A 70,143-nucleotide genomic window follows, 5' to 3' on the forward strand; every position below is an offset into this window, starting at 1 on the left:
GTAAGTGCAAAATACAGTTCTGTAGAGTCATTTGCACAAGTAGAAGATGCTGACTGTCCTGAGAGGTAGTTATTCCTTGCTAGTTGATTATCCCTTTGAAAACCTGAATATGAATCGATGTCATGATGCTGCAAACTGGTGTGTCTTTCTGTCACGGAACTATCTAGATTGATCTATATCCGTGACGGGGGGGGGGGGGGAGGCAGTAGGCTGGGGGAGGATCTTGAGAGCAGCCCTTCAGAGAAGGACTTGGGGGTCATGGAAGAAGAGAAGATGGACATGAGCCAGCAGTGTGCGCTTACAGCCCAGCTGTCTATCATCATGTCATGGAGAACAGAAGAGATGCCTGAAGACTGGAGGATAGCCAATGTCATTCCAGTTTACAAAAAGCTCAGGAAGAAGGACTAACATCCATCCCCGAGAAAGTGTTGAAACTACTTATTCTGGACATCGTCTCCAAGGAGTTGCAAGGCCTTGAACATCTCCACAAAGGGAGGTTTCTTAAATGTGAGGGGTTCTCCCATCAGTGTTGGCCTCACTTTCATGGAGATGATGGAAACTGGGTTAGGCTGGATGAGCAGGAATGTTCCAGTGTAATACCAGGACTGCAGCCCTTGTCAAGGGACAGCTCCTCTCCTGTGTGTGGCATGGTGACCATTGCTAATAGGTCAAAGAAAGCAAACCTCAGAAGTTTTCCTGACGCATTTTAGATGTGGACTTGAACAGAATCATGCCCTGGCGATGCCACTTTGCCTCGGAGAATTGTATAATGGTTGAAGCTTTGATGTGTGAACACTTGGATAAGAAAGGATCATGACATAACTGCCAATTGACCCAACTTATGCCGGGACCTCTACCATCAGGTGGAGAGAGACACAGCCACGGATGCCATGAGGTCTTCTCTCCATTTACTGCTGTGTCACACTCCTTATATACCATCCTAATTCCCACGCAGATGCGTACACCTGCTATGCAAAACCCGATGCATGCGAGAGGACCTATACACACACCTACCTAAACCCCCTGCTCACTAACTCTTAACCTACCGGCCATAACTCAGCTATTCTAGAACACTCTGTCTACTCAGAACTACTGTATGCACTCATAAATCCTTACGAAGACAACTTCGTACCCCAACAGGATCATAAAACCCAACCATCCCCAAGTGCCTGCCACAGGAGTGCTGCCACCCAGCAGGTCAGGTTAAACAGGGCTCTGCCCAGCCTGGTCTGGAGAGCTTCCAGGTATGGTCACCACGCTCTGAGTGAGGAATTCCTTTAGGCAGTTTCCCTGACCTCCTCTTTTCTCCAGACAAAACTGTTCTCACCCTTGTCCTGTCATGTTCAGGCCATAGAGGGTTGGTCAGCACAGGCACTAGAAATGCCAGCTGGGCTGCTGACATGCAGACTCTCTCTGCTGGGACATCCCAGTATGGGTGTGATGCAAAAGGCCTGAGGGAGGCCATCCTTCCTGCTCCTGGCAGCATTGGGCCCCGCACTCTGAACTACCCACATGAGCCACCGTCCCTCCCACATGAGTGCTGCACCCTCAGTCCTCTGAGGTGGTGACCATGTGTCATGGTTTTATGATTTTGGGTTATCAGTATTCCACACCGTAACATCGTGTGGTGCACTGAGAGTTAAAGAGTTCATTCTCCAGTTCTGGGTACCTGTCCCAGAAGAGATGAACTGCACACCCCAAAGGACTTTGTGTTCAGAGAGGAGATAAAGCCCCTGGCAAGGTCACGCAACCAGGCTCTCCTCCCTGCTGCTCAACCCAAATGCACGTCTCAGCGCTAGAGGAAGGACTTCAATTTTGGACACTCTTATTATATCTGAGAGCATTTATTAGCTGCAGTTCGGCTTGTACTGTATTATACTGCATGGTAGAGTTGTTTCTCCTCAGATCGTTTCCACTGTTATTTTTGAGGGGTTCCATCTCTCTACCCTTTTTCCCTGATCCCCCTACCCGGAGGTACAGATCTACCCCGCTAGTCATGGAACTGGGCCAAATCAGCCCATAAACCACGGTAACCGTGATGTCACAGTGGTGGCAGGGAGCGGCCATTGTGACACGCGGGGCTGGGAGCAGAGCTAAGGCTACTGGGCTGGGGCTGTGCTCAGTGCGGCTTGGTGAGGTGTGGAGAGAGCGCTGATTCTCTTGTTTCTCACTGTCAATGCCAATCATGTCCAAAGGGAATAAGAAGGCCCCCAACTCTGGGGATCCAGGTGAGCTCACCATATCCCTGTGCATGGCTCGCCACTGCTGGGGGTCTGCCTGAGACTGGGAGGGGGGAAAAGGGCAGGCAGGGGCTTCCCAGTGCCTCAGCAGGACCCTTCTGCTCCTTGGCCAGGTGGCCCAGCTTGGGTTGCACTGCTGGCCCTGCAAAGCGCCCTTCCCCTCCACCCCCTCCAGCCCTGCCCCTCAGCTGGCACAGCAGGCACGGAGCAGGCCCTGGGGACGTCTTCCAGGGATACCAAGCCCTGCCTGGTGCTCACCACTGCTCACGGTTGCTCTCTCCTTCCTCTGCAGTGTGCATGCTGTGCCGCCAGGCACAGGTCAACCCGGATATCTGCGGGCAGACATTTGTCAATGGTGGGCTCTGTGCCCACCGCTTCTGCTTGGTGAGTTTCCTCAAGAGCAAGGGCTCCTGCCACGGATGCTCCTTTCCTTTCTGGCCTCATGAGATCCCTCTCTTGTCTCTCCCATAGTTCTTTGCCAACAACCTTTTGAAAAGGAGACGCCCAGTGGGGGGAATTTCTGGCTTCCCCCTTGATGCCATCCAGCACACAATCCAGCAGGCTGACAAGAAGGTGAGGACCTGAACACAGTGGGGAGCTTGGTGCTGGCAGAGGCCCACACTGGCTTCCCCTGGACACAAAGAAAGCGACTGCAGCCCTTCTAGCTGGCTCCAGGAGAAATGCCCACTGGAGCAGACAAGACTTGTCTGCCAGGTGGCTGTGCAGAGTGTGAGGCAGTGGTGCCCACGCCCTGCACCCTGGCTGGAGAAGTGGGGCTGGCCGCAGAGGCCCTGGGCCCATCGCTGATGGGGGCTGCTCTTCTCTTTTCAGCGCTGCTTTGTGTGTCGGGGAAGGGGAGCTTCCATCAGCTGTGCGGAGGCAGGCTGTAAGCGCAGCTTCCATCTGCCCTGCGCCGAGGACGGAGAATGCATCACACAGTACTTTGGGGATCACAGGTAAGAGGCTGTCAGCAGCAGCCAAGCTGCTTTCCCTCCCAGGAAGGAACCCGCCGCAACAGCTCTCAGCATCCTGTCAGAGACAGAGCCCAGGCCTGGCTCTCCTTCCTAGTTCTCTGTCCTCCTCACAGCACTTCTCACCGTGCCCATCCCTTCTCTCCTCCTGCCCAGGTCCTTCTGCTGGGAGCACTGCCCTCAGCAGGCAGACGAGGCAGCTCCATCACAGAACACAGTCTGTGTCATCTGCCTGGAGCCTGTGGAAGAAAGAACATCTTACCACACCATGGTGTGCCCAGTGTGCAAACAGGCCTGGTTCCACCGGGGCTGCATCAGGGTAAGAGCCCTACCCTTGCCCAGTGGCTATGGCCAGTGCTCAGCAGCACCCAGCCCTGCTCGCACTCACGCTGCTTGTGCTTCTCCTGCAGAAACAGGCCATGCACGCTGGCACCATGCTCTTCTTCTGCCCCGTCTGCAGAGCCAAAGCGCGATTCCGTTCCCAAATGGCCATGCTGGGGATCCAAATCCCAGTCAGGTTGGTGTACTTCTGCCCAGCTCCACAGACTCTCAGTTGCTGTGCCTGCCCAGGAACTGCCCTGGTAGGCCCAATCTGCTTCCATCCTGCGAGCATTGCTGTCAGCTTCAGGGAGAAGCTGGGAATGAGCTCAAGGTGGATGAGCAGGGATGCCCTGCATCTGCCTCACACCTGAGCCACTTGAGACTCACCAGATTCCCTCTCTTCTCTGGCAGACGGCCATCTTGGTGGGATGACGAGGCATACCAGTCGCTGCGAGAAAGGTACAGGCACTGCGATGCCAGCGACTGCTATCACCCAGGAGGCAGGCATGAGGCAGCATACGACGGGTGAGTGACCTCTGCAGTCCTCTGGGGCTCGGCATGGGATCTCAGCCTCATCACAGGCCGGTGGAGCAAGGACTGAACAGTAGAGCTGCGCCGGCTGCTCCCTGCCTCAGTTCGCTTTATCCTCACAGCCGCAACCTGTTTGCTTCCCCAGGCCTTGGGAGCTGTTTCTCTGCAGGTCCTGTGCCTCAAAAGGCATACACTGGTGGTGCGCCTTCTGGTCCAGCAGTGCTGACAACTGGGAGTGTGACTCCTGCGCTGGCGTGGATTCTGGTAAGAGGCAGACCCTGTGCCGCTGGGCTGGGTCGAGGCAAGGCCTGGCGGTGCGTGCTCAGGGTGGCCCTGCCACAGTCTCTGTCCCATGGTGGATGGCAGCCTGTCCTGCCCTGGGGCTGCAGGTTCCTCCTGCTGACTGACCTTCCCGTCTCTCCTTACAGATTCCAGCTCCGAGACTGAGCTTGCCTTCCCCGGCGCTCCCATCTTCATCGTACCAGTGCTACCCAACGACTTTTCAGAACCTGGAAACACCAGGTCTGGACCCAGCAGCCAGGCAGCAACAGAGCCGTCCTGCAGCTCCAAGCTGCCTGAGCTCAATGAGCAGCCCAGAGAGCCTGCACCAGAGCAGAGGGCCACCCAGCCACTTTTCTCTGAGGAGCAGGACACATCTCAGCAGCGCCAAGGACGTGGTGGGAGGAGATGGGCACCAGCCGCAGGTGCCCAGACCTGTTCCCAGAGCCCCACCAGACGGAGGACAGCACGGTCCTCCAGAACCACCCCGGCAGCTGCACCCAGGAGGCATCCCAGGCAGCGTGGGACCGGCCGCACAAGAAGCCGCTCCCCGTTGCAAGGCCGGGCCTCAGGCCCCCAAAGTCAGCCCCGAAGATGTCGTGGCAGCAGCCGTACGACAGCCCGAGCTGCTCAGAGCAGCACCCGCACCTCGGCCACACCGGCACCATCAAGGTCCTCAAGGGCTTCCCCGCTGCCAGCACGCAGGCGACAATCCAGGCAGCGAGGGCGGGCCCACACTCGAAGCCGATCCCCAGTGGGGCGTCGCGCTTCAGATTCCCGCAGCCGGCCCCGAGGAGGCCGAGGGAGCCGGTCCAGGCAGCGGGGACCAGCCCGGGCACGGAGCCGCTCCCGCGTCCCACAGCACAGAAGGCGCCGCCACAGCCAGTCCCAGAGACGGCGCAGAAGCAGCCGCGTCCCATCCTCCCGTGATGGTTGTGCTTCCAAGCGGCGAAGAAAATAAACCTGGAAGATACCCCACATACGTTGGCTCCGTTCTTCGGTGGGCCAGACCGGGCACAAGCTGCTCCCGGGTCCAGCATCAGAGACAACACCCCCACAGCCACCATCGTCAAAGAAGATGTCCCTACAACCACTCCCAAAGACTGTGAAAGCAGTCGTGTCCCATCCCCATGTCACAATTGTTATCCCAATTAGACCAAAAAATAAACCTTTAAAATATTCCCCAAATATTGGCTTCATTCCTCTCTTCTTGTCCTATGATGGGCAGTGTTAGGAGCTGAGCACCATCCCAGATGGAGTTATCTTTAGATCTGTGTGCATGAAGGGGGGCTGCAAGCCCACAGGCCCACCGGCCTTAAAAAAAAGGGGTGACATCAGAGGGGTGTCAACAGCTTACAGGCCAGTTCAGCCCATTCCCATGACCAACACGGATGGGAGATCCACAAACCCACAGCCCAGGAAAGGGAAAAATCAGGGAAGAGTAGGGAGATGGGAGACAGGCCTAAAACAAAGCAGTGGCAACTATCTGAGGAGGAAAGAGAGTTTACACACCACGTGTTGGTTTCATTCTTCAGTGCACCACCGCGTTCTGTTGGAAACTTCCCAAAACTGTTTTTCCTCTATTTGTATATTTCTGTGTATCCTGATTCTTGAGGCCCTTTCCATTCTGACAGAGCTCTGAAGGGCATTCCATCACCCATGGGGACCTTCCCATTGCTGGCCTGCTGCGGCTGGCTATTTGTCTAAATCCCATGCAAAGACTGTTTTTGCTAAGATGGACAGAAAGGAATAAACTACAAAATTCAGACTCTAATCCTCAACCCAGTTTCATTGCTAGTGTCAGTGAGGTTCTGAGAAGCTCCCCGCAGCCCTCAGTTCAGCATGAGCTGTGCAGCTGTCACCAGATGGAGACAGGACAGAAGCAGGCGTTGGGTTTTACACTGCATAAATGGAGTGTTTTGCTCAAGCAGATAAAGAAATACAGACGAAAATTAACTCAGAGCCTCAGAGCAGCCCAGGAATGTGTGTCCGTCAGTCTGGCCTGTTGGTGCCAGGAGGCTCCATCACTTGCTGTGAGCAGAGAGAAGTTTGTCTGACTCCGCCAGAGGTACATCCCTAAACCCTCTAGGTAGGGACCAGGGCAGTAAATCATATTTGAAAAGTCGTGGCTGTCAGGTGAAGTCCCGGATGACTGGAGGAAGAAACAAGAAAGGGAGCAAGGAGGAGCTGGGGAACTACAGGCTGCTGAGTCTCACATCTGTGCCTGGGAAGATCACTGAACAGATCCTCCTGGATGACGTGCTTGATCATATGAGGAATGAGTGTGTGATCCAAGACAGCTAGCACGGCTTCACCAGAGGAAGGTCGTGCGTAACCAATCTGGTGGCCTTCTATGATGGAGTGACAACTCTGATGGAGAAGGGGATGGTGACTGATGTTATATACCTGGACTTGAGCAAGGCCTTTGACGTGGTTCCCCACCACATCCTTATCTCTAAATTTGAGAGGTGTGAATTTTACAGGTGGGCCACTAGATGGATAAGAAATTGGTAGAAAAGCTGTAGACATACAGAGGGTAGTGATTAATGGTTCTGTGTCCAGGTGGAGGCTGGTAACAAGATAAGAAACTCAAGGCTTACTGTGATTTCCACAATACAACACAACTTAGGTAGATACAATTGTGAGAGGGCTGTTCTACATCAATTTCCCATTAAAGTACGTGTTTATGTCTGGGCCAGGAGTGTTATTTCACATTAAGCCACGTGAAAGGAATTCATGAATCTTAGCTGCACCAACTCCCCATAGGCAATGTCCAGGGGATGCAGCACTCAAAAACATGTTCCCAAACTAACAACAGAAGATACTCCTGGAAAGCACAAGGAGAGAGCTGGCAGAAAAGCAAAGAGGGAATGTTTGAAAAGGCATTTCCTGAAGCAAGAAGAGGGGAATGCCAAACCCAATTTCTACAAAACAGATTAGAGAAAAATCTACAGTTTACTATTGAAGAAACAGAGGAAATACATGAACAGTTAGAGTTGGTTTAATCATAGAAAAAAAAAAAAAAAAGAAAAAAAAAAAAGCCTGTGCATTAATGTAACTGCAGAGCATCAAAGGTGGACAGGAATGAAGAAGAATTTACAAGAAAATCAGGAAGAGGAAAAGGAGGTGATATCTGGATCAAGGGTGGCACGATGCAATCAGTCACCACCCACTGACTGATACCCATAGGATATGGAATATCCCGTTGGCTTTTTTGGGTCAGCTGTCCTGGTTCTGTCTCTTCCCAGGACCCCCAGCTCCTACTTACTGGGCAGCCTGAGAAGCTGAAACATGCTTGACTCTGTAAAGCACTGCTCTGCAACAACTGAAACATTGGTGTGTTATGAACTTTGTTTTCCTAGTATGTCCAAAACACAGCACCACACCAGCTACAGTGATGTGGTTTAACTCTGTCCCGGTCAAAACCAGTGTCCACCTCTTATTCCCTATCATTTATGTCATACACATGGCTCACTCTTCTACAACTGGGTGACCAGACTGGAAGATGAGGGGAAGGCTGTTGGTGTAGTCTACCTAGATTTCAGCAAAGCCTTTGACACAGTGTCTCATGGTGTTCTCCTGGGGAAACTGGCTGCCCGCGGCCTGGACAGGTCTACCCTTCTTTGGACAAGGAACTGGCTACAGAGCTGTGCCCAGTGGGTAGTGGTTAATGGAGTAAAGACCAGCTGGTGACCCATTACAAGTGGTGTCCCCCATGGATCAGTACTGGGGCCCATCTTGTTTAATATCTTCACTGATGACCTAGATGAGGGGATTGAGTGTACCCTCAGTAAGTTTGCAGATGACACCAAGCTGGGAGGTAGTTCTGATCTGCCTGAGGGTAGGGAGGAGGGACCCTTCAGAGGGACCTTGATAAGCTGGATCACTGGGTTGATCTTGTAGGTCCTTTCCAACCTTGTGATTGTATGGTTCTATGATTCTATGCTAAACACACTGCCAGGGGTCAGGACAAGGTCACTGTCCTTCTTAATTAACTTTTTAAAAATGAGTGCAGTGTTCCATTTTCTTGTCCATAGGGACACCTTGGCGGCTTTATAAGTCTGGTAGAGGGTGGTTTATGAACTCCATCTTTTGATTCCTTATAGATTCTGGGATGGATCTTCTCAGGTCTTGGGGATATGTCCAAAGCTCTGAAAGTGGCCTTATGTTTGGTCTTCATAGGATGGGAGAACTGGTGAATTCTCTCCTCCACCCTTCACCCAACTGTTTTTCTTTCTTTCCTTCTGAAGTTGCTAAGGCAAGTTTTCCCAAAAGCTTTTAAGTAACTCAAGGTTTACTTTGATTTCCCATTAAGCTGCACAGCTTAGATAGATACGCTTCTGAGAGGCCCAACACATACTGGATCGTGGTTCTATAAGGATTTCTCTTTAAGGTTGATGTTTGGACATGGTTCGTGTTATTCCATCTCAACCCAGTCTGAGGGGATTCATGAATCCCGACACCCATCCGAGAGGTGGGGTGTGACACTCAGGATGAAACATATATCCAGACTGAGAATGGAAGATATTTCGGAAAAGCATCAGGGTCATGCTTACAGAAGAGGAATGGGAAAGACGGACCAGACATTCCTGAAGCAAGGACAATGTCAAACCCAATTTCTGTGTAACACATTAGTGAAAACTCTACAGTTTATTGGTGAAGAGACAGAGGAAATATATAAGTGGAGTTGATTTAATCAAAGAAAATAAAAGTTCTATGTATTAGTGTCAATTGTAATGCATAAAATGTGGACTGGAATGAAAGTAAGGTACAGCCAATTAGGAACAGGAAAAGAAAATAACGTCTTGAAACTGGGATGCTGTGTGGGTGGACAGCCCATGGTGATGACCCCGAGCAACAGGCTGTGACATCACCGGGTGACGGATTGTGACTGCTCAGCCCTCACTGATCATAGTGGGGTGCCGGCAGAGCCTGGCTCAGTATGGCTCGTTCCTGGACCCTGCTGAGCAGCTCTGCAAGGCTTGGAGGTTCTTCCAGCAAGGTTTTGGCTGTGCTGTGCTGGGTCGTGCCTGGGGCTGCTCGCAGCATCTCAGTGCCTGACCCACAGCATCGTTTCTGTTTCCCTGGCCCTGCCCAGTGCAGGCAGCTGGGACACTAGTGAGTGCACACGCAGCAGCGGAGGTGAGTGGTGCAGGGACATGTGGGTCCCTCAGGGCAGTCCTGGGCTTGGCAGGGCTTCCTGCTGAGGACTTTCACACCCTGGGACAACAGTGACTGTGGCCTCTCTTCCTCTTGCAGTGAGACACCACCGCTGCAGCTCTGGTGAAGGAGAAGAGCTCGTCATCCTCAGTTCTCCAGGACAGCTGCAGCGAGAGGAACATGTCTGCAGAAGAGGAGTGGACATGTTCCATCTTTCGCGACGTGCGACAGGACATGACCCGTGTGATTCCATGTAATCACACATTCTGCCTGGGCTGCATCCAGCTGTGGGCGACTGTGAGGGACAGCTGCCCGCTGTGCAGGACGGCCATGCGGACCATCCGGATCTGTGTGCGGGGAGACAATCAGTTCGTGGACTGCATCGTCTCCCCGCCCGAAGTGCCGGTGCCCGACAGCTTCATCACCACCACCGGCCCCAAAGTGCAAAACTCTGCACTTAGAAAAAACGGAGAAGCAAAGCACCAGGACGGAGGAAAAATGCGGCACTGAGATCTCAACATTCAGTGATTACTGCAAATACCTTTGCAGCCTTGAAGACTACCCAGTGAGCAGTGATGGAGAATCTGAGAAAAAGAGGGAAAGGAGAAGTCCAAGTGTGGAGAGCCCATGAAGGAAGAGCAGCAGACACCATGGCACTTCCTAAAAGGCACAACATCACCAAAGTTAGAATGTCAGAATATCACATCTAGTAATGTTACGTTGAAATGTTAATAATTTAGAATTTGTTCAAAATAAATAAATAAATAAATAAATAAATAAAAATTTAAAAAATTGTTGAACTGTTAATAAAGCATTTAGACTTTGCTCAAAAAAAAAAAAAATAAAAAAAATAAATTGTTGAAATGTTAATAAAGCATTTAGATTTTGTTCAAAATCAAAACTGTTAGTCCATGGTCTATTCTTTATAGATTTCCAATCTCCTGGCTCGCTTGGGCAATACTGAGTGAAGATGAATTCTCTTGAGACAATGTTTGGGTGGGTGTTGAGTGATGGGTGAGTGCCCAGATCTAGGCCAGGCTGCCTGAGAGGGAAGAACCACCACAACGGCATGGCAACAAGGTGCACTGCTAGCTGGCTGAAGCCAGTTATTCTAACAAATCATTTACAAGAGACAGGAACACTACCTGGCAATTCTTTCTTCAGATAGGTCACCAGTCCTGCCCCTGCAAAGATATTAAGGCCTCTTTTAATCCCTCTTCAGATATCAAGAGCAAGTTTAAGTTAAGAGCACAAGCTATTACTACAAGTCTCAGCAAAGCAGAAGGCATCAAGCACATTATGTACAGTTTGTGCTTCCCAGAAGGCTCAAAGATCATGCCATCTCTTCACCAGCTAAGACAAGGGACAGCTCTCCTAGCAAAGATGGAAGCTGTGATGACAGTAGGTGTTACAGAAAATTACCCCCTCCCTTCTTACCTCCAGAACCCATTTGAGCAGTGCATTCACATCTTCCTCCCGGCGGTTACTCCAGCTGCTCACGATAAACCCTTTCATGCTAAGTTCCTTGAAGTTCATTGGAAACCGAATATAAGGCCCTGGCAAAGAAAGGAAACAAATAGTTGCTTTTGTTTTGTTTTGCTTTTTAAATAAGGCCCAATAGAGAGAGGTATTAGCCAGTTGTCACGGAGTTCTCTCTAGAGCTCACTCCGGGACAGTGGGAACAAATCCAGGGGAGCACGAACAAAAGTGCCCCCCTTTCTCTAGCGGCACTGTCGGGCACGGCGCGGCACGGCCACGTGTGTTTCAGGAGAGTGGAAGGGAAGGGAGATTGCGATTGTGTCTAAAAAAAAATGAAGGAGGAAAAAGGTGATCTGAGAACGAACGGCAGTTTAATAACTTAATAACGCTAAACAACAACAAGTGAGTTTCAACAAAGAGAATTCCAAGTCCCCAATCTCACCGATGGAGCTGTGGAAGGCGGGAAGCTCCGACCGCATTGTCTCCTCGCATGGAGCCGGGCCAGCAACCCCGTCCCCTTCCCGACTTCCCCTCCGGTGCCACTCCCCACATGCCCATTTAAGGCAGTCCACAGAAAAAAAACTTACTGAATGCATGTCTTCATCAATGTTTGCCCTGTTGATCATTCATGGCCTTGTTCTTCTGTTTCACAAAACAGTCCTCTAATATGCTAGTCTGAGCATTTCAAGCCACTCACCCCTATTTTAGCAAGCTGCCCCACCACAGCGCCCACAGCACCAGCTGCAGCATTAACCAGCAGTCTTTCCTGGCTTCATCTTGCAGACCTCAAACAGACCAAATAAGCAGTGAGGCTGTGAAGAAAAAGAAAAAAACATTCAATGTGGAATAAAATAATTCAGACATAGAAGTGTGATTTGAGCTCATAAAATATCACCACAACTAGAACAAGGTTGAGATTTATTTATCCTTGAGGAAATACTATTAAAAAAGTTCACCTACACAACTTCTTAATTTTGGTTACAAGCCAAACTTTTTAACTTGTCTCATTTTCCTGGACTGGCTGTAAGTTTTTAAATACATGCTATTGGGAAGCAGGATGATGTTGTACAACTCCATCTTATGTGAAAACAGGTTAAACTTCAGGCCCTCTATGGAGTGAGGGTATCCTGAATTACAGCTTTATTTATTTATAACCAGACCGATCAGGCAGCACAGTGGCAGGGAAAGATGCAAAAAAGATTTTTCCAATCTTTCTGATCCTGCACAGCAATATCCAGAGGATAGCTTCCTTTGGATCTTGATACTCACCCTGGTGTACCAATTGTCCCAAGTGCTAGAGATTTGGGGAGTGATTCCGGCCAGCTTGAAGGAAGGAGATTCAGGCCTCTTCCATCACAGATGAAATGAGTTCTCCATCCACTATTAGCCACAACGAAGGCCCCTACTGCAAAAGCTGGATTCTTGCTCTCTACAATCCTGCTCAAATGAAGAAAAAAAAGAAAAAAAAGAATATCTTATGAGACAAATCTTTATTGGCTCTTTCCTCTTTTATACCTGTTGTCCTTTCATGCAGGAGGAAAAAAAAATACTTCATGTCAGGACATTTAGCCCATACCCTGCTGATGTTTTCCTTAAAATGGTTACTATCTCTAATCACCATGGGAAGGCTGGGTGCGATGATGCTAGACTTAGCCTGACCCACAAAAAAACGACGTTCCTATATAGATGCCATTGCTTTTTTTGTCTGTTGGAATTTTTTTGTTTGCTTGCATTACCAGCATCAGTCTGCTATTAATTCAGACTATGCTTCTATGAGCTCCAAGGCATAAAAGAGGACAGTAGGACTGAAGGATGGAAAAGTATGAAATTGAGGCACAAATAGGTTATTAAAGGCATTTCCATCCTCCGAAAACCTCCACCTAATTTAAAAGTTGAGGATCTTGAATATGAAGCATCTTAGGATAATACACTCGTTAAGGATAGCAGTATCTAATAAAAGAGAGAAGTTTATACTTAGGGCATCTCTATGCCAAATGAAAGCAGAATCTACTCAGCCCAGTGTGAAAATGTCACGGGTTACTTAGATTTACCTATGCCCGTGACAGGGGAAGCCACCCTGTGGGCCCCCCCCGGGGCCTGGAAAGGAGGGGAAAAGGGGAATGGGATAAAAACAGCGACAATCTAAGGAGGAAAAACTTATTTTACTAAATATGATATCGAAATACAAGATAACACAATATAATATAATTGAGGCTAACAAATCGAACGAAACAGAGAGAGAGAGTCCCCAAAAACCAAGAGGCCTACTGTGAACTCTAGGCGACACGGCTGGAATGCTTCCCACTCCCTGAGAAGTTCGAGAGAAGAAGGAGGGCACTCCAGCCTGGGAACGAGATTATATAGCGTCCTGGTCCCGTGACTTATCATTAACCCTGTTGTTCTCTGGGATATGTAGTGTTCTTCTGTGAACATTCAATAGAAGTATCCATACTTTACATGATGTTATGATGTGGAATACTGATAGCAAAATTACAAAATTACAAAACCATGACAGAAAATTACCCTGAGAAGGAATAAGTAAGCATCCGCAAAATATTGAAAATGATTTTTTAATTTTTGTTCAGCTTACTTTTATTCTATCCCCCAATGTTCTTCCAGAGAAACACAAGAGTCCAAGGACAAAGATGTTCTTGGGCAGCAACTTAAGAGGTAGGAGCAAGCTGACAAAGGGAAACATCTATGTAGCTAAATCATTACCACAAGGTTGGACTATGGTCATATAGCACCTGGCATTTAGGTTACAATGAAACAGTCACAGCTGGAATAAACATCATGCATGGTTTTAGGTACACAAGTACTGCATATGAGATTTTAAAACAAAGCTGACACTTGAAGTCATATTTAATGGTTGGCCCCATATGCCTCTCCTTGTATCCATCTCCAGAAATAAGTTTGTTGGCCTAGATGCTCTCAAAGAAGGCAGAAAAGATTACTATAGCAAACAGGGAAAAAAATAACAACAAACAACCCAAAAAAAACAGAGCAGTATTCCAATCAATTGCATACATGGAAAAAAAAGGAATGCAGCTTCTGCAGTATGTAGACTCATGTCAAGAGAACACAACACAGGCTGTAAATGTCAGGACATTCCTTTGACATCTGCCACATGGATGGATAAGATGAACACAAGGTCTTACCTGGCAACCTGCGTGCCTATCATTACATCCCCTTCCTTCATGTCCCTTTTACTGTATGGTCTGTAAACACAGGCAGAGAGACAGCTTATTGTAAGTAATTTTCAGTGATCTTCCAGACACTATAAAGTAGTCTGACCCAGAAACAGTATAACTAATGACTTTGAATACACTGCAAATAGCTTCCCCTTGTAATGACATGACTGGATATTTTCCATAGACAGTTACTGAAGCACTCCATCAGCACCAAGCTGAAGTGTCAGGAATTAGTCTTCACTGCAAGGTCCACCACCACAAGAAAGCTGAGACTCCAAAGAATTATCCCCAAGATAGGATCTAACAGATTTCTTCATAGCTCTGGGCAAATACCCAGTCTCCCTACAATTGAACTATTGCCTGTTAACAAAAACACATATTCTAAATAGGAAATTACTGATATGTCCTCAAGCACAGGCTTGAGTAGATAAGCAAAGAAGGTTCTGCAGCACAACTGCAGCCTCCTTTGGTCTCGCTGTATTCTAGCACATAAGTCACCACAAGGGATAACAGCAGGGTTCAGGGAAACTTCATGTCCACAGTGTAACCATCCTAATGTCCTGCTGAATCTGATATGGGACTCTAATGTACACATGTTTTATACATGTGTATAAAACAGACTATATATGCAGACAAGCATACCTGGGACCCTGGCAATGAGGGATGTTCCCAGAACACGTTTGTTAAGGTTTGAGAACACAAGTGAGTTAACATACCTCATGTAAGGATCAACACTAAGAAACACTGATTCAAGCAGCACCTCTGCAACAAAAGACAAAGTGAACTTTTGGGTAATGGCAGTAAAGCACAAGTCCCATAAGTCAATCTTTTAAATCTTTTTCGAAAAGAAAAAGAAAAAGAAAAAGAAAAAGAAAAAGAAAAAGAAAAAGAAAAAGAAAAAGAAAAAGAAAAAGAAAAAGAAAAAGAAAAAGAAAAAGAAAAAGAAAAAGAAAAAGAAAAAGAAAAAGAAAAAGAAAAAGAAAAAGAAAAAGAAAAAGAAAGAGACTCACAAATTCTCCCTAAGTAACCTCAGATAATGCTTGTATCTTGTGTGTGCACAGAGGTGAGTTGGGCATTTGTGGAGTAGGAGTGAGAAATTCCTTGCACATCACTTCTTTTATCTGTACACGTATATCTTGTTATCCTTTTCCTTTTCTCTATCTTAGTAAATCATCCTGTCCCAACCCATGAGTTCTACTTGGTGGGCTTCTTTTTTTTTTTTTTTTTTTTTTCTGATTCCCTCCTCCACCCCACTGGGAAGCTGGGGAGGAAGTGAATGACATTGTAGTGCTGAGCCACGTGCTGGGTTAAATCACAGCAGCTACACTGCAAAACAAGGATACGCTAAAAAGCTGAGTATCTCCCTTGGAAACACTGCTTAGATTGATGCTAAAAAGAAAATGCGAAATCACCACCACAGCAAAGTTGTTCAGGAAAGCAGGATCTAATCCAGTCCCCTTTCCCAGCTCCAATTTAGGCAGTTTTCTGCAGCATTTCAAAGGCACCAACATAAAAAGCTTCCTAAATATTTGAATATATATTTCTCCTCAGAAGGACTTACAGGCAGTAAATTCTTGCAAGCAGAAACTATCAAGTCAGATACGTATCAGAAGTTACCTCAGAATACCCTACATGTTACAGGACTTCCAATTATCTGAAACTGAATTTAGCCTGATTTTCTAAGTACCAACAAGTCATAGCATATCTTGCCTGTTCTTTTTCTCTGGCTTAGCTATTACAGTGCTTTCTCAGAAAATACATTTGTTTGTTTATGTGGTTTAAAAAAAAGAAAAAGAAAAGAAAAGGTAAAGGCAAACCACTCCCATGCTACATTACATACACTGCAAATATCTGAGCAAGCATGACGCTACATTATAAAACAGTAAAGCTTTAGCTTCAGTTCTTTGTACAAAGCTGCCGAACCCCAGAAGAAGGTAAAAGGTTGGATGTGAAAAATCATTGCACAGCAGAAAGACAATGTCACATGCACTTTGTTGTCATTCTGAGAGGTTCAGCTGCTCTGCTGAAGAAGCTTGCACAGGAATGGGTAAAGGGTAACTAAAACCTGGAGAGAAACACCTCGGCTGCCCTTCACTTTTCAGAAACATAAAATCTTAAGAACAGTTTCTGCTGAGAAAGAATAACTTAAAACCTACAGATTAGAATAAAGTTTGGACAATGAAAAACTGTGCTAGAGTTTCTTGAAGGACATGTTGCAATTTCTTGGTACTCACAAGACATTCTAGAGCTTCTTTCCATCACGTTTTAAACTCTCCTTGCTTAAAAACTGAAACAATCCAAACACATGCTGCAGCATCACGAATTGCAAAATTCCATCAGAGCTGTTGAGACATACTGCAGATCAAGCACAGCAATGGTTTCACTTCCTTCACTTTCAGGAACGTGTCTGTTACTGCATCACAAAGAAATATTTCCTTTGCTTTATTTTCCAGTTGTCAAAACAAACTTTTTTTTTCCTTTTTAAAATTTTTTTGGAAGTCACGTTAAGCTTAGTTTTCAGCATGACTCCATTTAATTTAAAATCTAAACCTGACTACGTGAAGCAAGTTACTCTGTTTCAGAGGAAAGTGAGGCTGGCATCTGATCTTGTAAAACTACTGCAAGAATTTCAGGGCTTACTAAGCCTGTCAGCTGGATGTTCCTTCCCGCATTTCTATTGCTCACTATCCACTTCTACAAAGAATAAGCACCCCAGACCACTGTAGAGCTGTAATGACACAAGTTTGTCCCTTTCTGCTAGAGAGCTTTAAGTACATGTAAGGGAATTTACATGCTTATGTGCCTGCAACTCCTCTGAGGCCACCTCCTGAATTTATGTAGTATTATAACTGCACATTCATTTTTGAGTAGGTTCCTGTTCAGCAATAAGTTCTTGCTCAAGAAACAATCTGCTCTAGGCTACATATGGTACCTGACACACATTTGCTATCTGCAGGTCTGCATATCAGAACTGCCAAACGTGTAATAATTAGAGAGGAAACAATAAAGAGAGAGTTATGAATGAGATTCTAAGGAATTACGATGGGACCTGTAAAAGTACAGAACAGTGACCAGTATCTGTTGTATCATTATTTACCATACACAACTTTAGACTGCAGAAAGTACATGACAAAAAAGGTTCACCCACTCCCTTGGTACACAGAGAGCAGTGCAGTGAAGTATTTACTATTGTATTCAAAACAGTGAAAACAAGTGCATCCATGGTGTCATGGTTCAGCCCTGGCAGGCAGCTCAGCATCGCTCAGCTAATCACTTACTATTCCAGGTAGGATAAAGAGAGTGAGGAAGGTCAAGGGGTAAGATCTCATGGGTTGAGATCCATAGAGTTGGCTAGGTAAAGCAAGAACTGCATACACAAGCAAAGCAAACCACGAAACCCTGAGTAACCTGTGGTACAAAGTCCCAGGAAACTGAACCACTGCTTTCATGTGTGGATCTTAAATGCTCGTAATTGGTGCAAGACAATCTATACCTGCTTCAGACTGAGAATCTTCCTTTTTTTTTTTTTTTTTTTTTCATTAACAATATTAAATCATATCAACCTACATAAATACAGCAAAGAGTAAGAGAGAAACAGGTCATTAATGCAATCTCCTGCAATATCCTAATAGCCAAATGATGAGATAAACTGGTACAAAAATGAGGTAAGATAGAGAACAATCTGGACTGCCACATCTGAAGCACTAAGGTCAGTGGTACAAGGTCAAAAGATTCCTTACAGATCCTATTTCTGGGTGTGCTGATCAACAGCTGGCTATACGTAAGCCACCAGTGAGCTCAGATGGCCAAGAAGACCAATGGCATCCTGGCTTGTACCAGAAATAGCAAAGCCAGCAGGAGCAGTGTCAGGATGTGCAATGCAGGTCTCCTCTTACCTCAGCTTTGGGGGTGGAGACCCAGAAGACCCGCATGAAAAGCAGACAAAAGAGGAGTCTTGAGGTGGCAGGATGTTCCTGTTTTGGTTGAAGAACAAACCAGATAATGGTTTCAGCATAGAATCTTGAAGGCTGTGGTGTCCAGAATGAGAATGTTTCATTATCTGTGAAAATAATATTTAAGTTAATTCTTTGTAAATATGAATATGAGCTCTAAGAAGAATCAGACTATAATACTCGACTTTCAATCCAAGTATTACTAAGGTTAGGAAAATAGTTTTGGGAGGCATGGGGGACTGAAAAGGGGGAGGGAAAAGAGAAAAGAGGCTAAATGACAGAAGCAAGAAGACAGACAGAACACAAGGGAAACTGTCCCTCTTCCACCACAACAGAATTGCCTTCCTGGTAAGCACTGTGCCCATACCTCTTGGTGAAGAAGTATTACCTCCTTATACCAGGCAGGTATGGAAGTTTTGCTTGGATCAGCTGATTTTGTGAAAGCAGTTTGTGTGGTCAAGGCAAGGAGCTAGCTGAGCATTCGTGAAGACTGGATTCAGCCAGTGAACACAAGTGAGGAAGGCTACTAGCCTCATCCAGAGCGTCTCAGGACCACTACCACAGAAAGACTGAGCATTGTGCATGGAGGTGGGACCCTATGGTAATGATTTCGGGAGAACCATTAAATAGACACCTACTGCCAGGGAAAATCTTTGCATATATAATATATGTATATAGGCCAGAGATGCTTTGTAGCAGCTATGCACGATCAGGTGGAAGGATCCCCTCGTGCATCCAAACGCCGAGTATAAAGAATATTTTCTAACACTGTAGCTTGAGTCTTAGAGGGCTTACTGATCGAACGATTAACAGTATCTGCTGGACTAAATGATATTTTCCTGTTCATCTTGTGTCTCTTTTGCTCCCACAGCACCTCCCACCAGCACAACGGCGCCGATCAACCTGCGCGGCTCCAATAAAGGCGCGGCCACAGCGTCACCTCCACCCCCCACCACCGCGCACAAGATGGCGGCGGCGCGCAGCGTGCCCTCGCCCCGCTCCGCCCCGCGCTGCCCGCTCCCAACATGCCTCACGTCCGTGCCCCGCTGCCGCTGCCGTAGGGGGGTCGCTGTGCTGCGCCGAGATGGCGCTGGAGGTGCGGCGCATGGACGGCGATGTGGAGGACGGCGAGCTCTCCGACTCGGACTCCGACATGCCCGGCGCCGGCTCCCCTAGGGAGCGGCAGAAGGTGAGGAACGGGAGGCGATGGCGAGGGGGGGCTCCAGGCGAGGCCCGGCCTCCTCCCTCCGCGCTCCCGGAGCTGCTCCAGAGGCCCAGCCACGGGAACGGGCGGGTGCGGGCCTGTAGGCGCTTGAAGACGGCACCGGGTCCGGCGCTGCGCGGGTCGGGCCTGGCCGTGCTGCCAGCCCGGGTGAGGCCTTCCCGGTGTCTGGCCCCGCTGGCCGTGGGCCCCGGCGGGAGCGGGCTGGTTCCCGTGGCTCTGAGGGGTGAGATGTGGTGAGGAAGCAGGACGCTGGGTGTCCCGGTTCAGCCTTACACAGATAATGGGGACGAAGCGTTTGGTCGCATGTGGGAGCGATGGGTAACAACTAACCGCTGTTTTGTGAATGTACAGCTCTCACCCGCAAACTGCTATTTGTGATTCTGTTTCTTCCCGCGAGTCTAGTAGCTTCCACGTTAAGTTGTGTTATAATATTTGGACTTCCTCTGCTTTCATTTCCCTAATCGGAAGGGAAGAAAAGGTGCCACACGTGTGGTGAGATGGCTAAAAACGATTTTTAACCTCTGATTGAAGGAAGTCTGATCTTAAACATCACAGGGTAGTGTATAACAGTAATAAGAAATCAGCCAGGGAAAAATGAAATTCACCGTTTAAAAAAACAAAAAATGTTACTGTGAAATGGTGTAGACGGCATGGCCAGAAGTTCCTTGCAATGGTGATATCAGAATTCTGGCTTTTGTTACCTATGATATCTCTGCAGGTGATGCAGATTTGAGCAGGCTTGGTTTTATTTAGTTTGCCTGTCAGAATGATGAGGAAGTGTGATTTTTTTTATTTTTTTTTAGCAGTAAGACTTGTTTGTAAAGCATTTAAAAACCTTTAGGGTTTTGTTTTAGTCCTGATTAGTTATGGCCACAGTGAGTCAATAGCACTTTGTTTCAAAGCAGAGAGAAAATCTGATTACAGTAACGTGGTGATGTCCTTAGTAAATCAGAATCACCAGGCACTATTAGCTTTTTCAAAGTCTTGAGTAGCATCTGTCTTTTGTATTCTGTTCTTTTTTTCTTTTCACATAAGTTTCAAGGAAGACTGCTGTGGTTGCACACCACTGGACACCCATTCTCTTTCCGACAGATTAGACTCCAGAAGAAACTTGATTTCTCTACTGTTACGAGAACTTCTACTGAAGCGTTGTGATGGTTTTCTTTCTTAAACTACTGTGCACATTTGTCATTGTCTGGGTTGGTAACTGTAGTAGCCTTTCTGGTCTCCATGAGATGCTTACGCAGAACTGCCAAAAATGCCACAAGTGAAGATCAACAAATTCAAGCTAATGACATTTTTTGGCATGACTTGATGGCTCTCTTTCTTTGCATGAGTTAATGTACTTTTACTACTTCATTTCAGAAATCATTTGATGGCGGTAATGCAGGCAGACCTTTCCAGAGCAGCATTTCATCAGGTGCACAAGACGTTCCGTATCGAACAACCAAAAGTGTAGATTCAAGTGATGAAAGCTTTTCTGAGTCTGATGATGACAGCTGTCTGTGGAAACGAAAACGACAGAAATGTTTCAACCTTCCTCCTGCTAAATCTGAGCCTTTCACATTTAATCAGAGCCACGCAAAACAAACTGCTCAGGGTGGTAAGAAAGTTAACAACATTTGGGGCATGGTGCTCCAGGAGCAAAACCAAGATGCAGTGGCTACTGAACTTGGGATTTTAGGAATGGATGGAAGTATTGACAGAAGCAGGCAGTCAGAGACTTACAATTATTTATTGGCTAAAAAGTTGATGAAGGAAGCTCAGCAAAAGGAGGCAGAAACTTTAGATAAAGAGCTGGATGAATACATGCATGATGACAAGAAAACATTGCCAGCAGAAGAAGAAAACGGACAAGGCTTTCTCAAACGAAAGCGATCTGTAAAGGACAGACTGGGTGAAAGACAAGAAATGAAATACAAAGGAAGATATGAAATAACAGAAGAAGATTCAGAGGAAAAAGTAGCAGATGAGATTGCTTACCGGTAAGCTAGATAATGGCATATCTACTTGAAATATTGGTGAACTGTGGATGGAAAAGAGCACACAAAAAATACTTTGATTTGCTGCCTCTGTATTGTGTTGTACCAGGCTAAGAAAGGCATAAACAAATGCCATGTGGGTATTTCCAAACTCCTGAAATTAAAATGCAGCATCTTATGTGGTGTCTTTTAGAAGCTTCCAGTAGTGGTCTAACTTTTTTTTTTTTTTTTTTTTTTTCCATTTTTTGAGCCAGTCAGGTAGAGATTGATTTTAATGGCTTGTTTTTTGTTTGTTGTTTGTTTAACAGTGGCTACCAAAATTACTATTTCTTGTTACTTAGATTTATTAGCAGCTATTTTAGGAAGTACCACATGTGAATTTGAAGTTGGTAACCAGTGTACATAAGCTGTTGTTGCTGTGAAAATCTGGCTAAGTTATAAATTTTTGAAACTGATAATGTTACTGAGAGCACCAAATCTGAAATACCTCTGTTTTTTACATATTTACATATACATCTTATATTCAGAGACATTTCACTGCTGTTCAAACTAAGATGAGTAGTAGCTAGCACTAAAAGCAAGACTGTATTACAAAGCTCTGCCACAGTTCTGTGCCACTTTATGCCAGTCCGTGTTAGATCTACCAAGCTTGAGTTGTGCACAGAATCATTGGAATTGGAAGGGACCTCTGCAGATCACTGAGTCCAGCCCCTTGTTAAAAGCAGGTTCCCTACATAGGAAAGTGCCCATGCAGGTCTTGAGAATCTCCAGAGAAAGGAGGCTCCAGAACATTTCTTGGCAGCCTTTTCTAGTGCTGTTCCCCTCAGAGTAAATTAGTTTTTTCTCAGGTTTCAGTCTGTGTTTTTCTATGGCCTTCATTTTGTGGCTAGGTGCACTTAAAAAGAGCCTGGTCCCATTCTCTTGACACCTGCCTTTTAGGTATTTATAAGCATTGGTAAGATCATCTCCCACCGACCATGGGAGTGTCCAAGAAACTTCTGGATGTTGTGTTGAGGGATATGATTTAACTGGGAAGTATTGGTGATGATTGGACTGGATGATCTTCTAGGTCTTTTCCAACCTTGATAATTCTGTGATTCTCAGCCATCTCCAGGTTGGGCAGTCTTGAGGCCCTCAGCCCTTTCTCACATAGATGCTCCAGGCCCTTAACCAGCTCTGTGGCCCTCTGCTGAGCTCTCTGTAGAAGTTCCCTGTCTTTCTTGAGTACAGTGTCCAGTTCTGAGCTCTCCAGTTCAAGATGTTCCTTCACCAGTGCTGAGTAGAGGGGGAGGATCTTACCTTCTGGCCATACTCTTTTTACTGTGTTCCAAGATATCTTGGCTACAAGGACACACTGCTGGCTCATGGCCAATTGGAGAGCCAGGTCACTCTGCAGAGCTCCTTTTCAGCAGGTTAGCCCCCAGCCTATATTGATGCATACCATCTTCTCATCCTTTTCACAGTCCTGTGGACTGAGCTAAGAACTTTCTGTTTTCAGTTTTGTTTCCAGACTGGTTTGCTGCACAATTTCCTTTGACCTCGCACCGGACTGATACTGTGAGGGGAGAAGAAGGAGCACATAGTAGTTGTAATGCGTACTTAGATTAATTAAAGCTGCCACAGCCTTTTTTCAGAAAGTGGAAAAAAAAATTGTTTACTAGAGAACAAGAGCTAGAAGTCCTACTGATATGTAGGGTGACACCAGCTGTTTTTTTAATCATACTTTATTTCTGTGATACCTGTGTGGTATTGCCAGCTGCTGAGATATTGCACTTAGACTAATGCTGTTATCAGATCGCAGCTTTTCACTTAAGAATTTGAAAACCCACAGCATGTCTCTTGTAATTCTTGTTCTCTCGGATTTCATCAATTCAAGGGCAGAAGCCACTATTTTTTTTTTTTTCAATTGCTGGTAGGCTTAGCTGCACCAAACAGCATTAGTAGGACTGTGATTATACATGATAGCAGTATTGTTTAAGCTGTGTTAGGCCTCCTGTGGCTGGATTTGTAACCTATTACTGTGCTGGTCTACACAGTGAATGGAATCCAAGGAGCCTTTTTGTCTGTCATGCCATTTTTGCCCTTTACTTTGTTTGCTTCCCATCGCCTTGCACAACTTTAAGGGCTGTTCAGGGTTAGAATAAGCACTAGATGGAGATGGGACTGAGCTGCCATTGCTATGAACAGGAAGTCTATTTAACCATCTCCTTAAGGAATTCTAATTATAGAGTTGGTCTGCAACTTTAAGAAGTGCTTATTCCTTTTCCAGTAACTCAGAATTTAGAGTTAATTCCTGTTGATACTTTAAAAAGCATTTTATTCTGAAGCATTGCCATCACTGAACTCAGCAAGATTAAACACGAAACAGAAGTTGGGCTGGTTGGGTGAACATTTGATTGCTTAAACAATTGCCGCTAAATTGAGAGCTTTAACATTTGATTTCACATAATGTTCTACACATGAAGCAGTTGAAACTAGTTACAACTGCTAGTTGTAAATAGTTGTCAACCCTAACGGTTAAGCCACTTCTATTATTACAGTTGTAATATATGTAATTCTATGGCATGTTCATGTCATTTAAAGCACTTGGATATGTGGTGGTCTTCAGTAAATGTTTGCAGTTAAAGTAGTATGTTGGCTCCCCCAGATTTAAAACCACTCTGCTATAGTGATTGGAGTATTGCAGCTGCGTATCATCAGCTTTGTCATTCAAGGAGGACCAAAAAAAAACCCAAAAAAAACAGAATATGACTCTTGCTCTGTACAGATAGTGTTGTTTTTTTTTTTTTTGTCTGTGGGCTTATGCATTTTTCCAGTGGAGTACAGATGTTGGCCAAGCAGGTAGATGCTGTGTAAGCTGGCTTTGCATTCAAACTGTTAGTGACAGTTAAGTGTAACACTCCTTTAATATGCAGCTGGTTTATCATGCAGCGGACTTTCATCCTGTTGCTTCAGAGGTTTATGTAGGGCTTTGCAGTTTTTGATGTAATTTAACTTTTCACTAATCAGTGGACGGAAAACAACTACTCAAGCATTTTTGTCCAGGCAAGCTTTTAACACACATGCTTTAGAGACTGCTGTCCTTCAGAAGCTCTATACAGTAAAATTTAGATTTAAGAAGCCAATTAAACACATTCAGATGTAGAACCTCATTATTCATAGCACAGTCTTATATCTTATAGAATAAATTGCTCGTTATGGAAGTGTTGTGGTTGATTTTACTTGAAATTTTGCTGATTGTGAATGTGTTTGTTTTCTTCCCCTTCTGCCCCCCGCTCCTCCTTCAGGCTTTGTGAACCAAAGAAAGATTTAATTGCTCGAGTAGTGAAAATAATTGGAAAGAGAAAAGCTATTGAGCTGCTCATGGAAACTGCTGAAGTGGAACAAAATGGTGGACTGTTCATAGTGGTAAGAAAAATGTGATATTGTAGCAGGGGGTGGAGGAGATGCTTTTTACTTCCAGAATGTTTGTGTAATTCTATTACATAGCTTTCACATTTGACAGGTCCTTCTAGATTCTGTTTATTATTATTTTTATTATTATTATCTTTCCTTGGGAAGTACATCCTTTGTCTGAGCAATGAAAGTCAGTTAGCAATAAATACTAACATAACCCTCCAGCAGAGTTTGAGTAATCAGTGAAATGAGTGGGCCTGGAAATTACCCCATTTCTTGTCCTCAAATCAGTATCTGATTTGCAATGATAACAATTATCTGCCTTACCTTGGGGTGTTTCCCTCACAACCTTAAGGCATTCTAAATCTTGAACAGGATGAAGCTTCTAGTAGATTACTCTGTTAAGTCCAGTGGTAGTTCAGCGGCACTGAGCTATCTAGGTTAATCAGCATGTGGTCAGATGTCAACATGATATGTTGCAGGCATTCCTAATGTCACTTCCAAAACATGACCTTCAATAGGGAATCTGTCAATTTTGTTACAGGTACCAGCAGTGCAGAACTGAGGACAGATTTATTTTACAAGTCACAGTAACAATCCTATACAGGAAGATTGGGTTATCAGTTTCTTGGCATGTTTTTGTTAGATAATAAGCCATGGGATGAAAGTTGACTGATTGTTATTTCAACTTTCGTGGTTGCAAGGGAGGAAGTAAGTTTTCCAGACAGCGACTTCTCTTAAAAATGGTGCGTTTTTACAGAGGACCCAAATTCTAATCAACCAGTATATACTGAGGAGATGAAAGTGTACAATGCCTAGTGGCACCTTTGGCTGCAGATCGGAGTATACCATTTGTAGGGTAGATGAGAGTGTATTGTTTGTGGTTTTTTTTTAATTGAGATTTTGTGCTACTAGTATGATTAAAAATTTGTGGTGTCTGCTGTTTCAAGGAAAGGTATAAAAATTGAGCTTCCCTGTTCTAAAACTTCTGGATTGTGTGTTGTTTGTTTATCTTGTAGGAAAGCATCCCCTTTAATAAAATACCAGGGCACTGGAGTAACAGTTCAACTTTATATACTCTGAATATAATACTGTGCAAAATATTCTGGTTGTTAGTGTTTATAATTTACAGGGGTTTCAAAGCTTTGCCCATGCACCAGTATGATACTTCAATGATGTTCATTTGAAAACTACTGAAGTGTGTTACAGTGAGAAACGTGTGCCTTGGGAGAAAAAAAGCAAGATCCTGCAGATAATCAAATGAGATTGCACATGATTTCATGAAATTAATTTTTGGAATTTTGCTAGGCTTCCTTGTTAATAATGTTCTGAATATCTAACCTAAATAGATGTGCTCTTGCAGGTGGCTATGGAAGTATCTGAAATACATCGGTACTCTGTTTCTTTACTGTCAAAATCATATTTAGTTTATAGTATGAGCAGTTGATAGGATATTTCTGTCCAAATGTAGCCAGCTAGTTGTTGACTATATCAGCCACAAACAAAAATTTAAAAACATTAGCCAGGGTTATGGTTGTGCAACAACTAGAACAGCGGAACTTTCCTTTCTGGATTCCGTCTCAGTAAAAAGCACTGTGTTTTATGCTATTCTTGTATCAACAGTTACATTTTAATTTTGCTGACACTGCTGATTTTTCTTTCTCTGTTAAGAACGGTACTAGGAGGAGAACACCAGGGGGTGTTTACTTAAACCTGCTGAAGAACACACCCAGTGTCAAAGAAGAACAAATCAAGGTAAAATTGTTAAGAGTGCATGTGATTGTCCACAGTTAACTCTGTGGAGTTATGTTGTTTTTGTTTTTTTTTCCTGCTAGAAAGCTTATGTCTGAATTCTTCTCAAAACTTCTAGCAAGTTTTTTATTCCAAAGAAACCATCTCTTCATATGAAAAATATGAGCAAATAACAGTTTACAAAATGCACTGACATGTGGTTTTAAAAAAACACCATTTATGTATTTCCAGTGACAAAAACTCTTCATGGATGAGGAAACTGTAGTGTCTGGTATACTGGATTTTTCATAATTCTTGTATAGCTTAAAGTAGTGTTATTTACATTTGTATTTCTCTTTGCATGTCTGCTTAATTATACATTGATTTAATAATGTGCTTTTAATAGGATATTCCTGTCTTATATAGCTTCAACTGTAGCACCAGACAGTACTTTCCTTTTAGCCAGTCTAAACCTAGTCTTAATTTCTCACTGGCCTAATGTGCTTACCACCCTACTGCCTTTCCTTTCACAATGTTGAGTAGTCTGAAATGGGCTTTTTTATTCTTTTAAAGCTGTTCTGCTTTTTCAGCTCACTTGATGTGTTAGTCCACCATTTTGTACTGGGAATTAAAGTGTGTCAGTTTAATCTGGGATTGACTGTCACATATTTTTAAAAAACAACAAAAAGAAACAAAAACACAACTTTCCATAGCTTATAATAGTTACAAAAAGTAGTGGGTCTGCTAATTTTATCTCACTTCCAAGAAAACGCACTCTACAACTCCTTCTCCGTGCCTTTATGATTGTGTGCCTTGTTCTTTTGCTGATTTTTGGCAAGTGTTTAATGAGGCAGCAATTTTTATTCAGTGAATTTGATACATCATTGGGTAGAAAAATGTAGAAAAGATGTGTAGTCTTGTCATTGTTGTCACAGTGTTATCCATAGATATTGGTCCATGACCAGGGCACATGGGGAAAAAAAGAAAAAAAACAAAGGAGAGAAGGCCCTGGGCCATGCGCTCCAGGAAAGGGGATGGGCAGAGAATGAGCAGGTAGCTTTAGCAAAGAGAAAACACAATGGCAACGAACTGAGGAGGAACGGGAATTTACTAAATGTAACCAAATCAAACAAAACCAGAGTACCCAAAGTACCAGTCAAACCACAACAGTGCGAGGGAAGCACGTGCTTTGCTCCGCAGTGAGCTGAGATGGCCAGAGACGCAGAGAGTGACTAGGGGCCAGGCCAGGGTCCCACCCTGCTTCCTCCTTGCGCCAAGTGCTCTGGGGATGCTGCCCCTCCACTCCAGGAGCCTAAAATATCCAAAAAGGTGGTTATACAGAACCAGAACACGAACTCTTCAACTACCACTGTTCTGTGTGATGTTCTGATGTGGAATACCGACAACAGAAATCACAAAGCCCCAGCAGTTGTAGAGGTTGTTGTGTACAACACACTCACAGATCTGTGTAACTTAGCATTTGATTTGCATCTCTTGGAGTGAAAAATGCATTAATTTGTTCTGTTTGAGACTTTGATTTTCATTAAAAAAACAAAAAAAAAAGGAGAGGAAAAAAGTCATGTAGCTGCATTCAGTTAACCTACATGATTTTTTCCACCTTTTAAATAAGGAGGAAGCTTCTAAGAGTTGTGCTCTATAGGAAAGAAAACATTATTGGGGCTCACGAAAGTTTCACTGTAGAGATATGGCCTCAAATTTCACTTCTGAGGAAGAGTTTTGTCAAAATGCAATAGAAACTTTTGCTTAAGTTTTCACTATGGGTTACCTTTAGCTGTTTTCATCTCAACATAAAAGATTTTCTTTGAAAATCAGGGTGGTGTAGGTTGAAAGAGACCTCTGCAGGTTCTCTGGTCTAGCCTACCTGCTCAAGCGGGGCTACACTGGAAGAGATTTCCAAGAGCCATGTCAAGATGGCTTCTGATGGTGGAATTTTCATTCTTTGAAACAGCTCTGGGAGATATCTCTGCCAATGCTCAGTCACTGTCACAGTCAAAAAGTGTCAGCCAGTGTTCAGAGGGAACGTTCCGACTTTGTGCTCATAGCCTCTTATCTGTTCACCTACTACCACTGAAAAGAGCCTGACTCTATTTGCACTCTCCCTTCAGATCTCTCCTTGAGCCTTCTATTCTCCAAGCTTCTATCTTATTGGCCCCTCACGGTTGTCTCTCCAGTCTGTATGTCTTTGGTACTGGGGAGCCCAGAACTGAACATTCTACCTGAGGTGTGGCCTTTCCAGCCCTGAGGGGAGGGGGCAAGGTTCATTTCCCTGCACCTGCTGGCAGTATTCACCTAAGGCAGCTCAGAACATTATTATCCTTTGTTGTGGCAGGGGCACACAGTATCAGTTTCTTGTTCACTTTTATGTCCACCAGGACCTCATGGTCCTTCTCTGCCATTATATTTGCTAGGCAGTTGGCCACCAATATGTATTGGTGCCTTGTGTAGTTCATCTGCATGTGTAGAATCACTGAGTCATTGAGGCTGGAAAAGACCTCCTAGATCATCCAATCTAGCTGTCCACTTACCACCAATATTCCCTCACTTAACTATGGCTTTTAGTACAACATCTAAGCTTTGCGTTTCTTATTGAACTTCATAAAATTGCTGCCAGTCAGTTTCTCCAGACTGCTGAGTCTTCCCATCTGGAAGGCAGCATGACACTGCTGTATCAACCACTCCCAGTTTTGTGTCATGCATGCTTGAAATGAAAAATACAGTGTTACTGAGTAATTCCAAATAAAAATTAGTGCAGTCTGTTTTCCTACCCCTGAATAATGTGAATGTTCATTATTGCTGAGCAGTATTTGAAGTTAAAAGGATTTGGGCTTGATGTTGAAATTAATGTGTCTTTTTTTTTTTTTTTTTTTAAATTTATTTCCATTCAAGGAAATATTCTATCTGGAAAACCAAAAGGAGTATGAAAACAAAAAAGCTGCTAAGAAGAGAAGAATACAAGTTCTAGGAAAGAAGATGAAAAAAGCCATTAAAGGGCTTAACCTGCAAGAATATGATGATGCGTCTCGTGAGACTTTTGCTAGTGACACAAACGAAGCTCTGGCTTCTCTGGATGATTTACAGGATGGGCATCATGAAACCAAGATGGAACCTGAAGATATTATAGAAATCGATAATGCTCATGATTTGGAGATCTTTTAGATACTAATGATAACATAGTCTCTATGTATTGAACAAGCTTTAAAAATTATACCATAACTTCTTGTTTTCATAAATTGCAGAAACGTGGGAAATATTTGATAAAGAAGAAAACAACATAGTTCTTGGCTAAGTTCAACACCACGAAAGGTGTAAACTGTCCTATTATTTGTTTGCTGAGTCCTCAAAACTGACAAGATTTTTCTCGACAACAGTTCTGCGTCAGTGTTCCATAGAAGAGTTGTTTTAGCTACATGTTACTTTTAGTAATTAACACTTTTAACTAAATAAATCCAACTTAGTCTGCTGAAGTTGACAAAGTTGCCATCAAAAAGGGGATGTTCCTGATTACACTTGAACAGAAATACCAGTATAAGGTTACTCTTGATGTAAAAGATTGTGTGATGTTAATATGACAGTGTAGAGACAAGAATAGCAATGTTATATGATTAAGACCTGTAAAATCAGATTAATATGTGAAATTAACTTCATCTTAATGTCAGCAATCTTTGCGTAACAATCTTGTAAATAGGTACTGCTGAGCAATGTATGTTTTAAATTTCTGCAGTTTGTTCCATTTAATAATAGTGTTTTGAGCTTCCTCATTACTCCACCTAGACTTTTTCTATGAATAAACGTGCACAATTTACATATCTCTGTGTTCTAAAATACAGCTCTCTCTGAATAGATTGTATTAATGTGTTAGCTTTGACTGTCTTTATACCCTGCCTGCAGGTATAAACATTGCAGTTCTTGTTTCCATGCTTTTTCTTGTGCTAGAATGAAGTAATGTGCAGCTTGCAGGAGTTATAAAGTTTATATCTGCTGAATCTTAAGAAAGCAAAGTATAAAAAAGATAACTTCTACTTGACACAAAAGACCTTTCCAAGTTCAAAGGCAATGTTTTGGTTGTAACTGAAGAAAGTTTGTGACACTGTTATGTATCTGTTTACAATACTTTGTCACTATTGAGGTGTGCTTTTTTTGTGAATAGACACATTATTTTGCAATATAAAATACTGTTGTGATTTAACCTGGCAGGCAGTGAAGTTACCACACAGATAGTTTCTGACTACCAGCTATCAGGGGAACTGGGGAGATAATCTGAAAGAAAAGAAAAAAAAAGAAGGTAAAACTCATGGGTTGAGATAAATGCAACATACTAAGACAGAAAACTAAGAGAAAATAATTGTAATTATACTATATATTTTTTCAATACAAATGATGCACAACACAATTGGCAGCCACTGACTAGAGCCCAGCCCTTCCCCAAGCAGCAGCTGCCCCCATCTCGATCCCTACCCCTCATCCCAGCCAGCTTCCCCATCTTTCTAGTTCTGCATGGTATTATATGCTATGGAATGTCACTTTGGCCAGCCTCAGCCAGACATCCTGGCTCCCCTGTGCACTCCAACCCCCTTGCTGACAGAGCAACATGGGAAGCAGAAGTGTCCCCGTCTCCAATCATCAGTGCTCAGCAACAACCCAACCTGGTGTTTATTCTCCATTTTTGTTCAAAGTACAACACCACGCTGGCCATCATGAAGAAAATCAACTAACCTAATTGAAACAGCAACAAATATTTCTGCATTCTTAATGGATTAATTGACTTCTAAAGTCAACAACATATCCATAAATTTTCCTCATCTGGGTGTTTTGGGATTTCAGAGGCAATGTGTGCGACTGAAACACGTAATGAAAATATAAAACTGCCAAGAACTGGTACTTAGAGGACAAAGTATCTCAAGAAAGGCTTTTTAAACATACAGCACATTCCATTTTACGCTTTTAAATTTATCTAGGAGTTCTACATTTTTTCATGTGTCCAAGCTTCCTCTCATCACAAGCATCAGGTGTGAAGCATGCTTTTGCAGGAAATGGGCTGTCAACAAAGTAGTAGGATTTGTTTATTCATTAACTTTCCTAGCACAGCTGTAATGAGCAAGTGTACTAGTATGGTAAGTCATGCACAGTACTCGATCACTTTGAGACAGTACTTGTTGGTCGTAGCTTTGTTAATTGCTTGTAAATGTCTTAAGTGGTATGTAGAACACTTAATTTTAACAGGTTAGGGTTTCTGTTTTTTTTTTTCTCCCATTGTTAGATAATTTTATGTTAATAAGGACTGTGTATTTTTTTTTAACTTAATATTTTTAGTGCTCATTTCCTAGGTTAGGATTATTGAAACGGAGTATGAAGTCATCTCTTCAAGGAAAGAATAGAGCATCAGTTCCTTCTTTGCCTGCCTCATGTTTTCTCTCCCATCTTCTTTGTCTTTCACGGTGTTCCTTTCAAAAGGACATAGATTCAAAAAATTTGAGCATCCAGTCTTCATTCTATTTTCACCAACAGGTACCAAAACGATTGCATTAGGTAGGAACAGTTGTGTGTCAGTGTAATGTCTGCAGTCAGGTGTTGGCTGCACTGGGCAGTCCTGGGGCTGTGTTCCTCTGCAGCCTTTCCTACCGGAATTTGGTAACAGCAACCTTTGGGCTGAGCATGGGCAGTCCTGAAGTTGAGGAGCCCAGAGGATTGAGTCGGATTAGAGATCTGAAGTCAACGTTCCTCCCTGCTGTACTTTCTTCTGCCTAAACAACTGCAGGAACTAGAAATACAAAGTAAGGTTTGAGTGCTTTTCTCTCTTGATTCCACAAAATTTTGTTTATTCTGCCCTGGCTGCTGCTTGCAGAGGTAATGGCTCTTTCTCTGGTTTGGTTTTGACCAAACTGTATTGTATGTTGTGTTTTGTGTAAAAGCTGATGTTCCTGGCTGTTGAGGATTTTGGGAGCAGACACTTCACAGACTAAAATGCAGATGTAAGGATTGATGGGTTTTGTATTTGGGAAATTTCAATGGTGGTGTGATTCACCCACCAGCTTTTTTACCAGGACTGATGTTGTCCTCCATCTAGTGGGAGTGTACAAAGACATCTGTGCCATGTCTGAAGCTGACAGTGACAAACGGGGAAAAGTATTGGCATGAATGGAAACATTCCTTTTTTAGTTTTGCTTTGTGTTTGTTTGTTTGTTTGTTTGTTTATCATTAAATAAATGCAGAAAAATGTTTCTCATCTTGAAAAGGTTTCCCTTGAAAGATATTTCTTGTCTTGAAAGCTTGTTTGTGATTTGGCATTGTCACCTCCCGATCTGGCGACAAATCAAGGCTGCTGTGTGACTGCACAGTGCCTCCGCGCACGGGGAACAGACAGGACTCACACACAGTGCGTAACGCCAAAAGTACAAGTTTAATGCCTCGCAACAAACCCTATATAGTGGTACAGGTGACCGCCCCTGTCAGATACTCGTGACCTCCTTGACTCCACCCCTGGTGCACGCTGGCACCACCTACCCAATACCCAACAGGCCAATCAGCATTCTTTGACACATCATACTTTTGAAAGGTATAATTATTTTTCCAGAAACAGCACTTTGTAATCTGCTTCCTACATTTTTCATTTCCTCTACAAGTTTAGTATTTGTTCATTTGTTTGCCAGGTTTTCCAAACACCTTTTCCAGAAAGGTATTTTAAGTTACTACTTTGCAGGTCTTTTGTTACCACTGTTTGAGTTTTCCACTGGCAACCTTTCAGTGCTGGTATTCCTTTACTCCCATGCAGAACTTACTGGAGTACATACCAGGGCTCTGGGAGGCAGTTTGTTTTTGGAGGTGTAGGGAAGACTTTGGCATAAAGAAAGAAAAAGCACCCAAGAAAAACAAAAAAGAATCCCTCTGAATCATAGAGCTGGAAGGGACCTTTAAAAGTCATCTAGTCCAACTCCCCTGCAATGGACAGAGAAGTGCAGTAGATCAGGTTGCCCAGGCCCTGATCCAGCCTCACCTTGAATGCCTCCAGGGATGGGGCATTCATCACATCTGCAAGTAATCTGTTCCAGTGCCTCTTCACCCTCGCTCTAAAAGACTTTTTCCTTATATCCAATCTAAATCTACCCTCTTTAAGTTTGAAGCCATTTCCCTTTTTATCACCACAGTCCCCACTAAGGAGTCTGTCCCCTTTATTCCTATAGCTCCACTTTAGATACTGAAAGATCTCCTCAGACCCTTATCTTCTATGGGCTGAACAGTGCCAGCTGTCTCTGCCTGTTCTCATAGGAGAGGTGTTCCATCCCTTGGATCATTTCTGTGGCTCTCCTCTGGATGTACTCTCCTGTTCTGAGAACTCTACTTTAGGATGCAGTACTCCAGGTGAGACCTCACCAGGGCAGCGCAGAGGGGCAGGGTCCTCCTTCCCCCTGCTGGCTGCTCTTCATTTGATGCAGCCCAGGATACAGTTGGCTTTCTGGGCTGTGAGTGCACGTTGCTGGCTCATGTCCAGCTTTCATTCAGCAAGATCTGAGAAGATTGGAGAATTAGCCAGCAATAAACCAGATGAGGTTTAACAAAAGCAAGTGTAGAGTCTTGCACCTGAGATGGAATAACTACAAGTACCAATACAGGCCGGAACATGACCTGCTGGGGGGGGCTCTGTGAAGAAGGACCTGCGTGTTGTCATGGATAACAGGTTGGCCATGAGCCAGCAGTGGCCAAGAAGGCCAATGGGATCCTGGAGCACATAAAAAGGAGCATGGTCAGCAGGCAACAGAGGTGATCCTCCTCCTCTATTCTGCCCTGGTGAGGCCTCACCAGGAGTGCGCTATCCAGTTCTGGACTCCCTGGTACAAAACAGACAGGAATCTCCTGGAGAGAGTCCAGTGGAGGGCTGCAAAGATGATTAAGGGTCTGGAGCATCTCCCCTATGAGGAAAGGCTGAGCTAACTGGGCCTGTTCAGCCTTGAGAAAAGAAGACTCAGCAGTGATCTTATTAATGTTAATAAATATCTTAAGTGTGGGAGTCCAAGAGGCATGACCGAACTCTACTGTAGAAGGCAACACCTCCTTCCCTCCTTTCTCACCTGTCCCTATGAACAGCTGCAGCTGCCAACAGGCACACTTCAGTCATGGAAATCATGCCACCACCAGGTTTTGGTGAAGACAACAATATCATGGTTTTCCAGTAGCACAGTAGCTTCCAGCCTCCTGTTTGTTTCCCAGGCTGTGTGCATTGCTGTAGAGGCACTTCGGCTGGGAAGGTGGCCTTGTCACCTCCTTAAAGGATAACACTTTAATTCTTCTAAATTTTTCCCTCGATTCTCCCCACTGCCTTTTCCTATTGCTCCAGCAGTCACTGCCTCATCATCATACAATTTCATATGTGTCGCAGTATCTCAAGGCAGCAGGTCCTTCAAGGCCCCTGCTAGCACCCTGTCCCTCTAATCTACATTAGATGTCATCCCACACCTTGCCATGGGAAGGGTCAATATTCCCCCCATCCCTTTCAGACCAGTTTAAAGCCCTCCAATGAGTCTTGAACCTCAACTAGTGCCCACAAAGCTGTTGCCACATAGATCATTTGGCTGTCAAAAAACACCAGCCACAAAGCTGGGTATTTAAAGATACGATTTATTTCCATGTCCTTACCCAATACAGGAGGCAGAGAAGACAAGATAATCTGCAATGTTGGTTGCTGATATCAGCCATACAATTTAATTTCCACACATACTGAACAACTGTGATTGCTCTTGCCTACAGGAGAAAACTGACTTTCTTTCCTGCCCATGTAACCAAGCTGGAATGGTTTGTAAGGCTTAAATTGCATAAGAAATTAACCAAACAGTTTCATGGGCTATTTTTTGTAAGGACAAAAGCAAATAAATAAATAAATAAATAAATAAATAAATAAATAAAATAACTTAAAATTAACCTACTGTCCTTCATAAAGGAAACCAAAGTATTTTGAATTTGACGTTATGGTGGAAAATCAAATGTAGGTGTCTGGAGATGAGAGTGGCATCAGCCCAGTGCCATGTGGTCTCCTGGTGGCTTTACCCCAGTCTTCCTGAGTCTTCTGAAAGCGATACCATTCATCGTTTCTTCTTAGCCTTTGTAAAGTGTTTGTCAGATCCACTTTGAATATTCTTGTTTGAGCACTATTCCTACTTCCCTGTCTAAATCAAACCTAATTAAAACACCTTTTTGAAAGATATACATCAAACGTACAGTTATGCAGCATCAGCTACTGAAAACTGCAGATCATTTTGCTTTAAGTTTGACTCTCACTCCTTTGTAGTGGGGATAGAGTGCTCCCAAACAATTAAATAAATCTTTTTCTGAAGGAAGAATTTAGGATCTACAGCCATTGACAGACCAGAAAATAAAATTAGGTGAGTGCAAGAGGATTCTGGATGGTTATGAGGGAAAACATGTGCTGCAGATCTAAGTGAAGAGTAATCTTCAGCAAATGAAAGCATAAAAAAATAAGTCCCACAGATGACAGCATTTGGCTGCATCCACCTGAAAACCTGCCCTATCATGCTATCAGTCCAAACCAGGTATACACAAAAACAAATTCCATTTAATTTTGTACTGTGGTTCTCTTGCCAGTTCCTCCACATGGAAATGCACAGTTTAAAGCTGGAGCACAGCAAGTAGGAAATTGTAAGGAAAATGTTATTTTCTGAGGTGTTGAATATTTCACATTTTCCAGAAAGTTTTTAATATCCCAGATATCTGTTTGACAGGTGATACAATAAAGTTTTTTTACCGGGATGTTCATTTAGATACCATATAACTGACTTTTAAGATGGGATATACTGAAGCTTTATTTCTGTTTACTCTCTAGAGAAGGCATTTTATTCCAATTAACTTTATCTTCACATTCCATTTTATGAAACCCAATGGATGGAAGCTGGCTTCAAGGCTATTGGTAATAAAAATTCAGAGTTGCCATGGAAACAGATCAGCAGAAGGGCTTTGAAGATTTTCCACAGTTACTATTAATTTAGTTTTGTGTACATAATAATTGTTAAACAGTGTGCTGTTTGTTTGTTTTTTCCTTATGTGCCTCAAATCTAACAGAAAAAGGCTGTTCTTATAATTTTTCAGGAAATTATGTTGTGTGTATTTTGTACTTTGTTGTTTCTCCCTGTGGGACTTGTCATGGTGGATACAAATCTATGGCTGATACAAGCTTCTCTTATAGAGAAGCTAATAAAAATAAGGGTTAATTGCTGTTAACTGTGAGTCTTTTTCCCTGCTCTCAAAAAACATCAAGTGTCCTCTTGCTCTGTATTTATTTGATTCTGATTTTTGATGCTTTTCCTCTGAGCTGTTTTCTACTTCATTTCAAATGCTATCCAACATTTACCCAGTGAAAGACATTCAGGGTTAGTTTCTGTGTTTGAACACCTACAGTGCTGTAGCGGAAATTGGTAATCACAGCCTGAACCTCTGATTAATCAGCTGATGCAAGTTTCAGGTCAGCTGTGGGAGCACGGGTGAGGGTAATTTAGCTGCGCTCCCGGAAGGGATGGAGCCTGACTTCACCTCCTCTAGACCTTATTTAAGGGCTGACCACCACTGAAACATGATCTCTTTGGGATTGCTCCTTAGTGGAGATTGCTTCAGTGTTTCCAGCAGACTGAAGGCCTCTATTGGGTGAATCTTTCTTTTAAATAACCTTTTGGATACTTATCAACACCTCTCTTGTACTATCTTCGCGATATTATCACTGTATAAGTGCCTTTCACAAGATCAGTGCTTCAGAGAAGTTATTTTTTTATTGTTGGCAGAAAATCTGTGCAGGTAAATCAAATCTTGTTGGTGATTGCTTTGTGTTTTATGCAGTGAGCTATTGGTTGCACAGTGCTGTGTTGGTACTTTCAGTCTGGAAGATCACTTCTGAAGAAATCAGGATGTGTGCTCATGGAAGGGGAACAGCAGTGCCATGTTCCCTATTTATTATTATTATTATTTTTTAATTTAAAATGGGTCAATTATAATTGTTTGTTGCCAAAATGTTTTAAATGGGAATTAGAGCACAGAGTCTGTGAAGTTTTCTGCAGAAACTGTCTGACAGCACCCAGTCCACCAATTTAACGTCTCACTTTCTTTCCTTTGTGGGTCACAAACTGAAGATCTTCTTGGCACCTTTCAACTTTTGAAAGCTTGAATTTTCCCAAACTGGCCAAAAAGAAGGGAGCAGATGAATACCTGAGCACCACAGCTGCAATCCTCAAATCCTCTTAGCATTTTTCAGCATGACTGAGTGGAAAGAAGCAGTGGCCGGAAAGCTAAAAAAGAAGGAACCTTAGTGCTCCCTACCTCTCGCCCTCAGCTTAACAGAGGAGTTTTTCCTGCGCTGTACTCCCTGCCCTGGCAGTCTGCCCTGGCTCTCAAGAATTTTCTGTGCTCAGCAGCTGTTCCTGGAAGTGGGCTTCCTGCAGATAGGCATAAAGGCACATAGTGGATAGGCAGTAAGCCAGTTAGCCTGACCTCTGTGAAGTATGTTGCTTCCTGCTTTGCTTCCTTCCTCCCTGTTCCACTGTTTACTGTTTTCGACCAGCCTGCAGGAAAATGAAGTCTCAGCAGAGGATTGCACACATAGGAGGGAGGCATAGGCACACAGAACTTCAGTCTGTAGAACAACTCCATAAAGAATAGAGGAATGCGTGCATGAGACAAGTTGTAGAGTGATGCTAGAGTTCATCTTAGCAATTACATGAGGAGTTACATAGCTAAGATAACAGCAGATATGAAAAAGGACATTATTGTAATGAATATTTTACCCTCCGAGTATCTACAAAATCATTGTTTCTCTCCAACAACTTTCTGAGACTGAAACCAACACACTCCTCAAATTTGCCTTAAAAAGAGGATGAAAAGAAGCCCTTTGCCCTTCCTGGAGTTGCCAGGCCTCTGGGAACAAAGGAATAGATGATTTCAAAATTTTATAAGGAAGTTAGCTTAAAAGGGCAATTGCAGAAATTCTTCTCTGTAGGTATAATTACATGCTGTTTCAAAATTGCCAAATATCCAGAAATGATAAAAGCTTCTTCAGGAACACTTTAAATAAGTAAGAGTAGATCTCTTTGTCTTGACCTTATTGACCAAGAGAATGTGGCTGGAAATTAGCAGTTCAACTGCTTTAATTTAGAACATGCAGTATGATTTTTTGAACCTCTTTCAAAAGCCTCTAACCCATCCACAGTCTGTAAACCACACTTTGCAAGGAAGCGCTGTGGGCCCGAGGAATGATGTTTTTTGCTGTATATGTACTGGAGGGTAAGCTGAAGAGCAACACATGAAGAAAATTTCACCTCTACTTCCATTCTCCAGCAGCTTGGATGTTTCTGCATTACTTTGTGACTGTATTTCTCCACTGCCTTGCTATTCATGAAGCTTTGCAATGGTGTATCATCTCCCTTTCCAATGTAGGCCCAGCTACACTTTGACTCTGGTCATCATATCAACCAAACCAGTTATTTCCAATGTGTTTATTGTGGAGCATCTCAAAAGGAGAGTTGGACCCTAGAGGAGACAGCACACAGCCTCATCCAAGAGAGATTTTAGTCCTTCTTGATGGACAAAAAGAAAGTGTTATGGGTCATGGGGCTGGGAGCTAAGCAGTAGCACTTGAGGGCTGTTAGATGTTATCCCAGAAACCTGGGTCTCGGTGTGATTTGATTGTTAGTGGTTGGTTTGGTTTTTGTTTGATTATGTTTTGTGAAATAAAAAGAAACATAGGAAAGAAGGGTGTTGCTTTTTTTTTTTTTTTTTTTTTTTTTTTTTTTTCAGTGATTCTGGATCTTCCAGGCTGAAGAGGTAGATAGAAACCTAAGAGAGCAGTTGCATCCTGGAAGGAAATTCTCCCTGAATGAGGCAGTGAGAAGGAAGCATGTATCTGATCTGTGCTAGGATGCTAAGCTTCCGCAGAGAATCAGTAATTAAGAAAACAACAGTCTTTTGTCTAAAACCTGCTGAGGATCCACATTTTAAAATCAAACTGGGTTCTTAATGAAATCTGGACGGGGCACCCACCATGCCCTTGGATCAGCACCAAGAGGAAAATGACAAACATAACTGAACATATTAAAAAATGGAATGATAACAGAAAGCATGTCATCTCTTCCTTCCTGTAAGAGTCGCTCTTGCCCCAAGTATTTTTCAGCAAATAGAAAGCATAGAAACTGCTTTACATTTTATTTTCTTTCCTCCTTTCCCAAGAAGTAGCTGGCGGTGGGGTTGTTTGTGTGGGCTGTGTGTGCTTATTGGAGTCTGACAAGTGCTACTATCTGTAGTAACTATATTTAAATATGTTACTTATTTTCTGTTGAACTGAAAGATGCTGTGGTAGAAAGAGGATCAAATGAAGAGAAGTAAGGCATATCATGTACTGGAATAGCATGCTTTAGCATTTTCTTGTTTTATTTTTCCCCCAGTGTGCAATTGTGTGTAACAATGCTTTGTGGCTTGGAAAGCTGCGTAGTAAACTATGGTGGCTGAAAATTCAGAGGAATCATACGAAACATCATGAAGATGGCTGGAATTCTTCTGGCTAACACTTAAAATGGCAGTTCATGCTCATTGTTCCTACAGTCAGGTTCAGCTGTCACTTCCCTACCTGAAAGAAGCCCAGTGTTTTCCTTTTTCACTTTGTAAAGGACATCATTTAGGTTTGTCACCTTCTCATCAGCACTGCCTTAACATCAATGGCACTCGTTGTTTTTTTTAATAAAAAATTTGTAATAATCCATGGACTTTTCAGTCTTTCTGCTTAGCCAGGTAGCTATGCAAAAAATTACCAGGGGAGGTGAAAGGATAACAAGTGTTCTGTCATAGAGTTTAAAGACAGTAAATAAAGTAAAATCACTAGTTCTATAAGTCATTTTACTAGTTATTTTACTGAGTGTTGACAACAGATTCCAAGTGAAGCATAAATCTTATCCTGCACCCTAAACAAAATAAAAAAGACTTAATTATTTCCTCTGGGTTGTTTCTATGCATCATATTTCTCTGCCATAAAGTTGTTAGACATTTACATACAAAGGAAGAGTTGGTGTTTTGCAACAACATCTTTAGTGGAAATCCCAGTCAAGAATAATAAGCTTGATATGAAAAGAAAGGCAGGGAAAGAAACAACTGTTTTTTCTATCGTTGGTCTCTAGCCCAAAAGAACTTTTGGGAGAATATTTTCTGGGTTAACCATTGTCTGGCTGTATGCATATTTTCAGAAGTAAGTCATCTTGGCCAGATGTTGAAGCAAGTTTTGGCACAAAGCCTGAAAGAATTGTTCAGATGCCTTTAAACTTTTTGAACCAGTTGAGCAGATATCTGAATCTTCCAGAATGTCAGAAGGTAAACAGATTCTTATGTCTGCAAATGCAGTTACAGAAACAGACCAGAGCTTTCATTTGCAGCCAGCATAGTGATAACTTAGCAGCTACCATATTTGTATGTAGGTCACTCTAAAAGTAATGCCTCCTATTTACTTCCATGGAAACTACTATGGAGAGCCCAATAACACTGGTGGAGCAAATTCTCAGCTATAAAACTCTATGTTTCAACATATTCAACACTGATTTGACTGGGTAAGTTAAGATAATCTTCATTCCATCATGTGAGAGCTGTGCATGGCCATCCAGAATGTGGCTTGTCTTTGGTGTCACTGTCACCGCAGATGAAACATACCGCCCACTGCCTTGCTGTGCTCACACACATTATTTGTTCCTTACCAATGTTCACCAAGCATCAGTGAATGCCAATGGGTGCCATTATTTCCACATGGAGGAATTCAATGGTATGTTTGCTCACTTTAACACAATGACACATCCTCACTTTCATATTAGAAGCCAGTCTGTCAGACTGTGCCTCTGCTGCCATCTGTCACACAACAACAACATCTAATGGGATATTGGTTAGAAGATTTATCCTCTGCTGCCATACCACCAACATCCACCTCTGATGTAATGGGAAAACATCATAAAATAGGAGGGAGCAGCCCCCACATAATAGTACTTTCTTTAAAAGAGCAAATATGAATTAAGAGTTTTTAATGTCAGTGTTATAAAAAAGAGGTTACTTTCCCACTCATAGGCTGTTGCAACAAATACCTTTTATGCATGAGAAAATAATTGTCTACTGATTCTAGGATGTTTTTTATCAGTTAGAGTGGTAAATCAAGTACTTACTCAGTACTCTTGTCCACTTTGCAGCATTTGATGCTCTGATGTTTCAATAATGATTTGAGAGAACTAGTCTTTACTTCTACAAATGAGAGAGAATCAGGTAATAGTCTTTTATCAAAACCTGCCCTCTGCTGAGCAGATTCCATTAAAGTTGGCATGGATGAGCAGCTCTTTATCTCTGGATGGAATCTATCCCTTTAGCTGTTTGGAATTAACGCCCAAATCCTAAGGAGCTAAGATTTGGGATTCCAAAAATTCTTCATATGCTAGGCAGACAAAAATTAAAGTAAAACAAGTTTAAAATCATCCAAATAAAACTATAACCTGACAGAAAATTAAAGAGTGCTCAAAGTTTAGGAAGACATGACTTAAAAACTGATTATTTATCTAGCTTGCCTAGATAATTTCCTAAGTATAATATTATTCAAAATTCAGTTTCTAGCAAGTAGGCAGGGAGGTTTGCAGTGCTAAGCGATGAGCTTTTGAAAATCGCTAAGAACAACATGTACATTGCAAACATGAAACTGATTTGGGGAAATTAGTTCAAATGATGTCTATAATCTTGGGACTGTTAAGGTCTAAACTCTGAATTAGACACATACAGATCATGGTATTCATGCATTCTTAAATGACAAGAAATCAAATACAGGAATTTGAATGTACAACTATACATGTTTTGTTATATGGTTATGTGAAACAGTTGCTGTTTTGTTTTTTAAAAATAGCATTTCTATAATGAACATAAATCCTACCCTTAGTGTCAAGTCCCCTTATTCAGCCTTCTGTTAATTTAGGAACTGAGGAAAGTGGCAGCTGTCTTCTGGGAATAAAAAGGAGGTTCCAGAGAGCAGTCACATTGGAAATCCCATGCAGAGTACAAGTACCAAGAGAAAACAGCTCTTTCCAGAGAAAACAACTTTTCATGGCACACTGGCTACTGGGAAACTGTGGTAGCACATCTGGAAAAGCACTTTGCAGTGGTGCATTCCCATCTCATCCCAAGTATTACCACCCTGATCTGGCAATAGAGAATGTCCAGATGCGAATGATTGACAGTTATGCTCATCTACTCTTCTTTATTGCTCAGAGCTGCTGTACAGTTCCTATGCACAGCTAGACAAACCTTACCACCGGAGACCTGCAGCATTGCATTGAAGAGAATCTGCTTAATGTTTACAAATATCTAAAGGGAGGTGAAAGGTAAATGGATGAGTCCAGGTTCCTCTCAGTAGTGTGTAGTGATAGGAAAAGGAGCAGTGGCCTAAAACTTGGACATAAATTTCCAGTACAAATGTGTGGAAACTCTTTGTTACAGTAAGGATGACGTAGCAGTGGAACAGGCTGCCCAGAGTGCATATGGAATCTCCTTCTATGGAGACATTCAAGACCTATCTGGATGTCTACTTGTGCAACCTATTGTAGGGAACCTCCTATAGCAGGGGATTGGACTCAATGATCTCTTCAGGTTCCTTCCAACCCTACAATTCTATGACTCTATGATTCAGCCCTCAGCTCCTGCCAGTAGGCTGTCAGTCTGTAGGCTGCCCATGCTCAGTCCAGGAGTTCAGCATGTAGTGGGATGTATCCCAGCATGTGTGGGATGTATTTTGCTCAAGATATCTTGGTTATCTAGGTTAAACAACCTTCCCAAGACATTTCTCTTTGAAGATCCAAGACTGTCATAAGTAAGAACTAAAGAGTTGATTGGATGATCACAACGGGAGGTTGTGATCCATGGCTCTGTGTCCAGGTGGAGGGTGGTCATGAGTGGTGTGCCCCAGGAGTCTGTTTTGGCATCAGTGCTCTTCGACAACTTTGTCATGACACAGACAGTAGGACTGACTACATCCTCAGGAAGTTTGCAAAAAACACCAAACTGAGTGGCACAATTGACAACATAGAAGGAAGGGATGCCATCCAGGGGGACTTGGACAAGATTGAAAACTGCATCAACATGAACAAAACAAGTCCAAGTGCAAGGTCTTACACCTGGGCTGGGACAATCCTAGATATATGTACAAACTGAGAAAAGCTCCTTAAGAACAGACCAAAGGAGAAAGACCTAGGGCTTCTGGTGGATGAAAGGCTGGACATCAGCCATCAGTGTGCACCTGTAGTCTGGAAGTCCAACAGAGAAGTGGCAGCAGGGAGAGGGAGGGAATTGTCCCCACCTGCTTTGCCCCTCTAAGGGTCCATCTGCAGAACTGTGTCCAAGGATGAGGACTTTGGCATAGGAAGGATGTGGAGCTGTTGGAAAGGGTCCAGAGGAGAGCCATGAAGAATATCAAGGGGCTGGAACAGCTCTCCTGTGAAGACAGGAGAGAGATCTGGATTTGTTCAGCCTGGAGAAGGCTCCAGGGTGACCTCATTGCAGCCTTACAGTACCTAAGGGGAGCGTATAAACAGCAGAAGGGAAAATGACTTCTTAGTAAGTCTAACAGTTACAGGATAAAGTGGAATGTCATTAAACTAAAAGAGGGGAAAATTAATGTAGAAGTAAGAAGGATTTTTTTTATTTTATTTTTTTATTTTTTTATTCAGAGGGCAGTGAGGCACTGGCAGAGATGCCCAGAGAAGCTGTGGTGCCTCAACCCTGGAGGCCCTCAAGGCTAAAATTGGATGGGGCCTTCGGCAGCTGAGCTGGGGGGGAGCAGCCCTGTCCATGGCAGGGGGCTGAAGCTCGATGGGCTTTAAGGTCCCTTCAAAGCCAAGCTATTCTATAATTCTATGAAGGATTGACATCCTTGGAGATGAAGGCACAAGTCCATAAATTAACCAACTATGAGAGCCTGTATCCTAGAGCCCAAATATGGATTAACTGAGGAGTAGGATACCTTCCCAGACAACCACTGAAGACCACCAAAGATCTCCAAACAAGCAAAGAAGTTTCATATACATTACATACCCTTGTACTTACATAATCCTGTGAATGTGTAATAGGGATGTGGGACATATATTAAGTAGGCATATAGTGAAAAGGTTTTGGACTTGTAAATAGAAGCTAGTGGAAAAACAGCATGCTTGATTTGTGGGCATTTTCTACCTCATGCCCTGTGCAGAATAAATTGATGTTTCCTCTCCAAACTCTTATATTTTGGACTGTGTTTTGAGAGTGTGAGGTGTTCTGGGAAGTCTCACTAGGAAGACAGGGCTGCTAAGAGACTCCCTGAACCTTCTTACTTTCTGCTAGCACACAAAAGAAGAATGTCTGTAAGGATGCTACTGATCATTTGAAAGTTAAGTATCTGCTAGTAATTCTGGCACCTAATCCAAAATTTATCTTATATTCTTTCAGTATGTGGGATAATAGTTAATCCATAGAGAATTCTTTACCAGAAAGAGATATTGTCCATGTATACCTCGTTATTAACTTGTTTGGGATAAACACTGATACATCCCTATATGTAACTGTGGTTATTTATTGCAATACATATTTGTATGTATGAGTCTGTGTATATTTGTATATATATATTTGTATGTAGTATTAGTCTGTGTGTACATAGTGCTAAAAGTACACAGGTGGGCACTGACTGCTGAAATTTCTACCAGTAAGTTCTGTTGTTTCTCAGTAATGATTTCAGAGTGGCAGGGTCTAAGAAGGCTCTACTTTATGCTTCTAAGAAGATTGACTCTTATCTCTGTTTTAATTCTGATGAGACAATCCATTGTTAATGGCCTGGTATACCAGTAAGGTACATCACTAATGCACCCTGTTAGAAACATGGCTTTGTGTGAATTAAATATCTGAATGCTGACCATTTCTATTTTGGTATTTTGGTAACAGAAGTTCTGCATTTCATGTCCTCTGTTCTTTCTATCTGCCAAAAAACAGTCTTCTGCATCCCTTTTTACCAGCCTTTACGCACAAGGTTAGAATCTGCATGTACTTCAAGTACTGGAAGAGCCTGCTTAGTAAATTCAACACATGATTTTTAAAGAATAATGAATAATAAAATAGTAAAATGATATTGGCATATGCATGTCATTCAGGAAGGAGGAAAAAGCATGCCAAAATGAAATACAGCAATAACAAAAGAAAATGTAGGGGTCATACACCAACATGCCTTAAAGCATCTTTTCTATTTCATTTGCAGAGCTGAAAATATTCTGTAGTCATTTGTAGTGATGGTATGGTATTCATAGAGTTCCAGAACTGATTTTTTTTTATTTTTTATTTTTTTTTTTTAGAAAAACACATGTAGCAGCTTCCTATGGCAGTTTTGGTGAATCTTTTCACCAAAAAACAAGGAAAGGCAAGGGAAGAAGTATTAAAAAAAATAAAATAAAATGATTTCACAGAATCACAGAAAGTCCCGGGTTGGAAGGGACCTCAAGGATCACGAATCTCCAAACCCCCTGCCAGGCAGGGCCACCAACCTCCCCAATTTACAATGCAATTGCTCATCACTGGCTGAACGATGCCTAGCTGGTGTCCAAGCAAGAGCAGCCCACCCTCCATCTCCACACATTCTTATTGCTCAGTGTGATAACATATGGTACGGGATACCATTCTTGTCGCATTTTGGGTCAGATGTCCTGGCTGTGTCACCTCCCAGCTTTTTCTGTACCCTCAGACTCATTATAGGCAGGCCAGTATGAGGAGCCAAAAGTCCAGAATCGTAATCACATTTGAGTTGGAAGATATCCTTAAAGATAATCTTTTTCAATCCCCCTGCAGTGAACTAGATCAGGTTGCTCAGTGTCTTGCCCAGCCTTATGTTGTATGTTTTGAGGTATGAGACATCCACCACCTCTACTGAGTCTCCTTGGAGCCTTCTCTTCTCCAGGCTGAACAGCCCCAGGTCTCTCATCCCATCCTCATAGGAGAGGTGTTCCATTCAGGTCCATGTCTCTCCTGTACTGAGGACTGCACATTAGGATGCAGTACTCCAGGTGAGGCCTTGCCAGCACAGAACAGAGGGGCAAGATCACCTCCCTCACCCTGCTGGCTATGCTGCTTTTGCTGCAGCCCAGGACACGGTTTGCTTTCTGAGCTGTGAGGGCACACTGCTGGCTCATGTCCATCTGCCATCCACCAGTACCCTCAAGTCCATTTCACAAAATCACAGAATCACAGAATTGTAGGGGTTGGAAGGGACCTCTAGAGATCATCGAGTCCAACCCCCCCTGACAAAGAAGGCTCCGTACACCATGTCACACAGGTAGGCATCCAGTTGGGTCTTGAATATCTCCAGAGAAGGAGACTCCACCACCTCCCTGGGCAGCCTGTTCCAGTGCTCCGTCACCCTCACTGTAAAGAAGTTCTTGCGCACATTCGTGCGGAACTTCCTATGCTGTACTTTCATCCCATTACCCCTAGTCCTGTCCCCACACACTACTGAAAAGAGACCAGCCTCACCACTATGGCCCCCACACCTCAGGTATTTATAAACCTGGATCAAGTCCCCTCTCAGCCTTCTTTTCTCAAGGCTAAACAGACCCAGTTCCCTAAGTCTCTCCTCGTAGGGGAGATGCTCCAGGCCCTTCACCATCTTAGTGGCCCTCCGCTGGACTCTTTCCAAGAGATCCCTGTCTTTTTTGTACTGGGGAGCTCAGAACTGGACACAGTATTCCAGATGAGGCCTCACCAGGGCAGAGCAGAGAGGGAGGATCACCTCCCCCTCTGTCTTGATAGGGTTGTTCTCAACCCTTTCATCCCACTACTGATAGCAGGGGGTTGCCACAACTCAGGTGCAAAACTTTACACTTCGTTGAAGCTCATGAGGTACTCCTGGATCCACTGCTTAAGGCTGTGTCTCTCTGGATGACATCCCATCCTTCAGGTGTGTCAAACACACTGCACAGTTTGGTGTCATCTGCATATTTGCTGAGAGTGCAGTCCTCAACTTATTGTAAGTAGTAATTAAAACATCCATGTTATGAGCACTATTTTCATCCTAAATCCAAAACAGTATATCTGCTACTATGAAGAAAATTAACTATTCCATCTGAAACAAGGACAGTCTCCATATAATAATTTAAAAGTGACTGCATGAATAGTCATATGAAGTCCTTGGCATCCATAATCTTGTCTGCTTCATCATTCACATCTATAAGTAGTTGGGCTGTGAAAAGATATTGCTATGACAGTTCAGAAAGTTGCAAGTTTTTCCTCCTCCGAGCAAGTGGAGATGATTCCACAGATAGAAGCAAAGCAACCTTTAAAAAAGGGAACAGATTATAAATATCAACTTGAGGAATCTGGAGCGAGCCTTCCCTTATTTTGAATTTTCTTTTCAGAAGCAAGAAGTAGTGAAAGTACCACAGAATACTACAAAGCTAAGAACTGATGTTTTTTTTCTGCATTCTGTCAACTTCAACACCACCAGTGCAAGAAGCTGTAACTGACAGAGATGTACTATGGCTGTTGCTGGTTGTTTATGTATGACTCAAAGTGTTGTATTTACGTCCCGCTGAACCAGATCAGAAATACATAGTAGATCTAGGCACTTCCACATAGGCTGGAAATACAGGAAAAAGTACTGAAAAATATGTTTAGTAGTGTACTTTTAATATGTGATTATTTGAGTTTAGTACAGTTCTGATATTGTCATCAGCTCTCCTAGAACTTATGTTAATTTTATTGAGCTTCTGCTTAATACAGGTTTTTTAATAGATGGACAAACCAACTGGCTCATCAAAACTACGTTTTTCTTATTTCTAAGAGAAATAGATACTGATCTTTTTCCCCCATGATTTAATTCTAACACTACTGCAATCCATCTATAAAGTTTTGTTAGCAGCAATTTGAGATTGTATCAACACACTAATCATACAAACACTAATCATACAAAATAAATAGGAAAAACATGGGAATAATATTGTGATGAACAAGTGAAAATTCTTTTGTTGGCTGGATCCTGCTGCTAATTGAATACACTGGCTTCAAGTGAAACAGATTTCTGCCCCAAGGAGGGAGAAATTTACCACTGAGTTTTATTTTCAGAGAACAGCAGAGTGCTGTGAGCCTTCTGTTTGCTTGCTTGTTTTCTCCCCTTATGGAGAAGTGATGCTAGGACTCTATATTAGAAATCACTTGACACGTGGAGGTAATCACAGTTCCTAAGTCTGAAATATAGTAAAGGCTTTGTAAATCTTTATGAACAACGTTATTAAATAAGAACTAAACAACACAGATGCCAAACTTTAAAATCGTAATTAATGTCTTGTAATTTATTTTAAAAACAAACAAACAAAACCCACAAAACCTGTCAGTCTTTCACATGCCTTTAACTCCTCAGATGTTTAAAATGAAAACTGGTAATTCCAAAGCCTGCATGGAAGCTGCTACACCCTAAAAATAAGCCCTGACTCTCCACATTTCCTTGCCACATAAAAGTAGCTATTTGTATAAAGCTAAATACAAGTGCATGTCAACACTTGAAATTTGCTGCGAGTATACTGTATGTTGTGCATTATCACTCATAGCAGCTACTCTGCTTAATTCTGTGCATCAGTCCGAGTTGCTCATCTTGTTCCAACCCAGCATCAGTGTGTATGGGTTGTGGGCTAGTGTTTTGTTGTGGTTTTCTGTGATCTGTCAGTTTTGCTAATATTCTACATATATGGGGGAGCCAGTCTGGTGAGCACTGTGATTCATGATGTTAATTATATACTTGTATATTTATCCCATGGCTTTCCCAGGTGTTTAATCTTTAAGAAGTTCTGAGTGGGGAGAGGGCAACAGGATACTAAGATCCACTTTTCTGAAATTAAACTTACTCAGAGGTGTGAAACAGCTCAATCACATGAGAGCTCACATTAATGCACAGAAACCAGGAAACTCACTATGCTCACTATCACCTCTCAGGAAGTAATTTATAGTTAAATGTTTAATTTTCTTTAATTAACATGTTTAATTTTGTACTAGCTCACACTTTCAGCATTTTTTTTCCTCCACTGCTGAAAGGACAAGAATCTTTAAACTAGAACAGTGAGTTGTGATTAATCAGAGGAATACATATAACAAGCATTTGAAACAAAAGTAAGTAGTTTTATAAAACCAAGATCAGAATTGCAGAAATTGCCAATAATTAATGTGTTCCCTTAATCATTGTCTTTACAAAGTGAATTGGAGTTACTTCATCACCAGCCACAGCAACTTGCTCCCAAGTATTAATATGATTAATACCATAATTTTTCACCAAAAAGTTCTCCCTGAAGACTGTTATTTTTATATAAGCATAAGCCATCTGTGCCAACTAATATATTATTAGCAAGAAGGTATTCTCTAACTTTTTTCATAGCTTCTCATGTGTTCTGTGGAAATGCAACGTGTAAAGTTTTGCAGAGATTTATTTTTTATACATGTGCATAATTATCTCTGTGTGCAGCTATGTAATTATCAGTCTCTGCTTCTCCTTCACCATCTGCAGTTTCTTCCTCTCTCCTTTGGGTTCTGCAATCACTGTTGGAAGTGACTTCAGCTAGGACTAACAGCAATATCACTACATTTATCTTATGCCTATTTGTGTACTTCAGCAAATGGTGTAAAACATTCCCTGGACATTATCCCAGCCAAAATCAACCACCACCATGCATCCTTTTATTCAAGCATGCATCCCAATGTGATTTTACCTGCCTCAGAAACTCTAGGATCTGCTTGCGAAAGGCAAAATGAACAACGGTGGTTTGTATAATGGATACTGAGAAGAACTACAGCTCTTGCAACAGTCTTATTGCTTCCGTCTGTCCTGTACTGTTACTTCAGGCTATACTACTTTCTCCTTCCTGCTCTCATTGATCTTAGATTGAGCCATAGCCATGCAGATAGAGAGTCTGCATCCCAACTATTTTTTAGGCTATGGGAGCTTCTCCTGGAGGAGGAGGAGATACCACAGAACACTAAATAAAGTCTTCTAAGAAAACATTCAGTGTGAGAGATTCTCAGCGGAAACAAAAAGAAATATTTTCTGTCATACTTCAAACAATAACTTAAAAATTCCCAGATTTTTTGTGCTTCATCTGTGTGAAGGAAACATTAGTAACTCTGAGTCCCAGTCAGGTACTGTGCAAATTTTTACATTTTAAAGTAATTCTTGGGCAAGGGTTCAAGCAATACTTGAGGGAACATATTAAAAGTAATGTAATAATGCATGAGTTATTAAAATGCAGAGCGGTAAGTAGAAACATATGGACCATGCAGAACTTGAGGATATCTACCTGGCATCAGTTTTGCATTACTGAAGCCAAAAAAGGGAGGAGTATTACTATTATCCCATCTGCTGATGTGAGAAGTCTCCAGATTTTGCTGTCTTTCTAAACAGCTGTAGACATATTCATTCCCTGCCTGTCTCCACTCCCTATCCCCCAGTACTGCAAGGGAAAAACATCTTGCTTCCTAGTAAGTGCTAGATAAGCAAAGAAATTAACATTTCTATTGACTTGTCAGAATTAATATTACAACATTTGTGAAACTTAAATGATAATACGGGTGGGCGGGGACGGGGGGTTGGGGTGAAACATAACCTCCTGAAGGAAAGTTTTTTCAACACTGAAATATAAAGTTAATTGCCCTTGGGATCAGATCTGGATAGGATATTCACAAAGGTACAGGTTTATTTTGTGCTCCGGGGTTATGAAAATAATTAGTGAAGTTCACTTACTTGGCACTCAGTGAGGCTGCCTCCAGGAGACCAGCTACATCTAGGAGTACTGTAACATTATATTTTTTTTTTTCCGTAACTTGTTGTTATGGAAAAACATAAGTCTTTGTTCCTTTGTTCTGTTTCTTCAAAGCACAAATCGTGGAATTTACTCTCTTGGACTCGTCTTTGCTTCTGAGTGGTAACAAATAGGCAACATTACACTGAAAATATTCAGGTTGAAGATTCAAATGTTTTTCAGTTTCCTAAGTCATTTTAACATCCCTGAAGTATCAACTACTTTTGTAGCACTGACACACAGTGCCACACAGTCTGGCACACTCACTGCAGATGTGTTTGCCACAATTCCTGTCGACTTCACAAGGAAATAAAGCATAAATACTAATGATTAGATTTATTTAAAAATAGATGCTTTAGCAATATGATGTTGAAATGGGTTATTTTCTAGGAATTGTGGAATCTACACTAACCTCCCACATGCTTGCCGAGATTCTAGATTTTTTTTTAATTTCAATCAGTGTACAAATGAAAACTTTGCTGCCCAATGCTGCATGTTGGAAAGCTGACACTTTTAAAACGAAAGGCGCAAATGCAGTATCATCCCAGTAAAATACCTTCCACTTACAGCGGAGAGAGGTCTAAATGTAGCATGGCTTGCTGTGTGTATCAAATATATCCAACTGTATACAATTTATGCCAACTGTAAATCTGTCAGACTGTGGCTGTGGTAGTGGAAGCTGCACTAAAATTCTAGGAGGCAGCTCACAGTTCAGTCCTAAAAGTTGCAAAGCCGGTCTGAGTTTTAATAAGCTGAAATAGTCTTGAGTCAAGCTGTAAGCCATATGAGTAAACAACACATTCCTCTATTTTGCTTTCCCTTTATTTTGAGGTTCAAAAAACATTCCCGATTCCCTGGGGCAACAGTCTGGAGCATGGGAGCATCAATGCCCAGTGCTCATCTACGGCTGTTCGATGCCTGCCTGTGAGCACTGACCCCTCTGGCTGGCTTAATAATGGCACTTACTTGCTTTTCTACACAAAGGAAGCATACCGCTATCCATCAGGCCCGAATTGCCGAGAGCAAAGAGGAACAACGCTTATATGCAATTTCACCAGTAAAATGTCTGACATTAGCCAGAGCACGGAATACACACGCTTCTGTTCTTTGTGTTTCAGTATAACCAGAACAAAATGAAATTCATTCACACCTACAGCAAGAAGAGATTTCAGATGAAAGAAAACAACAGAGAATTTTAAATGTGTTTAAATATGTCCTATAAATTTGAGAGACAAAATGAAAAACATCCTGCAGCTCCTTTGGCAAAAACAATATGCTTTCCTTCAAGAACCATAACTGCAAAACAAAGGGAGGAGGTGAGGGTTGGAGAGTAGTAACACACGTCTCTAAAATGAAATGAAAACTCAGTGACTGAAGACCTGGAAGTAGACATAACCAAAGTCAGCACTAACACCTTCAGAGAGCTCAGTCTGAACACAAGTATCCCAAATCCTGTTTGACACATACTGCCTGTGAACACAGACCCTTCCACCCTAAGTGTCAGCTGCAGTGTAAACCTACCACAGGCTATAATCCTGCCTCGCTGGCAATTTTATGCCGCAGCAGGTGCTACAGAGATGGAATACCATTTTCTTTTTTTCTCCCAGCTGCCGTTACTCTTTGTAGCCTGCTCTACAATCTTCCAGCAGTCTGGAAAAGAGCAAACTGTAGTAACAGGCTGAGGAAGGAACACAGTCTGCAACTCTGCGTTAACAAAGGCACGGCTTGGGCAGGGCAGGGAGTCCAGCCAACAACTGATTACTGCTAGTCACAAACCCCTGTGACTGGAGCATATCTATTTCCTTGAGGAGATGTCACTTCATAGTTACAATCTGCAGGAATTATTTTGCTAAGACAACTGAAATAAGGATGAAGGTCCAGGAACATGCATTATAGTCAGGCTGACCTCACATCCCTGATGGAAAACTGTCTTTCCAGATCCAGCCATGGCTCATTCACTCCCTTCAGCAGCCGTGGGAGACTCACAAAGAGAAGTGCTTGGTGTTTTTGTGCAGACAGGCTCTTTCTTCTGTGATTTACATGAGAACATGCAGGGCGTTGAACCAATTATTTGAGCTGTGTTTCTCTTTCCAGTTTTTATTTTCTAGTATTCTGCAGATGATGCCCAGAGGACAACGCGCAAAGTGACCACGATACAGCCTGCTTATCCCTTTACAAACAGGCGCTGCTCATTTTTGAGCCACTAACCAGATTTCCAGATCAAATCTACAGCAAGGAACCTAGTTGTTTGATCTTTTACACTGTAGTGTGAAAGACGCAGCCTTTTCCTGAGGACAAACTGGTAATTATGAGCGTAAACCTGAGGGTAAACTGGTGATTATGGACATGACATCCTCCTCATAACAAACCTCTGACAGTCAAACAAACTCCAGATACAGGACTCGCAAATTCTAACGCTGACACTTGGACTGAGCTGAATCTACACACTCTGAGTACTACAAGGCGAGGAGGCAGCTCAAACTAGGTGTTGTCTTAAGTGCTGTTTCCAAATTGCAGCTCCCACGCTATCGGGAAAAGCAAACAGACAGAGGGCAGAGCAGCTCAGAGACTCCGCTTCCCCCGCCACAACAAAGGAGGACGAGACGCAGGCCGTACCGACCCCCCCCCACACGGGCAGGGCGGGGCCTCGCTGCCGCGCGGGCTCATCTCTATGTCGGCGGCGGCGGGATTCGAATCGCCCCTCCGCCTACAAAGCCCGAGGCGCGCGGCCGTCCTCAGCGTGTTATTGGCTGAGAGCTCGCCACGTGACACGATGGAACGGGATGGGGTGGGAGCAGAGACGCGGTGCCGGCCATATTGCAGGGGGCTGCCGAGGGAGCGGGGTAGCGTTTATCCCGGCTGTACACGAGGGGCGTCTTGCCTTCTGCACCCGGCCACCCGTTTTCTGCCTCCTCCTACTCAGGCCTCTCGCAGCCTCAGCCCGACGCTTCACGCTCCATGGCGGCGGCCGCCGCACCGCTGTTGCCGCAGCCCCGGGGCTCCGCAGGCAGCGCGGCACTGAGCCCCACACGCATCTCGAGGCTGCAGGAGAAGGAGGAGCTGCGGCAGCTGAACGACCGGCTGGCCGTCTACATCGACAAGGTGCGCAGCTTGGAGACGGAGAACAGCGCGCTGCAGCGCCGCGTCTCCGAGCGGGAGCAGGTGTGCGGCCGCGAGATCAGCGGCTTGAAGGAGCTTTTCGAGACGGAGCTGGCCGACGCCCGTAAGACGCTGGACGACACAGCACGGGAGCGGGCCAAGCTGCAGATCGAGCTGGGCAAGTTGCGCGCCGAGCACGAGCAGGTCCTTAACAGGTGAGCGGGCTAGAGGACGCTGGATTCGCCTTCCCTGCACAGGGAGGAGGGCGCGGGCAAAGTGCAGAGCCCCCCTCCTTTACCCCCCTCCCCCCCCCCCCCCCCCCGCCGCCCTACTGTTGTGTACCGGCGGCCGCTGGGCACGGAATGAATGAGCGCTGGAGGCTCCGCCTCACGGCGGCCGCAGCACCACCCCGTGCGGAGCCCGCGGCCGTACGCACAGCCCTGAACGGGCCCCAGCGGGAGGGCGGGGGGCTGCTGTGCCGCCCCCTCTCCCCCGAACGGCTTCGGTTGTGGCGCGGTGGTGCTGAGCGTCTCTGTGGGCGTTCCTCTGCCTAAAGCTGCTTTCCGTAGGGTGTTAACGAAAAGGCACGAGTGTTTGATAAGAAGGGCTTGGTTAAAGCCCTGAATTTCTGTAAGTTTTAATGGGTGTTCGGTTTAAGGCCAGCTCTATCACCAGGAGTAGGAGAAAATTGCGGTGAGGCACGGGCTGCTCAGGGAGGTGGTGGAATCACTGTCCATAGTGCAGCTCTCCCACTGAGGGGTGTGGGTGTGGTGGGGATGGGCTGACAGTTGCATTCTGTGATCTTGGAGGTCTTTTCCAGCTATAGCAATTCTGTGATAATCTCAGAATTGCAGGTTTTGCGACACAGCCTGAAGACCTGCAGAAAGAGCTGATTTCTTCCACTAAGTGTTGGTTCTTGAAAAATCTGACTTGATTCAGTCGCTTACCATGCTGTACACTGTTGTAAAAAGCTTGTGGAAAAAAGAAATCTTGTGTGATTTGTTAATTTTGATTTTCTCTTAAATCCAGTCTCATTTCTGCGTTTCCTAATGAAAAAGACACTTGTGTAAGCCAACACACAGCTGTTTCCACATGTCTGCAGGTAGCTCAGTGCCTTCTGGGCTCTTTGCTTTTGCATAATGTGTGGTTCTGATTGTTGGATGGTCCTTTTGGTTACCCTTTGGTGATCACTGGTACACTTCCATCAAAAAAGAGATGAAAAGGGGAAGTGGGGTGTAGCTACAGAGGGGCATCCAAGTGACTTGGAAAACCAGGCAGGGATTGCCACCCCTTTTGTGACTTCATGGGAATGACAGGCACTTCTCAGAAGCTGATGGCCAGTTACACATGGGCTTGGGGTGAAGACACAGTCTACAGTAAAGAAACAAACAAACAAGCATTTTGGCTTTGCAAATTCTTGTCTGTATCCTAGAGTGGGATTCACCTCATGCAGAAGCAGTGCAGGTGACTGGCTGTTCAATTGTCTGACGCTGGCTATAGGAGGCACAGTCCAGCTAGCCATCCTCTGCTATTTGATTTTTTTGAGGAGACTCAGTTGTACTCACAACTTTGCTTTCTTTAGTCAGTGAAATGTTCTTCTGGTGTGCTTCATTCTTTTTTTTTTTTTTTTTTAATTCCAAGAATCTGTTTATTGACTGCCGAATCAGTGCACAATAATAAAGCTACAGGTTACTTTCCACTTTCTGTAGTGGTTTTCCTACACTATAAAAATATATGGGCTGCTCTGAAAGTAATGCCTTCTGCCATCTTCCCTGGAAACTAAAACAGCTACCCAGAGCATAATAACAACTATTAAAATAGTTGATTTAGGAAACTTCTCTAGAGATTCACTGGTGGTTGTCCAGACTGAAGTATGCTCTCCTGTAGAAAGAGATGGTGTGATAAAGGTAACTGAAAGAAACTGTCGTTTATCAAAGGCACTAATAGAGGATATAATGGTCATTGATTACCAGCTGTTGTAGGGTGCATTAATTTATAAGGAGGTAATTTTGGCAGAAATCTAGTTCTGTGTGGTTTTCATATGAAAGAGCTTAATTTTCTAGTTCTTCTGCTTTGTTTTCAGTTGGTCTGCCTTCTCCATCCTTACTCAGAAGTGGATTTCTGAGGTGAGATTAAGTAGTAGTAGCCTAATATTGGTAATGGCTAGGCTTACACCTGTTATTGTCTTCTAGCTTGAATTGGTCTGCAAGTGTGCGGCTGGTTCCCTGAGCAGCTGTTCAGAAGAACCCTATGGCGTTAGTGCCAGCCAAGTTCTAACAGCTGTTCCAGGGTTTCCCGTGCTGCGCATATGCTGTGCTGTAATGAGCTAGGGGTACAGTCTTGGGCAGCTAATCTAACACTTTTCGAAGTGTATTTCAGGACAAGAGTGGAATGGTTTTAAACTAAAGGAGCGAGGATTTAGATCAGATGTCAAGGGGAAACTTGAAAGGATGGTGAGGTGCTGGCACAGGCTACCTGGAGAAGCTGTGGATGCCCCATCTCTGAAGGTATTCAAGTCCAGGATGGGTGTGGCCCTGGGAGCCTGGTCTAGTTCTTGAACTAGCAGCTGGCAGCACTGCCTGTGGCAGGGGCATAGGAACTTTGTTCTTGTGGTGCCTTCCAAGCCAAGTCATTCTATGATTCCTGTTATTGTGGGTGATGTTGAGAAGCAAAGTAAAGGCTGGGAGTTAGGGAACAGTTAAGCTTTAATCTGAACCCTGTCACTTTTCTCATGTCTACCCTACAGATGGCATCCCAAGGAAGTAAGGAGGGGAGTAATTAACTTGTTGCACTGTAGTTTAAACAAGGGATATGTAAGAATGATTTAAGAGCATGTCATCCATGCTGGGTAGGATCATCCTACAGTGATGTGTCTACTTGATGTGTCTACTATGTGTAACTTGAAGCAATAAATTTGGGGGTTAAACTGTAGTGACAAATTCCAGCTAGTTATGAAGTGTGAGATGTACTGCTGCCAAATATAGTCAAGTTATGAGAATGTTATTTTATCACGTGCCTGCTGTATGTATGTTCCCACCCTGGTTTAGACAACTCTATGCAGCTTATTCTTCATCTCTTTTTGGAGTTTTGACACCTGATATTGTTTTGTGTTGGTTTTTCTTTGGGTTTTTTTAATTTTCCATGGGATCTTATTAAACAAACTCATTCAGTATGTTCTGCAGAAATTTTGTGAGTGCTACTGCTTCCACTGAATAAACAGGCTGTTTATAATGTGGTGTTTTTATGTAAAATTCAATGTGGTGGCATTTTGGAGCTGTGCTCTCCTCATTTTGAATTTCTGTGAACTCTTTACTGCCATTTTAAGATTTGTTTGGTCAAGATTATGATGTGTTTAAGTAAATGAGGCAAAGGAGTCACTGCAGCCATGATACCACCACTGTAATGGACACAATCAACTGATCACAGGTGTCTGCATCTTCAGTTATCTAATAATGAGACAGATATGGAAACACATCAGACTTCCCTGAACCATAAGTGCTTATACTTGTACTCTTCTTTTTAAAACCTGTAAAAATAATTAATTTTGAGCAGTGGTTTGATGTACATAACGCAAAGGCTGTTCTAAAACTGATGGTTATCATTCTTGAATTCATATGGTCAACTGAGCTCTTCAGAAAGAGGGCTGAGTGATGGGGGTGGTGATATGTTTAGCCATAATTTCAAAGATTCACCATTTCCAACTGTATAAAGTTGATGAAATAAGAAGTTAGAACCAAGTTACATATATTAATCTATATAAGTGGTGAGCTTAACCGGTGTTGTTTATTGTCATGCTGATACGAATACATAATAATCATCAGTGCTTCCAGACAGATACCTTTTCTGTTTTTATGAATTGTATTCTTGTGAAATACAACTTCATTATATTCTCTGCCTTAAGGGAAGAAACATAGGAAAGCATTGCTTGATGTCTTGTTTAACTAGCATTCAGTGACTAGATTTGTTTCTCCACACACACACACCCCTCAACTTGAGCGCAGTGCTGGCACAATGTATGGTACCATGTAACTTTACATAGATGTAGCTTTGAGCTACTTTATAATTAATTACGCTTGCATAGTTGTTTCAAGAATTGGCTGATAAATGAATGTTTTTTGAGATTACTGCTGGCAGCTCTTAACTCTGTGGCTGTCCAAATACTGTCAGGAATGAGTGGGTGCATGTTGGGAGACAAGAAAGGCGTTTTCCCTAGGTGGCTGGCATCTTGCACTTGGAACTTGGAGTTGTGTCCAGGCTCAGCTTGAGGTCTAGCTGCTCCTTGAAAGTGATGGTCTCACTGCTTCTGCTTAAGCACTGGAATGGGCTGCCCAAGGAGGTGGTGGAGTTACCAACCCTGGAGGTGTTCAAGGAACATTTATACGTTGTGTTAAGGGGCATGGTCTAGTGAGAACTATTGGTGATTGGTTGATGGTTGGACTGGGTGATCCCGTGGGTCTTTTCCAACCTTGGTGATTCTGACTTTTTTCTGCTTTAGATGTGTGGTTTATTGGATGCTGGGGAATATAAACTGGTATGAAAATATTTTTGTTTCTTAGGTAGCTTTTCAGCTAGCTTAGTAAGAAATTCAAGGAAATTGCAGGAAAGTTTAGGATGTTTCATGAACTTCAGAGTTTACGAAAGAGGAAGGGTGGTTGCAAGAACATGAAAAGGGATCCTTCCTCTTTCCCTGAGACTCAGTGGCACGTCTGTTTCTCTGAAATGCACTCTTAAATTCTGTAGATAATGCACTGGAGCAGTGGTAGCACCAGTGACATTTCAGGAGCTTTCTGTTAGTTTTAAATGGGCTGCCACAGGTAACCAGACACAACCATGGTACCTTAGAATTGTGTTTGTTCATTCTGTTTTACAAAGTGTGCGATGGGAATGGTGAGCAAACTGAGCTATCTAAAATGCTGTGTCTTGGTTACAATGCTGTGGGTCTGAGAACTTTGAGTGAATGTGAACAGGGCATATGTCTGCAGCTGACTGAGTTACCAGCACTCCTCAGAGTGGCACTGTGGCCTACAATGGAAGCTGATGTTGGTGGTATGGCAGTAGAGGTTGGACCTTCCCACCAATATCCTATTATATATGACCAGTGGAAACAGAGGGGCAGTTTGACACAATGGTGTCTGACATGGAAGTGTGAATAAAGCAAAGGTGAGGCATTACATTCCTTTGTGGAGAAAAAATGTCACCCTCATTGACTCTGGCTGAATGTTTTTGGAGGCCAGTGTCTGTGAGCACAGTGAGGTGGGTGGTGCCTTTCAGCAGTAGCAACCGCACCAGTGGGTCACCTCTGCTGCTGTGGATTGTTATAAGCGTGGCAATGCAGGCTTCTGTTTATGACTAGCTAATAGTGGTTGCTATGTTAAAAGTGTTTACACTGATTCTATCAAATAGTGATATTGTGATCTTTTTATGTGTTGTAGGTTTCAAGGAAATAAATAGGGGGCATTACTTTGTGAATGGCAGTTTGTGCAAGGCCTTATCTAAAGCATTACTGGCTACAGCTTCTATTAGTGAGAGCAGACAGGTAATACCAGTTGAGAGTCTCCCTGCAGTGTGTGTCTGAGTTAAATGATGTGGGTTACGTTTCTGAAACACCAGTTCTCCCTGAAATCCTAAGAAAATAAAGAGGAACTGGCTTGGCTTTGGTCAGATCTTGGTTCTGGCTTATTTTGAAATAAATTGTAATTCCTTAGATGAAAAGATACATTCACTTCAAAGTCCGAAGAGAAAAGCAAGTTTCTTCTTTGAAGAGGCAAGCTAGAAATTAATTATTTGCTTTTATTGCTTTCAGGAGTGAAACTACTTGGAGTACAGTTCTAGGTAATTGCTGAACATGGCAGTGAGAACGTACTTGGGGGTTGGGCTTTCTTATTGTTGCTTTGAAATGCAGCTTCAGCTTTTTGTGGTGGAAAAAGGTGTGTGAGGTATATGTGTGATGTTTAGAGGTTTTTCTGATCTTGTTGCCCTTCTTCTGTGTATTCCTTTAGGGCTGGGAAGACACCAATGGAGTGATGAGATTTAGTCTGGCTTTCAGCATTTGAAGTGTTTAGCTCTTATTTGTTCTCTTCCTGAGAATATATTTAGATGAGCTCTTTGATTATGAAGCAACTCATGACAGTATTAACTAATAGCACTTCAATTCTGTCCTTCCCTTCTGTGACCTTGGTCACAGTGAGAATCTTCTTGTCTTAGAGTCTGGGTTAATACAGGTGGGATTGCACTGCTGTATAGGTGACCCACTTTGAGGGCCAGACTTGTAGCTTTAGGATCCAACTTGACAGGCTTGATTTCAGCTTTGTGAGAGTCTGTGTGAAGCAGTTTCTGCATGTTGTGAGCAAAGTATTAACCAGTGATGGTCAGGCAGTGAAGGCTTGATATAGGCCCTCATCAGTCTTAGTAGATAATGCAGAGGTTTCCGCTGTATTCATACCATCGTGGGATGATACTTCTCCTGTTTTGGTTTTTTGTTGGTTTATTTTTATTTTTTTTTACCTCCAGTGCCATATGGGTTTTCTTGTACAGTGAATTTCTAGCAGGCCTGAGTAGGAGTGGAAGGGACAGAGCTGTGGGCCTCTGGTGAGTAACAAAGGGAGCTTGGAAGTAGGGAATCCATGTGGCCTAAACCTAAATTATTTTCTGCGGTTGGTAGGTGAACCCAACTGTTGGGTCTAAGCAGTCATATGTGAAACCTAATTGAGCAAGTGGATAGCACTGAGCAGCAGAAATGTTAATAAATGCTTGAAAACAGGTTTGATTTCAGAATAGCCAGTGCTTGTTATGCTGTGTACTGCATCAGTATGTGTTCTGTCATTCAGAGGAGGTGGCTTAAGGCTAAGACTGTTACATAAAGCCTGCCATCTGGTGGTTGTGTGGCTTAAATTGTCTCCAAAATAATTCATACAACTTCTTGATAAGTCTTGTGCATACCCTTTTCTCTTGGAAATTGATATTAATTGCATTGCATGTTATCTTGGAAAAGCCACTTAAATTTAAGCTTCTCCTCTTCAAAATTGTATGATGATTTGATGCTTGTCTCATTTTACTGAGAAGCTTTGCTGTTGATGCTTGTAAGTGCAGTACTTCAGTTTGAGAAGTACGGGCTGAATTCATGCTCTAGCCCTTAGGATCTAGTTATTAAGCATCTTTGTTTTTGTTTTTTCTTCCAAGAAAATGTGGAAACTGAAGTCTGCTAGCTGTTGTCCTAATCTATTTGTTCCTCTAGGATGAGTGATGGCTGACTATAAATATTTAGAATTCCTGTGTGCTGCTTCCTTCACCTGAGAAATATGGATATCCTGGAGAGGAAATAATCCAACTTTTAGAATTATTTTATTTTTCTCATTTGATTGCCTTGTTTGCATATACCTTAGAGAATAAATCCATTTGCACACCTATATAGACCTGAAAGCTAGCTTGAACAATAACTTGAAAACAACATTGGCCACTTTTTAAAAATAAGGCACTTGTACCTTATCACCAGTGCAGTTTTGTTGATGGCAGGCTATTATGTTAAAAATATTTGGGTATCTTTGCTCTGACCTGTGGAATTTAGCCATTACGTGTAATTAGAAGGGTGCTGCAAAATAACTTGCTATACTACAGCTACTGTTCATGGAGTGTTGGCTTACACATAGTGAACTTTAATTTTCATTAAGAAGCTAGTCTGTTAGTTGAAAGAGGGCTGTTTGCAGGCTGGACTGTAGATCTGCACAAGTTCCTGCGCAAGTAAAATGAGCTGCAGAGATTGTTTCCACTGTATGAAAAGGGTGTTATTTCTACCTATTGGAACTCTGAGGATAGGACATTTTAGAGTGGCTTGTGAAGGAGAAAACAAAACACAACTTTTATAAAACAGTTTCCACTTTCCATTTATACATCACTTATAAAATCCCTTGACATTCAGTTTCCCATATAATAAGGTTTCTACAGTTCAAGTGAAGTACAAAGCTATTGCTGTGTAGTATAAGAGAACAGAACTAAGTAGTTTGTTTAAACTAAAGTAATTTAAATAAGTGTTTAGATTGCAATTTGTTCTTCTGGTCAGCACCCTTCTTTGGGCCATTTCTATACTTCCTCTTGCTTTCCCTGTTTTATTCCAGCTATGCAAAAAAGGATTCTGATCTTAATGCAGCTCAAGTCAAGCTTCGAGAGTTTGAAGCAGCGCTGAATGCTAAAGAAGCTGCACTGGCCACAGCTCTTGGTGATAAGAGAAGTCAGGAAGAAGAGCTTGAGGATTTAAGGGATCAAATTGCACAGGTGAGAAGAAGAAATACTTGACTATGGAACTGCATGTCATTGTGGTAAAATGCTGCTTTGTAGCCAAAACGTAAATGTAAATCTAGGACTTAAATTTTGCTGTCAGAGTTCAAGAAAGTATTGAATAAGTATATGTTCAGTATGGTTCAGTGTATTAGTAGCATAATTATAATTAGTAGCATAATAGTAGAGCGCTATTAAAATGTCAGGCTATGTGAAATATAAAGGATCATACTTCTGTGGATGAACAGATCAAGCGTTCAAAATAGACTTAAAAATTGGAGAACTATTTCTAGGGAGTGACTGTGGTCATTAATATAGATGATGAGTAACTGATCAGTACTGCTTTTCCAGAAAGAATCTGGAAAGTACAATGGACCTTGGACTGACTGCAGAGAGCAGAGTTGTAGCCTTCACTTAAAGGACTGCTACAGTCAGTTGTTCGTGTCAGTCAAAATCAACCAAAAACTGATAGATTTAAATTGCAGCAAGGAAGATTCCTTAGGGAGTCTTGGAATAATTATTTAGTAAAATAAATTAAAAAAAAAAAAAAATTAAAAATTGGTGACGCAATGAGAGATGGCTGGAGAATGGCTGTAGTTGTCTTTCATAGTGGGTAATGACAGATGTACTGAGCGCATTTGATTTTTCCTGAAGATACTTCCTGAAAGTAGTTGAGTTGGAATGGCTGGAACTTAAAAGTGTTTCCTATGTTTAAGTTTGTGATTCTCTGTGCATTTCTTTTAGTTCTGTCTGTGGCACTCTGTCTTCAGGACATCTGATAGCAAGTATAAAATAAAACAAAAAAACTTACAGTTTTGTTGGCCCTCTGAAGTACCTTAACTGTGATTTTAAGCAAAAAGAAAACCAAAACCAACAAAAAAATACCTTAAATGAGTCTAGGAGAAATCTGGAACCAAGAAGTTGTTCTCTACCAAGTAGAAAAAATGAAGGCTTGTTAGAACATTTAATAACTATCATTAACAAGAATTTTATCTGTATGTATAATCTATAATTCACTTGTGCAAGCAATCACAAAGGAGACAAAAAATCATTGCTTTTAGATACCAAATTAGGTTGTCAACCTCAATCTTAATATCTAGTTAATGTACCTGTGGGCAGATGAGGTATTTGTGTTATGTGAGTTTTGATGCATAATTGTTGTGCTCAACTTCTGTGTTTTTTCCTAAAGCTCAAGGTTTCTTTAGCTGCAGCCAAGAAAGAGCTTGCAGATGAAACTTTACAGAAGGTGGATCTTGAAAATCGTTGTCAGAGCCTCATTGAGGATTTGGAATTCCGTAAGAATATGTATGAGGAGGTAAATTTTTTTTTTTTTGTATTCTTGAAGGACAGAAGATAAGTGAAGGGTCATTCTGAAATAATAACTTTATGAACTCCCATTCTGAGTAGAATTTACTTGTATCTGGTAGGTTTTCATCTTTTTATTACAGGCAAATAAGAAATCAGAACTCTCATAAATGATGAAATAGCTTTGTGTGTCATGTCACCTTGCCTCAACCTCCTTTCAGGTCATAGAGTGATAAGGTCTCCCATGAGCCTCCTCTTCTCCAGACTAAACAATCTTGATTTCCTCAGCTGTTACTCATAGGACGTCCTTCAGCACTGGCTTCATTGTCCTTTTCTGGATACACTCCATGGCCTTTATCTTGTAGTGAGAGGCCAGGCACTGAATGTGGTACCCAAGCTGTGGCCTCATCAGTGTTAAGAACAGGGGGGTGATCATCTCCCTAGTACTGCTGGCTACACTACTGATATGAGCCAGGATGTTGTTGGCCTTCTTGGCCACCTGGGCATACTGCTGGCTTGTGTTTAGATGAGTACTGACCAACACCCCACAGATCCTTTTCCTCTGCACAGCCTTGCAGGTAACTCTGCCCCAGGACTGAGGAGTTGTCTGGGGTTGTGATTGAAGTTCAGGACCCAGTTCTTGGTCTTGTTGAAATTCATCCCTTTGGCCTCAGCCTGGTGATCCAGCCTGTCTAGATCCCTCTGTAGGGCCTTCCTACCCTCAGGTAGATGAATACTTCCCCGCTCCTTAGTGGCATCTGCAAACTTACTGTGAGTGCACTCAATTCCCTTGTCCAAATAATCATTAAAGGTATTAAACAGGACAGACTCCAGTACTGTCACCTGGGGAACACCACTGTTGACTGGATGGCAACTGGTTTTAACTCCAGTCACCACCACCATCTGGACCTGACCCTTCAGCCGGTTTATAACCCAGAAAAAGTGTGTCAGTCCAAGCCATGGGATTGCCAGCTTCTCCAAGAGAATACTGTGGGGAACTGGTGTCAGAGGCTTTGCTGAAGTCTAGGCAGACTACATCAACAGCCTCCAGTCCTCTGGGACTTGACCAGGAACCCTAATAGTTTATGGAACCAGCTTGGCAACCACCTCTGCCAGCTCTCTCAGCACCCTTAAGTGGATCCCATCTGGGCCTGTGGACTTAGACAGTCCAGATAGAGCAGTAGGTCTCTAATCGTTCTCACCTGAATTGCTGGGGCATTTTTCTACTCCACATCCCAGGCTTCCAAGCCAGGAGGCTGAGTGCCCCAAGGATAACTGGTCTGAGTGTTGAGAACAAATGTAAAGAAGGCATTGAGAAAGTCATCTTTTTCCTTACCCTTACTTGTTGTGTTCCCTGCCACATTCAGTGGAGGACAGAGGTTGTCCTTCATCTTCCTGTTACTGATAATATATTTGTAAAATAATTTTTTGTTGTTGTTGCCTGCTAGAGTGGCAAGGTTGAACCCATACTGGGCTTCTGCCTTTCTAATATTCTTACTGTGTATCCTAGCAGCTTCTTTGTATTTTCCCTGAGTTGCCTGTCCCTTCTTCTACTGGAGGTAAACTTTTTTTCTCCCAGAATCTCAGTAGAAGTTCCCCGTTAAGCTATGCTGATTGTTTTTTCTGCTTGCTTGTCTTGTGGCACAGGGGAATAGCCTACTGCTGTGCCTTTAAGACTTCTTGAGGAATGTCCAGCCTTCCTGGACACCTTTATCCTTCGGGACTGACTCCCAAGGGATCCTCTCTACCAATGTCCCAAGCAGCTCAAAATCTGCCCTCCAGAAGACCAGGATAGCAGTTTTGCTGACCCTCTGCTCCTGACTTCACCAAGAACAAAGAAATCTTGTGATTTCATGGCCATTCTGCACAAGACAACTCCCAGTCAACGCATCTCCCACCAGTCCTCCTTGGTTTGTGAACAGCAGGTCTAGCACAGCACCTTTGGCAGGCTCCAGCAGTATCAGGCTATTATCTTCCATGCATTCCATTCTAGATTACTTCCTCTGGGCTGTGTTGCATTTCCTGCGTATATCAGGGAAGTTGAAGTCCCCTGCTAGAACAAGGGCTGGTGATTGTGTGACTTCTGGCAGTTGCTTGTAGAATGCCTTGTCTGTCTCTTCATCCTGGTTAGGATGTTAGGTAACAGGCCCCCACTAAGATGTGAGCCTTCCTGGCCTTTCATTTGATGCCCACCCATAGGGTCTTGATCTTAGCATTCCCAGCCCCAAGCTTTACAGCATCAAAACACTCTTAAATACTGAGACCCACACCACCATCCCCGCCTTGTTTGCCTGTCACTTCCAAAGAGTTCATAATCGTCCATTTATGTGAGTGATCTCACCATGTTTCTGTAATGGCAACTAAATCATAGTTTGCTTGCCATACAATGCATACATACATTGCTTCTAGCTTTTCCTGTTTGTTGCCTGTGCTGTATGCATTGGTGTAGCTGTACTTCAGCTGAGCTGTTGGCTTCACTCCAAACCCTGATATCATTCTCCCGGGCTCATCACTAGCGAGTCTAGCTTTAATCCCTTTCCCCTTCATACCTAGTGTGAAGCCCTCAACTTCTTCAATAAATACTCGCAAGACTTCCTGAAACTTCTATTATTACCTACTCATTGGGTAGTCAGATTCTAAAACTTACTTTTCCTTGTTTATTGAATGGTGATTTTATTATTTTTTTTAATTTATTTTTTTCTTAGGAAATCAAGGAGACGAAAAGAAAACATGAAACTCGCTTAGTTGAAGTTGATTCTGGACGTCAAATAGAATATGAGTATAAACTGGCCCAAGCACTAAAGGAAATAAGAGAGCAGCATGATGCACAAGTGAAACTGTACAAAGAGGAGCTTGAACAGACTTACAGTAGCAAAGTGAGAATGTTCTTTCATACAGTTGTCTGATTTACTTTGTTTTGCTTTGTGTAACGGAGGGATATCCTAACAATTAGATTTCAGAGGATTTCATTTTGGCATTTGGTATAAAATCAAGATGTTTTTGAAGGTAAATCTGCATTTTTAGTTCTCATTTTTGGAGACAGTTAAAACTTAAACAGCACAAAAGAAGTACAGAAAGCACTGTGTGAATGTGGAAGAAGATTTGTACTGAGATTACTTTAAATTCAAGGAAAGTTGTGTTTATAAGTGTTATAGAACAATCTCAATAATAAGCATTGTGTTTCATATCTTGTGTAAAGCTTAATCTGTAGTGTGGCTTGCTGAGAAGACAGCACCCCAAGTTCTTAGACTCTATGTCCAAGTTCTTGTGTGGAGACCTTGACCACACCCAGTCATTTCTGCATCCATAGAAGGGTGAAATCCTACTCAAACTGAAGTCAGTTGTACTTCATCATTTCCTTCCTCTGCTGTTGTTCAGCATTTTTATAAGGAAGGATGCTGATGTCTCAACTCAACCTGGTTCCTGTGGTTTCTTATTGCAGTTAGTGTTTTTCAGAACTGCATTCAGTATTTTTAAAAGCAAAGCTGGAGAACTGTGTAGTTGCTTATCTTCAGGGCTTCAGTCTGACTTGGAAAAACTAGAGAAAAAAATGTAAGGAAATAAGATCTAGTAAAAATCTTCCTACAATCTGAAAAATCTTTCTAATTGAGAGTTCCTTTTGGATGTTTTAATCAGTTTAAAGACAAAATTACTTGAACTCAATGTAATAAATTAAAATGAAGAAGCTGTGACACATGGCACTGGTACATGTAATCTTAAGGCATGTAACTAATGTGCTCATGTTGTCTGATAATCAGCATCAGTTGTTTACTTGCTTTTGTAGAAAATTGGTAATTTCAGTTTAGTGTCTCTTCAAACATACTCAAACAGCATTTAAATACATACTGTTGTTTGTTTTTTTGAGTCAAAACTGAACTTAGTATTCCAGCTTTAGTAATGTCTTCAAGGGAAACTTCTAATGAGTTGAGTTAATCCTAGAATAAATATTTGGAGGGTTGTGGTTATTAGTGAGAGCAGTCCAACATGTTAATTGAATGACCACATTTAACACCTGAAGTGAGAGATGTTTTATTATGTATTAGAGCTAGAGAGAGGAACTTTTGCATCTTAGTGTTGTATATGGTTTTGCTTGAAGATGGGTTTTTTCTTTTAGTTAAGGGTACTTTTAAGTTGATGTCTGATCTATTTCAGCTTGAAAATATTAGACAGTCATCTGAGATGCACAGTTGTACAGCCAACAAAGTAAAAGAAGAACTTCATGAAAGTCGTATGCGAATCGAAGCACTGTCTTCCCATATTGCTGATATTCAGAAAGAGGTAACAAGTTTTTTTATGTCTATTCAGTCTTAATTGTTGATTTTCTTAATGTAGAAGACTTCACTCTTTCCCTTACTTTTTAAGTATGTTCATCTTTGTGTTTTAAATTTGTTTTCTGTTTTGTTGCTCTGTATGAACTTACTTTCATAATGTCTTTTTTGGCAAAGTTGAACTTTTGTGCTACAGAGGATTTGAAAGATGTAGGCTGCCAAGAGGCCCCCCCAGACATGGAGGGAGCTTTGAACCAGACAAACCAATTGACCACAGCTAATCCTCACACACCTTGCCTTCCAGACCCTTCTCTATCTCTGTTGCCCTCTTTTCGACACCCCTGATTGCTTCATGTTCTTCTTGTATTGTGGTGCCTAAATCTGCATGCAGTGCTGGAGGTGAGGCCATACAGAGCAGAAGGGGAAGTCCTTCCCTTTTCCTGGTGTCAGCACTGGGCCTGCTGCACCCCAGGGCAGGGCTGGCCCTTTGGGCACCAGGGCACACTGATGGCTCTTGTTCAGCATGCCATCAGCCAGAACACTCTGATCCCTTTCTCTGGGCTGTTGTACAAGCTGAATATTCTTGTCTTTCTAAACAGTTTAGTTCTTTTCTTCAGTATCTGAATGCTTTAGTGTGGTATTCAGCAAGGCAGGATTCCAAGCCAGAGCTGAAACAAGCAGTTTGCTTGGTATCTTCTTCCACATTTGATACAGCTATCATATAGAGCTATTTAAAAATGATGAAATTGAATGGTCGTGCCAGGATCGGGATGAAATTAGAAGTAGAAATGCATCAAGTTACTAGAGGTTTGTAGAGCTGAAACTAAATGGATGTGGTGTCAGGTCACAGTATACAGATCATACTTATGAAAGTGTGACACAACCTATGACAAGTTACATATTCAGTGCTAGTTTACTTGATCAGAATAGTCCTGTGTGCTGGAAAATATGGAGTGAAAAGCTAGACAGATATTAATACTTGTTACTGAAGCTCATTATATAACCTTACTTAGCAGTTAGATACAACAAAGACTTTGTATTTTGTTCCAATATACAAATAATTAGTAATTTTTAGTTTTGATCCTTCCTCTGATTAGTTGTGCATTTTGAATTGTAATACTACTGTACAGTAGACTTGTGGAATTTCAAAATTAGGTGTACTTCAGGTAAAGAGTATTCATACATTTTCAAAACAACTTTGGTATGAGTCTTCCCAATTTTCCTGTTACGTAGTAAAATTCTAAAATAGGTCCGCTTGTGTAATCAGTGTGCATGGGGCTGCACAAGAATTGGGTTAAGGCTTGTGGTTAGTTAGCTCTTATTTCTGCCTTTACATTGTGGTTGTCATTGTTCTTATGGCTCAGTCAGTGTGTTATTTTTCCTTCTAACTTTAGTTAAATATCAACGTCATATTGCTAACTTAGAGTGGCAGCTAGGTTTAGAAAAAAATCTAAATTTGCAGATATATGTGCCGTGAATTTCAGCAAATTCTGTAATCATCTGCTTAACACTAAATCCTATCTGAATCCTGAGAGCAGAATCTGGTTACACTGGTCTTCTGCATCAGCTCTTTAGGCTGTTTTGCTCTTGCTGGGCTATGATGACTTTCTGAGTAGTGTGTCTTCACAGAAGATTTGGTGATTTGACCAGACAATGTGGTTCTAGAGCATTGGTTTTGATGTCCTTCAATTAAACTATTTCAGAGAACATCAGGCTGAGAAAATGCACTCAGGGAAAGTAGACCTTAAAGGTGTCATTTAGTTATTCTTTGACTGGTCTCTTCTATGTATACAATATTAAGATCACGGAATTGTAGAATGCTTAGAGTTGGAAGGGGACCTCTGAGAGCCACATCCAGTCCAACTCTGCTGCCATGAACAGGGA

At 42.8% G+C, this 70,143-nt stretch overlaps 4 protein-coding genes across 7 annotated transcripts in view; 3 read left to right on the forward strand and 1 right to left on the reverse strand.

The window, feature by feature from the left end:
* Window positions 1-1,503: 1,503 nt before the first annotated feature.
* LOC146753904 (E3 ubiquitin-protein ligase PHF7-like) lies at window positions 1,504-5,421 on the forward strand. Its single transcript, XM_085528466.1, has 9 exons — window positions 1,504-2,228; window positions 2,533-2,624; window positions 2,712-2,813; window positions 3,072-3,196; window positions 3,368-3,530; window positions 3,622-3,728; window positions 3,944-4,057; window positions 4,209-4,327; window positions 4,492-5,421. The coding sequence occupies exons 1-9, from the start codon at window positions 2,177-2,179 to the stop codon at window positions 5,301-5,303; spliced, it is 1,686 nt and encodes a 561-aa protein (XP_085384592.1). The 5' UTR covers window positions 1,504-2,176; the 3' UTR covers window positions 5,304-5,421.
* A 3,537-nt stretch (window positions 5,422-8,958) lies between these two features.
* LOC107306921 (prostaglandin reductase 1-like) lies at window positions 8,959-19,115 on the reverse strand. Of its 4 annotated transcripts, none has more exons than XM_085529282.1 (8): window positions 18,921-19,115; window positions 18,069-18,232; window positions 14,140-14,199; window positions 12,251-12,418; window positions 11,679-11,793; window positions 10,940-11,058; window positions 10,648-10,686; window positions 8,959-10,162 (listed from the first exon to the last, which is right to left on the reverse strand). In XM_085529282.1, the coding sequence occupies exons 2-5, from the start codon at window positions 18,227-18,229 to the stop codon at window positions 11,754-11,756; spliced, it is 429 nt and encodes a 142-aa protein (XP_085385408.1). In that variant the 5' UTR covers window positions 18,230-18,232; window positions 18,921-19,115; the 3' UTR covers window positions 8,959-10,162; window positions 10,648-10,686; window positions 10,940-11,058; window positions 11,679-11,753. The 4 variants fall into 4 exon arrangements, with proteins under 4 accessions (XP_085385408.1, XP_085385406.1, XP_085385407.1 ...); XM_085529280.1 differs by having other exon boundaries at window positions 18,764-19,099; XM_085529281.1 differs by having other exon boundaries at window positions 18,493-19,057.
* A 64-nt stretch (window positions 19,116-19,179) lies between these two features.
* On the forward strand, window positions 19,180-30,286 carry PHAX (phosphorylated adaptor for RNA export). The gene is made up of 5 exons (XM_015849647.3): window positions 19,180-19,314; window positions 20,716-21,335; window positions 24,620-24,740; window positions 26,400-26,483; window positions 29,367-30,286. The coding sequence occupies exons 1-5, from the start codon at window positions 19,210-19,212 to the stop codon at window positions 29,634-29,636; spliced, it is 1,200 nt and encodes a 399-aa protein (XP_015705133.1). The 5' UTR covers window positions 19,180-19,209; the 3' UTR covers window positions 29,637-30,286.
* A 23,844-nt stretch (window positions 30,287-54,130) lies between these two features.
* The window catches only part of LMNB1 (lamin B1), a 24,919-nt gene continuing 8,906 nt past the window's right edge, over window positions 54,131-70,143 (forward strand). The window contains exons 1-5 of the mRNA XM_015849648.3: window positions 54,131-54,630; window positions 62,527-62,683; window positions 63,876-64,001; window positions 66,697-66,867; window positions 68,144-68,269. Coding sequence (XP_015705134.1) covers window positions 54,275-54,630; window positions 62,527-62,683; window positions 63,876-64,001; window positions 66,697-66,867; window positions 68,144-68,269 — 936 coding nt within the window. The 5' untranslated portion in view covers window positions 54,131-54,274. The remainder of the gene's footprint in view (window positions 54,631-62,526; window positions 62,684-63,875; window positions 64,002-66,696; window positions 66,868-68,143; window positions 68,270-70,143) is intronic.

The sequence above is a fragment of the Coturnix japonica genome, chromosome Z, assembly GCF_054131305.1.
Source record: "Coturnix japonica strain WE chromosome Z, WE-NBRP24, whole genome shotgun sequence".
Classification (NCBI taxonomy): Eukaryota; Metazoa; Chordata; class Aves; order Galliformes; family Phasianidae; genus Coturnix; species Coturnix japonica.

Excerpts from the sequence above, each read along its gene's own strand:
- LOC146753904 (XM_085528466.1), top strand. The coding sequence starts at position 2,177 with ATGCCAATCATGTCCAAAGGGAATAAGAAGGCCCCCAACTCTGGGGAT. Across the intron at positions 3,197-3,367 it reads CAGTACTTTGGGGATCACAG|GTCCTTCTGCTGGGAGCACT; the intron begins GTAAGAGGCTGT and ends CCTCCTGCCCAG. Across the intron at positions 3,531-3,621 it reads TCCACCGGGGCTGCATCAGG|AAACAGGCCATGCACGCTGG; the intron begins GTAAGAGCCCTA and ends CTTCTCCTGCAG.
- LOC107306921 (XM_085529280.1), bottom strand. The coding sequence starts at position 18,784 with ATGCAAAGATTTTCCCTGGCA. Across the intron at positions 18,233-18,763 it reads TGCAAAGATTTTCCCTGGCA|ATAATGAAACATTCTCATTC; the intron begins GTAGGTGTCTAT and ends TTATTTTCACAG. Across the intron at positions 11,794-12,250 it reads GGGACAATTGGTACACCAGG|CCTCACTGCTTATTTGGTCT; the intron begins GTGAGTATCAAG and ends TTTTCTTCACAG.
- PHAX (XM_015849647.3), top strand. The coding sequence starts at position 19,210 with ATGGCGCTGGAGGTGCGGCGCATGGACGGCGATGTGGAGGACGGCGAG. Across the intron at positions 19,315-20,715 it reads CCCCTAGGGAGCGGCAGAAG|AAATCATTTGATGGCGGTAA; the intron begins GTGAGGAACGGG and ends ACTTCATTTCAG. Across the intron at positions 21,336-24,619 it reads GCAGATGAGATTGCTTACCG|GCTTTGTGAACCAAAGAAAG; the intron begins GTAAGCTAGATA and ends CTCCTCCTTCAG.